The sequence below is a fragment of the Eumetopias jubatus genome, unplaced genomic scaffold (genome assembly GCF_037043125.1).
Source record: "Eumetopias jubatus isolate StellerSeaLion01/CBP00866 unplaced genomic scaffold, mEumJub1_p1.0 scaffold_1, whole genome shotgun sequence".
Lineage (NCBI taxonomy): Eukaryota > Metazoa > Chordata > Mammalia > Carnivora > Otariidae > Eumetopias > Eumetopias jubatus.
Genome location: NW_028274807.1, coordinates 7,064,803 through 7,136,566, shown reverse-complemented (window position 1 = coordinate 7,136,566; position 71,764 = coordinate 7,064,803). Strand labels below are relative to the sequence as shown.

The following is a 71,764-nucleotide window of genomic DNA, read 5'->3' as shown; positions in this document are numbered from 1 at the left end:
CAGCAGTTTCTGGGGCTTTCGCACCAGCAGTTCATGCTTATGGAGGATTTGCTGGACGCTGCTCTGCAAGAGGACACTTGAGGCCTTGGAGGGCTTCGCTCCATTTGTTTGGGTTTCAGATCTTCATGTAAACAAGGCTCCGACCATGATGCCAATGAACATGGATTCTGTGTCTCATCAGAAGGCAATCTTGTACTCCCACACAGTCCCACAAATGCTTCTGACTCCCAATAACTCATCCTTAAACACCGTGCTCCATGGGAGGCCCTGGAGGCCCGGCAGGGAGGGCGTGTCACTCCTAAGAAAAGGGGGCCCCTTTCACAGTCCGTGGTAAAATGCCATGTTTGGCAAAATAAAAATAGGAGACTTTTTTCAAAGCTGCAAAAGCAGCTCAAACTTTTATGCGTGCTTTACATTAAATAACAAATCCATTTTTCTTTGGATAAAGGTGTCTTAGGATGGGCAGCAAGGAGAAGAACTATAGGGACGAACTTCTCTTACCCTGCACTCGACTGAACCGGTGAGACTCTTCAGCCAGCCACAGAAGAGAAACTATAATCTGAAAGATCTGGTTTCATCAGATCAAAGCCATGAACATGAGACAGCATTATGGAACATTTTAAGATAAAACCCTGCTAATGCGGTTTCTGATGAAAGGGGGGGGGGAGGTTCTAGCAATATGCTGCTTTAATATGATCAAACAACCCATAAAACGGAGGACTGAGAGGAAAATTGGGTTCTCGACCTGCAGAAATGATAATCAAGATGTGTTTGGTATTTTATCGCTAAACGATATACTCACACACATTTTATTCAGATGATTCTCAAATACCTTCGAGAGCTTGGCATCATTATTTTGTACACTGAATCTCTGAAGGTTAGCTGTCTACCTGCTATGGGGTGAATTGTATCCCCTCAAATTCATACATTGAAGTCCTAACCCCCAGTACCTCAGAATGTGACCTTATTCGAAGACAGGGTCTATAAAGCTGTGAATAATTTAAAATGAGGTCATTGGGTGGGTCCTAATCCAATATGACTGTGTCCGTATAAGAAGAGAGTAGGGCACAGAGCGGCATGGAGGGACAACCATGGGAGGACCTCTAGAGAAGACAACCATCCACAGACACGGACAGGGACCTCAGGAGACGTGGACCCACTAGACACCTTAATCTAGGACTTTCAGCCTCTGCGACTCAGAAGATAAATGTCCGTCGGTCAGGCCTCCCAGTCAGTGGTAATTTGTTTTGGTGACAGAGCAAAAACCAACACAAGGTCTCCCAGGGCTAGAGTGGGTTTTTGCTAGTCTCATGGAGGCACTGCCAGTTCTGCACAGCTGGGCTTATGCTGCGATGGCTCCCGCGGAGGGCACGGAGGTCCCTGCTCCTTCTGCCTCTCGCCAGGCTTCACCCCTCCTCCCATTTCCAACTTCTTTCCCCTTCTCTCTTCCTCCTCCACCACAGCCTCCACGGGTGCCGACCCTCTGCAGAATGCACATTTTTTATTTTTGCATAAGCCCTTATCACTGGTTTTATTGACCTCGTTATGTTTCTGACTCTTTTCCTTCAGGACAATTTTTAAGCTCAGTCCTTGTTGCGGGATGAATATCTAACTTGTTGCTTGTCATTGCTGCCCGGACTTCTGAAATGTTTTTATTCTGCCTTTGCACTTGATTGATAGTTTCTGTGGATATAAAATTCCAGGTAGAGAATCATCTTCCTCTAGAACACTCCATTATCTTCTAGTTCCCAAAGTTCCTGCTGGGAAAGCCAAAGCCATTTGAGTTCTGATTCTTTAGATGCTGCCTTCCCCCACCCTCCCCCTGGAATCTTCTAGAATCTTTTTTTTTTTTTTGACATGGTTGTTCTGAAATTTCACAACAATATGCTTTTGTGTGGATCTATTTTTATCCATTATACCGGACCTTTCCAACCTACAAGCTGATGTCCTTCATTTCTTGAAAATTTTCTTGAATTGTGTCTTAAAGCCATCATCTTATGTGTTGTCTCTTTCCAGAATGCCTACCATCTGGGCACTGCACCTCTTGGACTGAGCCTCTAATTTCTTCTGTTTTATCCCTTTCTTCTCTCTTTGTCACTTTCTGATAGAGTTTTTTAACCACGCCTTCCAATCCTTCTACTTAGCCTTTCATTTTTGCTTTCATGTTGTTACTTCCTCAAAGCTTGTTAGGCTGTCATTTGCCAAATGTTGCTTCTTTATAGTACCCCATTCTTGACATTCACAGAAGAAAAATCTTTGTTGTCTGAAAAGGTTAACCATAGGCATAGTCTCTGCTTCCTTCAGGTTCAAAAACTTTTTTCATTAAGTTATAGTTCACATACCACAAAATGCACCCTTTTAAAGTGTTTGCACAGTATTACCACCAAATCACAAGTGAAGAACCCAAACTCAGGAAGTTTCAGTTACATGCCCATGGCTATACCCTAGCTATGTGGAGGTGAGATTTGTGCCCTGACATCTAAAACACTGTGGATGCCCCACTTCTAACGCAGAGAAAAACCCAGTAGTCATTGTCCATTATACATGGCAAGGCCCCGCCCCAAGGACGCCACAAAGTCAGGTCCACCCTTGGGGACCAGGTGGAAGAAGGAGAGGGACCCATGTGCAGCACCACCCCCCAAAAAGAGGTAATAGGGTGGGCCAGCACTCCACCAGTGGGTTAAGGAGGGGTCTGCTCCACTCACAGTGGCCATAATCAAGAGCCATGGCTACTGAACCTTGGGGACACTGCTCTGGAAGATTCTGTGACTTGTGTTGTATCCGATTCTCAGCCCCTCTCAGCTGAAATGCCTTCTCTGGAACAATTCACAGCAAAATTGTTTCCAGAGATAATTTGTGGAGGTTGCAGGCTGTACCTTCAATAGCCTTTATGAATCCAGGAATCATGGAAGGTTCGCTCCAAAAGAGAACTTCAACACCTTCTAGACCCACGTCCCCGTGTTTTTCTTGGAGAAACTCCAAGAGGCCAAGTGTAGACCCAAGGCTTACAGCTGGTGAGGGTGGATTTGGCCCCGCTTGTGGGACAGGAGGAAGGTGTGGGGCAAGGTGGCTCGGACACCTGAAAGGGGTGCCAGGGAAGGGCACGTGAATGCCAGCACTGGGGGCTGACGGACAACCTGCAAAGAGACTCAGCTCCCCGCCAACCTCTACATGTAGGCCGGCTGGGAAGAGGCAGTGGGGACAGCCATCAGGGGCTGCAGAGCCTGCAGGGGACTGTGCTGTGGGCTGTGCCCCACCCCCAGATGAACATGTTCAAGTCCTCACCGCCAGTGCGCCAGACTCTGACCTTACTGGGATTTTTTTTTTTTTTTCAGTTACAATTAGTTAAATCAAGAAAGGTCATGCTGGGTTAGAGTGGGCCCTTCATCCAGGGTGCCTGGTGTCCTCCCAGGAAAGGAAAGGAGTCCGGGAGTCAGAGACGCAGGGAGGAGGCCAGGGGCAGACGGAGGCAGAAGCCCGGGTGATGCAGCCGCAAGCCAAGGGACACCAAGGGCTGTGGAAACCACTGCAGCTGGGAGAGGCAAGGAAGGGTCTTGTCCTACAGGCATCAGAGTGAGCACAGCCCTTCCGACGCTCTGAGTTCAGGCCTCTGGCTTCAGAACTTGTTCGAGCCCCTCAGTCTGTAGCAGTTTGTATCGGCAGCCCCAGGACACACATACAAGACCCCCATCATGGGGGCAAGCCTTGGATTCAGCTTGCTGCTCTGCTCCCACCATCTCTCCCCATCTCCCTGTCCTTACCTTGATTCATTTTTAAAAAGTGCCTGCTTTCAGGCCCAGTCGGTGGTGAGTGTTAGCCTGTTCTCTCCGTCAGCACTCAAGTCCCCAACTTGCTCGAGCCCTTCTTCCCCAAGCACTCCTGCCATCCACCTGTTCTCTGCAGCTCAGGAGGCTGCGGGACTGGGGGCGGAGGTGGGGGGCGGGGGGAGGCCTTGCTGCGCCCAACACCCCTGCTGCCACACAGAAGGAATGTGGGAGGCATCTAGAAAATGCCGTCCCGGGGGACGCACGGCTGCACACCCCAGTGTGGGCTGGTATCCCTGACGTCCGGCCCAAGGCAAGTGAGATGGGGCACCCCAACTCAAACCGAAACCGAAAGACCGTGCCACGAGTGGGAGGGAAAAGTTCAGAAGTGAGAACACAAAGTGCCATGGGTCTAATGAGAAGCAGAAAGGGAAATTTAGTTTCACTTAAGTTCTAAAGTTTCTGCTGATTCAAATAATGACAGCTATATAAATTAAGCTTATCAAGTCAGAACCATGGTACCTCTGCCTCTACCTTCACCCCCCAAACTTCCCTCCGTACAGACTCCCCAGAAGCAACTACTTTGAACATGTGCTGAATGCACTCGGCCAAACACGCTCCAAGGCCACACAAACATGCTCTAACATCGTTTCGTTTCATTTCGTTTCATGTCATCTTAAAAACAGCACGTTCGACGACGTGATCTCTCACTCACTGGCGCGTCATCATCGTCTTTCCACATCAGCAAATGGGGTTTATCTCAGCAAGTAACTGGAATCGACTTCGAGTCACTCTGTAGGGCACATGAGTGATTTTAAATGTTCAATACACGCTGAGGAAATCTACCATACGTGTCTGCGGGTGTAGTTTACAGCACCTTAATTCGGCACACCACAAAGGCTGGAGAACAGCCTTTTTAAAGAGATCAAGAAGGTGGGACGCTGGGGTGGCTCAGGCGGTTGGGCCACTGCCTTCGTCCCTGGTCGTGATCCCAGGGTCCTGGGATTTAGTCTCGCGTCAGGCTCCTTGCTCAGCAGCGGGGAGCCTGCCTCTCCCTCTGCCTTCTGATTCCCCTGCTTGTACTCTCTCTCAGACAAATAAATAAAAAAATCTAAAAAAAAAAAGAGAGAGAGAGAGATCAAGAAGGCAAGTGGGAAAATCAAGCAGCTAGTTGCAAAGATAAACTTTGTCACGGTAAATGTGGGCGGTTTCTTTTCCATGGCTGGGAGAAAGTGATCGCTCATGAAGCCCCACAAAGGGCCAATAGTTATGAGTGATGAGAAATTCTGTCACTGTAGAAAGGAGCTGAGAGGCTAGTGGAAATTATACAGTTTTATGGTGGGTCAAGTAGAAAACAGACCCAATGTATACACTGCAATAATGGTCAATGTGCAACTTAATCCCTAAATCTTACAAATTTTGGAGGTAAATCGCAAAGAAAAAAAAAGGCAAAAAATGTGATTAAGAAAATAAGAGACTGTCTTCTTGAAGAGGTTAACAATCCTGAGGTTCCGCAATTCCTTGAATGCCTCAAAAAAACAAAATTTGTTCAAGATATTTTAGACATTGGGAAGGGCAGAATCAATTCTCCGCACCCTGATAAATCATGTTATAGCAGACGTTCTGGACGAGGGCAGTTTTGCCCCCACCCCCAGGGGACATTTGGCAATGTCTGGCAACTTCACTGATTGTCCTAAGTGGGAGCAGGGGGTGCTACTAGCATTCTCGGGCCGAAGCAAGGGTGCTGCTAGGCATCCTACAGTGCACAGGACCGCCCCTCACCACGAGAGCCGCGAGAGACCAACCCACCCTTGATGTCAGCACCGTCAAGGCTCAGGAACACGGTGCCGTATCCTTCTTGAAGGGATGGCTTCTTGTTTTACAAAGCACATGAATCCCTATTTAATCAACTTGAAAAACACATCAGAAACACAGAGACACAGCATTTTGTGAAACTAAGCCAACTGAATGTGAACAGAGTGTAAATATTTAAACTCCATTACCCTACTCCCTCCCAAATAAGCAAGAGTGAAAATTTTGCACAAGACTGACTCCACCTGTAAAACTATGAAGTAAGGATAAACAGCAGTACCCAAAACATGGCACCGAATTTCTAGACGGGCAAGATATGACTTCAGACCCTGGTGGGTAGGGCTGCTTCTCGCATAACTAATCCAGATGCCAGGAGGTACCTCACAATGAACCCTACTCACTGCTTGAAAACGACACTCGGAGCCTGCAGAACAAAGTTAAAAATTGTTTCCATCATAAAGGGGAAGAATAGAAACTTACCCCCTAATATGGTTAGTTGCCTACGAGACCCGCACACACACTTACTCTTGATTTTTGTGAATAAAATCCAGCTCAAGCCGAGGAAAAGATCATGGCCAGAAAAGTCTTTCCTTTTTTTCCGCGGGGTACCAGCCAGTACGTATTAGCCCCTAGTGCCTGCTTGAGTTAAGCCTGTCACCTTCCCACACGGCCGCACCCAGGCACCAGCTGTGAATTTTGAACTCCTGAGGTCAGCTTGGGCTGGTAGAGGTTGGCGATCTCATTGCCTCATACCTGCTTTGAAAGTTACCATTGTCTTCGTAAGTGGGAAGCTATTTAAGCCCACCAGTAAGTGACAAAAAAAACCCAAACAATATGGGGAACATCTCCAACGGCAGCATCGTGTACATAAACTGTTGATTTAAAAGGCAGCTAGTAATAGGCTGTGAGCGAGCCGGGACTTTTATCAATAGGTTCACGGTGGCCTTAAAAATACCCATGAGTAACCACAGCACCACAGATGACGAAGGATTAGTCCCATGAAGCCTCTGCCCGAATGAGGCTGCCACCTGCCATTGTGAAGTTCACGGCCGGCCAAAAGGTCTCAGAGGCTGACTCCAGCCCCAGCCTGGCTTGCCTTGCTTGGCCCTGGCAGGGGGCTTTGCTGTAACCTTCACCAGCGGCAGGATCGACTTGCAGCAGCCTGCACAGGAAGGCTTTGGAGGGAAATGAAAAGCCCTAGCCATTCCTGGAGGTATAATCAGGGGTTCTCTCCAAAGAAGCTTTGCTCTGCTCTCTCTGTTTTCATTAGAAATGAGAAAACTGCTGATCCATATTTATTTTTGCGCTATCATAAACTAAATAATCAGCTCCTATTAATGACCCTAATTACTCAGCTCCTATTTTTAAATGCTGGTCTTTCAGCATGCTCTACACGGGTGGTTTTAATTAAGGCTAATTGCAGATACGTCACATCCAAATATACACCCTACACCAGTGATTAACAGGGCTTGGAATTTAAATAGGGGTTTGCAGGGGGATGATGGTGTGTCTCAAACTTTAGCGTATCATATGAATTACCTTTCTGATAGCTATGAGGGTGGAGAGGGTTGTTTATTAAAGGAGAGTCATGTAGGGTACACTCCAGCACATCCTCAGAAGTTCAATTCTCAGAGCAGTTGCCAAGTTCAGGGAAGGTTGGTTTCCTCGAAGCTCCAGGTAGGAATGTATTGATCTTGATTTTCTTTTGGATTTGGATGCCCAGATGTCTTCTTCCCAAAAAAGTACCTCCTAACACGGCAATATGATGTTATCATTAAAGAAGCACTGATTCTAAGTTAAAAAAAAAAAAAAATCACATTCTGTTCCAAGTCCAATCGCTCTCCTTCAGCCCGTCCCTAGAAATCAGCTTTTTAAAACGCTAACAACACACTCTCACGTACTTTATTCACATATATCTTGCCTGATTCTCCAAAACCTCCAGAAGCCTGGCATTGTTATTTTTTACATGTTGGAGGTGAGGAAACTCAGAAAGGTGACCTGGCCAGCACGAGATGGCCTAGGGCTCGCCTAAAGGGTCACCTGCCTGAACACTCATCTGCAAGGGTCCGGCTTCTCGTGGAGATCTGGTCCAAACCGTGACCTCACACAGCATTAATCCCTGTGGGCGGGGCAACCAACCCAGCAGCCAATCAGGGGCCCCTAACCAACGCCCCGTGATTCAGCTCCCCTTCCCCCCTGCCTCCTCCACCTGCATGTTCCCAGTCCCCGATGTACACTCGACACACACGGAGGTTTGACGTCTTGCCCGAGTCTTTAACCGAACACAGTAAGAGCAGGTAAAAACCGTCCTCGGTATGGGGCTGCAGAGTGCCTGATCCATTGGTTAACAACGAAGAAGCTGCCTAATATTGTTAGCAGGTTCATCCGGAGACAGCTATAGCAGCCAGGTGCTTGCGGTGCCTTAAGATGTCAGCTCGTTCAAACCTGATAGCAAAACACCTATGACCTCTGGAGACAGTCGCTGCGCTGCCAAGAAGGGTTGTATCATCTGGGGGACGTCCTTCCTTGTGGAAATGTGTTTGTGTGGCTTTTAAGTACACACCAAGGTGCTCGGTGGAAGCACATAGAATTCAAATCATGTCCCATTTCAGGTGTGGCCAAAACCAGGCCCCACACACTGGCCTTACCTTTCAACTGAATGGAGGCTGGTTCCTTCTAGTCATGGTGAGAGGTTTGGTGGTTTGGAACATCAAGGGCTGGTTCCTGTCCATGGGTGGATTTGACCTTTAGCTATCTGGCCACTCAGGACACTTGCCTCGGAGGAAGTGTGTAGACAGGTGAAGGCCACAGGCTTTGAAACCAGGCACAGGTGGCTGGGGCTTAGCTCCATCTTCCCCCCCGTTTTGTGACTTTAGGCACTGTTACCTCAACTCTCTGATTTCTGCCTCTATAAAACTGGTGTACATCTTTAACTATATATCTGTCACATTTAAATTATTGGGTCATTTGTGAGGTGCAATGAATTAATGGAGATGAAGTGCCTTGCTCATAAATGAACACCTATACATGTCCAAAGAGGGTCTTTTTTTTATCAGAATATTCCTCGTGAACTTAGAATTATGACAATATTGCAGACCAAAGCCAAAGTAACCATAATTCTTAAATATTCTCTAATGAACTGACCATTTAGAGAAGTAGCTGACACTCAACCCCTTCCAGGGTCCACATAGTCTCTGGGGTCAGTGTCTGCCCTGGTCTTTTTTACAAGTATTGAAACCATCTGAGAACACTGTGCAAAGACAATGCGAACCGAGGACAAAGAGAAGCTTCAAACCTTGCCTGGGATATAAGGTTTCATGAAGTGAAACAGCGTGGCTGAGAAGCTCCTGGAATTGTTCAATGTGCCGTGGAGGCTGGCGTAGCAAGGATAACCTAAAACTTATAGTAAAAAGCCACCATGCTTATTTTTATCATTTTAAGTTTCATTTTCAAGATGATGGTCCAATTGCCGCATCTTCCCCTCTCGTTCTACAAAATCGTGTTCCCCATCTTACTCAGGTTCACTTTCCTTTATTCAGTAGAAATTATCCTCCAAGAAAAGAGGTCCCTCTGTATATAGACTTACGTATGTCATTTCCCAGAATGGCTTCACACATTATATCCATCCATATGAACTCTCTTTGGGCACAAATACAAGACAAAAGTGTGGAATAGGATAAAACATCTTGTGTGCCACCGATGTATGGGATGGACATGGGGGAAGCAAAGACAAGTCAAGAAGAGGAAGCAAACAGAGAAAAATAGATCAGGGTTCTGTTAGAGACGCTGCTTCTCTGAAAGTCAGCGTAGACCTCCTGGGGCCCCTGAAAGCAGGAAGTCCTCCCACCTGAAGCCAGCAGAGCCCTGCAGTGAATGGAGCAGAGCCCTTCTGGGCTTGGGACCAGAGTCTGCTGTGTGCAAGAAACCTCATTGTCTGAGCATGACTTTCAAGTGCAGGTGGAATGTAGCCTCACCCTGGGTCTCTCCTGCAATTCTCCACCAGGGTGTGATTCCTTAGCATCGCTGTGCCCTGTAACACCCCCTCTTCCCCCTTTTTCCCACCAACTTCCCATTGGCCCAAGCCCTGTGTTCCATGCCAAGGAGGTGGTTTGATAGACACCACTGGGGGTACAGCTTCCAGACTTGACACTCTTCTCTGTGAGTGAATAATCCCATTACTGTCTTCTAAGCAAGTTGGCCTCCCCAGATGTATGGTCTTCCAATCCTCATAGTGTGAAAATGATTCATTAGTCCATCCATCACAATAGAAACTTGAGTCGCGTGTAATGAAAAGCTTAGAGAATGTATTTTGTGTACACAGAAATAAAAGGTTTGCAAGTTTCTAGTACTTAACTTCACTGGGGAAGGAGCAGGGCAGAAATGAATTCCACATTTTCCCAAGTGAATTGTATTAAAAACCCACATCATGCAACATCTGTGTGAGTCTCCAAAGACTCGGTGTAAATGATTGTTGATATAAATAGATGTGCATTTAAGCAAAGACAGATGTTCCAAACCAGAATGTTGGGAAGACACATGAAACAGTTAAGTTCAAAGACATCTTGGCTTTTATTTCTTCCCCAATAGGTGAATCCTTGCTGGGCTAGGACAGCAAGGCGTGGAAGAGAGAACATTTTGTTTCCCAACAGAAAGGCATGTTGTGCCATGGGAAGCAGGTGTGTGAACAGCACACCCTCGAGAAGAGCGTCCACTTGCCTGTGTTGTGATACGTTCTCTTACTCATACATTCTCGTGGTGTTCATTGATTTATTTGAAGAACATTCCAGAAGACTCCTGTACTCAGACGGCCTCAGAATATTATTTCAGGGAGGACTAAGTGGGAGGCGTTGGAAAATTAGTCACTGGAATTTGGGGGTGGGCCAGGCTGACATCAATGGGAGAAGAAGCTGGGAGCCGGCAGTATTTTGCAGCAAGAACAGACCCTGGGACCAAGGTCTTCAGCGGGTCCATCGAAAACACTGCTTGGTCAGTGGGAACAGGCCTGCCTCTCATTTTCTCGGTACAAGGACCCGAGATGGGAAAGATAAACGAATCTGCATGTCAGTGGGGGAAACACGATCAGTAAGATTACCAGGAAAACCAGAGCCAGGCAGAAAGGTCATTTATAAATAGAGCAATTCACATTTTTTGCATGTCAGGCTCTGTGCTAAGAAGCATTTTCACATACATTCCCTCACTCAATGTGAGGGATGAAGTAAAGAATTTAAAATTCCGAAGGAATTAGTGACTGAAGGCAAGTGCGTATTTCGATCACACTACCCTTTATATGGTAAAAAAAATTCTCCTGGACCCTGCCAGAGAAGGTCCTCCTTCCTTCCAGGGGGACATAGCAAAGACATTTGCCTTTGGATTGAACTTCTCTGAAAGGAAGCCGTAGCTGCTTTGGAAGGCGTGGAAGCCTGATTCGGAGGCGCCAGTGTTGGGAAATGAAGCGGGTTGGAACACCAAGTCAGGGGTCGTCTTTGGTGATCCCCTTGCTGTCCCAGCCAGGGCCCCCCAGGCTCCACGACAGGCACAGGGAGGAGAGCTGGTGCCCCGGCTATGAGGAAGCAGCCTCCCTGCTGACCACAGGCAAGAGAGGCCACACATGCTGGCTAAGGTTTAAGGTAGAAAAGCCCTGCGTTTGTTTCATCTTTCATGAAGTCAAATGATCTGGAAATTGGGTCTTTCTCAGACTATCACAAAAGAAAGTCAAAACGAAGCCCCAATCACGGATCACTTTAGGATGCATGTTACCTTCCTCCTAAACCCAAACATTATTATGGATGAGAAATTTCTGCTCGATTGTGCACACAGGCTGGGCAAGTTGTCAGGAGTTGCAAAAGCAGTACCTGACTCTGTCCATATAATAACATCATTAGTCAGTAACCTGGAGGTTTGGTCTCTAAGACGCCAGACATCTGTGAGTATGAGGATAAAGTGTATTAATCAAACATTCAGATGAGGCTACAGGTGATACTCCATATGTGTAGACATACTACAGGAGAGATGGTCAAGACAAGATGTCCATGGTCCCTTGTCCTCTAGCTGGGTACACAGGAGGATGCATTTTCCAGCCTCTCTGGCAGTTAGATTGACCATCTCACAGGATGCTGGCCAATGGAAAAATGGGCAGAAGGAATGCGAGCTACTAGGAGCCCTGGCCAAAACACTCCCGGCATGAACTTGGATGCACTCTCCTCTTTGTCATGACCCTGGAGGTCACGTGTGAAAATAGTGGCTTCACTAGATGTGAGGAGCCTGGATGTCTGAGTTATGCCACTCAGAGGAGAGCCCATATGAGCAGTACAGCCTCCATCAGACTGTGGATGAGGGAAAATAGATCTTTATTCTGTTGAGAAACCAAGATTTGGAGAATGTTACAGCAGCTAGGGTTTTATACTGACTCCTGCATCTAGTTTCTGGGAAGTATAGCTAGATACTGCCAAGCAAGGTGCTTTTGAGTAACTTATTTTCCTGATTGGCTGTGCAGTTCAAAACTGGTCCTGAAAGACCACTGCTGGGAAAAGAAAGAAGCAGGGAATGAAAGGAGTACCATCATGCTCACTCGGGACCTGATTCGCACTAGCTTCCCAGAGCAGAAGGAAACCAAAAGGGCTGTTGAGTTCATTCCCTGATTTTAAACTTGGTTTCCCCCAGATGATCCTGGAGGGATGGTCTGTTCTCTGTTCCTAAGGGCAGCCAAACAGAGATCTGCAGCCCACCTTAGCGTCCAGGGCTTTGTTGAACGCTGATCCAAGCCCATTGGCATGCTGCATCTCATTCCCACTCATTCCATGCAACGGGGGAGCAGACTGTTGCTCTCGGTTTCCACACTGTATGTGTTTGTTGGTTTGGCTACTGACATTATATGAATTCCTCATCACTCTTCTCTGGGAAAAATGATGCATTGCTCTCAAATTTATTTAATCCAACGAACAATGGCTGAGGCTCAGTCTCTGCCCTCAAAGAGATAAGACAAAGACATAAAAAATAGCTAACGGGATCCCGTCCATGTTATAATGGATGTGGGGGTCTGAGGAAGAGGAAGGGGTGGGCTACCAGCTTCAAGGGGGCCTTCCCAGAGAAGGTGAGCTTCACGAGGCCCTAAAAATTCTGAGAGCTTGGAAGAGTCAGGAGAAGGGCTAGAACATTAGAGAATTCCGGAAGCCAGGATGAGTGTAGGGCAGGATGGTGAGAAAACCAGCATGGCTAGAGTGGAAACTTTCAATGAGGATAGAAAAGAAGAGGAACCGATGGAGTAAGAGCAAGGAGGGGTGATAGGTGGAATAAGCCAAGGGTGTCCAAGGCTGAATCCCCCAAAGCTGTGAATGTTGCCTTACATGGCAGAAGGGACTTCGCATATGTGATTATGTTAATTACCTTGAGATGGGGAGAGGCTCCTGGATTATCCGGGTGGACCCTAAATGTAATCACAAGGGTCTTTATAAGAGGAAACCAAGAGCGTCTGACTCAGAAAAGGAAGTATCACAATGGAAGCAGAGGTCAGAGAGCGACCAAGATGGTATGCTATGCCATTGAAGAAGGAGGAGGGAGACGGGCCAAGGAACACGAGTGGCCTGGAGAAGCTGGAGAAGGCGAAGGAACAGATTCCCCACCACAGCTTCCAGTGGGAATGCAGCCCTGTGGATACCTGGATTTGGGGACTTCTGACCACCAGAACTGTAAGGTAGTAAATTTATGTTGATTTAAGCTGTTAAGTTTGTAGTAATTGGTTACAGCAGCTGCTGGAAACTAAAGCAGAGGACTTCAACTTGGAGACTGGTGAGACCGTGACCTAAAACAGTCAGAAACTTAGACTCAGAAGGCTTTTGAGCAGAGATAGGAAGTTACTCATCCCCCATGTATGTGTCGCATGGGCTCTGTGTAAGCAGCACAAAAAGAGGTCCTTGCCTGCCCTGGTCCCCAGGTTAGCATGGAGAACATTGCCTGCCACACAGATGAAACTCAGTCAGGTATTTCCTGGATGAAGGAGCACATGGGTAGTAAGTGCTGGAATCTCTCTAGTGGAAGTCCTCACTCCCTCTCCCCTGAACTACTTCGGTATTCACCTCATAGCCCTCTTGATCTTTGATCTTACCTCCATTCCAATCTACTGTCAAGTTCATTGCCCAAAACAAACTCTGGTTATGTAATTTTTATCCAAATAAAATTTAAATTCTTTTAAATATTATTTAAAGCCCTCTATGACAGGGCCTCAGATTACCTTCAGGAGCAGAAGCCGTCAACACCCACGTAGTCTCCTGTCTGCATTAACATGATTTCAGCATTCAGCTGCGCCCCCTAACATGATTTTCCCATTCCGCTGTGCTCAGGACTTTCCCGTTCTAAGAAGCCCTGGCAGGGGAAAGTGCAAGTTACTTTCTCTTTAGGGATTTTCTCAGAAAAATCCACCTAAATGAGCGTCAAACCATTCAACTCTTCAATAGATAGTCTCAGGACTTGTTTATTCTCCAAGACTCTTTTGAGAGTCCTGCCTCAAAACCCTCACCTTACTGCCCACACTAATCCTAGTGGGGGGTATCCTAAACCGTGATGTCCTGGTATTTTCCTAAACCCAGCTAAGTTTCCTCACACTTTGAAAAATCCACTTAACTTCTGGAATCTTATAAATGTCCCAACTTTGCCTTAAGCATCGGAAACACTACTTGGACTCTGTCAAGATGGTGGTCTCCCTTACTGTGGTGAACCGTGAACTCAGCTTTGCCTTACCAGCAGGTTGTAACTATTTGGGGCAAGTCAGCATTGGACATCCAACCAAACGTGCCACTTCCTGCTTCCCTCTTATAGAAGGCAGAAGAATGACCACCCAAAAATGTCCACAACCTCATGCCAGGAACCTGTGAACATGTCCCATTATAGGGCAAAGAGGAATTTAAGTAGCAGATGGGTTTGAGGTTGCTAATCAGTTTATTTTGAAATGGGGAGATGTCCTGGATTATACAGGTAGGACCTCTGTAAACCCAAGGGTCCTTAAATGCTGAAGAGGGAATTGGGAGAGTCAGGGTTAGATTGATGCAATGTGGGAAAGACTCAACCCGCCATTGCTGGCTTTGGAGATGGAGCAAGGGGCCATGAACCCAGGAATGCAGTTGGCCTCTAGAAGCTGGAAACAGTGAGGAAATGGAGTTCTCCCTAGAGCTCTCAGATGGAACAGGGAGTCCTGCCAAGACCTGAGTTTGGCCAGGTGACACCCATGTCAGAATTTTAACCTCCAGAACTCTAAAAAAAAAAAAAAAAAAAAAAAAAAAGATGTATGTCATTTTAACCCACTAGGTGTTAGTATGTTATTATAGCAGCAATAGGAAACCAGGGCACTCCACTTACTCATACTCTTTCCTGCCCCTGAACTCCTGCTCTGGTCTCTCTTCTCCACTATTGAAATCCTGTCTGTCCTTTCAAATTAATGACAAAGGTGGCCACCTCCAAGGTAGCCTTCCCCGAACACTCATTTTCTGAATTCTCATTTGTGTATGTTGTGCTTCTTCATTTTATACTAAGTACTGTATTTATTTGGGCATGTGACACATGCCTTATATGTCTCAAATTCCCCATTAGCTTACTGGGTGCAGACAGATCTATTCCTTCATTGTAACCACATGATTATCCCTTGAGCCCAGAATAATGCAGGCAGTGGGTACACAAGTAGGCCAATGAATGTCATATATTTGGGGATTAGATATCTGTTTCTCATGAATTAGAGGCAGGAGAAGAATCCTCTATTGGAGACTAATATGATATCGACAGAGAAAAACAACTGCAGAAGAAAATTTAGGAGTTTGCTACATAAAGGAATTTGCAAATAACGAAATAGAAACCAAAAGGGCACTTGCTCTAGGACCCATTCGTTCACTAGGCATCATGGGTTAATGCTTTCAGCCTACAGCCTTGGGAGTGGTCGTGAAAACGTTTGAAGTCCTGGATGAAAAAGGAAAATCACGAAAACAAAATTGTCTCATCAAATGTCTCCAAACTGTAACACGATCTCAACACCCTAATTGTTGAAATTTGAATACATACAAATTCCCCTACGTTTGAAAACAATTTGTCAGCCTGGTTTTTCTCAATCCACCAGAATGCAGAATTCTCAAGTATGCACAATAGATTCAACTAGCTATTTGTAGCAAGCTAATTTTGAAAGCAGAGTTATTTTTTCTAAATGTTCTCAAATTATTTTATGTATTTATTTTTAAGAGATGCATGAGCAGGGGGAGGGGGTGCAGAGGGAGAGGGAGAGAGAGAGAGAATCTTAAGCAGACTCCACACTCAGTGCAGAGCCTGACATGGGGCTCAATCTCACAGCCCTGAGACCATGACATGAGTTGAAATCAAGAGTCGGACACTTAACCCACTGAGCTACCCAGGTGCCCCTCAAATTATTTTACATTAAAAAAAATATTGAAGATAGGAAGTGGGTGCACTTTAACCTGTGTGATGTAAAATGTTGTGACGCCTCTAAAAGTTGAGCACAGCCCACCCAGGCCCAGCAACGGGTCTGCTAGGAATGGGGCAAGCAGGAATTCGGTGACAGGGTGGTAAGGACGATGGGAAGAATACAGCAGTTAATAGTCCTTGCACACTTTCCACGTGCCACTGATTCCTTCCATCTTTTGTTTAAACTGGGGTGAAATTCACATAACATAAGCCATTTTAGAGTGAACAATTCAGTGGCATTTAGTACATCCATAATGTGGTGTGGCCACCAACTCTCTCCAGTTTCAAGTCCTTTCCATCACCCTGGACAAATACTCCTTACTCATCAACCGGTAAGTCTCCATTCTCTTCTTCCTTCCTCCCTTAACCATGGATCTGCTTTCTGTCTCTATGGATTTGCCTCTTCCAGACATTTCAAATGAAGGGAATCATACCATCTGTGACCTTTTGTGTCTGGCTTCTTTCTTAGAATATTTTCATCACCTCAAAAGGAAACCCCACTCCCATGGGCTGTCATCTCATTATCCATCCAATCCCCGTCCTAAGCAACCACTAACCTACTTTCTGTCTCCATATAATTGCCTCTTCTGGACATTTCATATGAATGGAAACATACAATAATGTGGTCTTTTGTGACTGGCTTCTTTCACTTCGCATAATATTTTCAGGGTTCATTCATACCAGAGTACTTCATTCCCCTTTACAATTACATGATGTTCCTTTGCATGCATATATCACAATTTATTGATCCATTCATCTGTTGATAGGTATTTGGGTTGTTTCTACTTTGGGCCCTTGTGAATAATGCTGTTGTGAACACTCGTGCACAAGTGTCTCTATGGACACACATTTTCATTTCTCTTGAGTATGACCGAAGAGTGAAATTTCTGGATAATATGCTAACTCTATTCTTAACTTTTTGGGGAACGGTTCCCTTTCATCTTTGTAATAGCAAAGGAACGGAACTGGAACTAGGTATGATTATGTGCTCAAGGTGACTACCAGTAAGAGGAAAAGCCAGGGGCGCCTGGGGGGCTCCGTCGGTTAAGGGTCTGCCTTCTGCTCAGGTCGTGATCTCAGGGTCCTGGGATCAAGCCCCGTGTCATGCTCCCTGCTAAATGGGGAGTCTGCTTGTCCCTTTCTTCCTGCCCCCACCCCACTCATGTTTGCTCTCTCTCTCAAATAAATAAATAAAATCTCGAAGGAAAAGAAAGGGTAAAGCCATAATTCAAACTCTGGCCAATCTGAGTCCCTGTCCTTCTACTGCCTTTAGACTCCTTCCTGTCGGCACACGTGAGACAGAGGGTCGTGCTGAGGGAGGGAACTGATGGATGTGTTCGGGGCATGACAGGAAGTAAAGGAATGGATTTCCTGAATGGAAGCCTGTGCAGGTGGATCAATGTCAGAATGATAGCCAAAGTCCTGTAGCCAACAGTGGATGGGCATTGAGGACGAGTGAGGCATGGGTGTGTCATTAGGGCCCTCTAGGTACACAGGTAAAAATGGTGGCCAAGAGTCGGCCAGGTTAAAGAACCCATCCTAGGGGCACAGACCTAAGCAAAATGAGCAGCCCCATGGACTGCCTGCATGACTTTTATGATTAGATTGAGAGAATTACCACCTTTTAGCAGGGAAGAAAAATGAGTAACAGTGCGAACACAGACACACATACAAGAAGCAACAGTTACCTCTGTAGCCACAGGCACAGTGGCTGTAGAAACTAACAAAATTAAATAGACAAGTCAGAATAACCCACCAGCACACAGAAATGTTGTAAATTTGTTGAGATCCCTTTCTCACATGTACACAACATTTTGCAATTTCATGAGTCCCGCAGACTTGAAGATCTAATCTGCAGGCTTGGAGCCCAAGTTAGTCTATTTTGCTGTTATTTCTCTTGTATATTAAGATGCATACTTAGTTCATTCATTTTTAGCCTTTTCCCCCCAATATAAATACTTAAAGCTATAAATGTACTTCTAAGTTCTGCTTTAGCTGCATCTCCTAAGTTTTAGTATTTAGTATTTTCCTACTCATTCAGTTATAAATATTTTCTAATCCATTATGATTTCTTCCTTGAACTTTTGGTTTGGTTATCTGTTGCTGCATGGAAACAATAATTTAGCAACTTAAAACAATATCTTACTTTATCTCATGATTTTATGGGTCATGAATTTGGGCAACTTCCAACTGGATGATTCTTTTGCTCCCCTAAGTGCTGGCCTAGGTGACTGGTGATATTCAGCTATTCAGATGGTAGATGGGCTGGTCTGGAGGATCCTGGCAGGGATATCTAGGAGGTTAGGCATTTAGCATCTTGGCAAGGATAGCTAGGAGGTCAGGGGCAGGGGAGACGGTTGGCTGGAGTGTCTACATATGGCATCTGCTGCACAATGGTCTCAGGATGGTTGGTCTAATTCAAGATGGCTCAGGGTTCCCAGAGAGCACTCTGAGGGAAAAGAAGTTGTCAGTCTAAACTCTGTACCTGGAGACCAGCACAACATCACTTCTGCCATATTCAATCATTGAAGCAGCCACAGAGACCCCTAGATTCATTGGAAGAGACACAGACCCTGCCTGGGGATAGAAGTGGCAAAGAATTTCTGGTCATCTGTTTTGGGCTGAATTGTGTTCCCTCAAAATCCATATGTTGAAACCCTAAGTCCAATACCTCAGAATGTGACTGTATTCAGAGATAGGTTCTTTAAAGAAGTAATTAGGTTAAAATGGGGTCATTGGGGTGGTCCCTAATCTAATCTGACTGCTGAGTAGGAGATTAGGGTATGGACACACAGATGGAGAGGTGACGTGAGGACATAGTAAGAAGACAGCTATCATCAACCAAGCAGAGAAGCCTCAGGAGAAACCGAACTTGCAGACATCTTGATCTTGGACTTCTGGCCCCCCAAACTGTGAGAAAATAATTCATTGTTGTTGTTTGGGGGTCTCTCTCTCTCTTTTTTTAATGGAAAAGAAGGCACTGCTGGAAATAACCCTGGAACAGTACTAAGGAGAAAAGTAACAGGGATTGTGTAGAAGCAATTCTAACAACTGGATCATCTTGTTAATAAACCCTGACAATCTGAAACATATCAGCACCTTCCCATCCAAGGTGCTTACAGACACAGTTTTAACACCTCATACTCAAGAGTATAAGACGCTTGATCTGGAGACCCACGCAACAACAATGCCGACAAGGGAAGTTTTAGAAGACCTGGCAAGGTATGTGGTAGGGCAAAGATTTTTTCCCATGTACTCAAATATATTCAGGATTTTGACTGAGCGGTAAGAGTGACTAATGGCTTTGTTCTTCCTGAGAATCAGGTCATAGCCGAGGGTTGTAAGATCTAGCTTATAGGAAGAAAAGTTGGAATTCCTAGAATTTATGCCAGGAGATCTTGTAGTCTCCCCTCTCTGGAAATTCTGATAGAAAGTACAGCCAGCTATTTCTATTAATATTCAATATGAAATCTAGCCTAAATCATGGTGCTCATTCTAAATAATAGTAATGAAGCCTCCGATTTATTGAGCTAGGGATTCCCTCCTGAGACACAGTGATGGATACTCCACTTATATGTTTTATCTTATTTAATCTTCCCAACATTTTTGCATTTTTTCATTATCATGCTTATTTTGCTGGTGAAGGACTTACAGGTCTGACTGGTTAAGTTACTGCTATTGAGTCCTATGGCTATTAAGTGGTAGAGCAGAGATGAAAGTCCAAATTAGTTGGGATTTGAGGATTCCAAGTAGCAAAACCAACTCTGGTACCTCAGGCAAAATAGATAAGTATGTATAGTAGGCAGGGGTCCCCAGGGAAACAAGCAATAGGAGATCCATGGTATGTTAGAGGGGAGGCATGATGGAAACGGGCTCCATCATCATGGAAGCGGGAAATCCCACAAGATGCCAGGTGCGAGCTGGAGAAGAGAAAAGCCTGCGGTGTGATTCCATCTGAAGTCCAGGAGCCCCAGTGTCCATAAGAGGCCTATTTAAAGAGACAGAAAGTAGATGAGTGTTTGCTTAGGGCTGGGAGAAGGAAAGAGGGGACGTTAAGTGGAAGGTAGCTAAAGGGTACAGGGATTCTTTCCGCAGGGATGAAGATATTCTAAAATTGACTGTGGTAAAGTTGCACAAGTCTGTGAATATACTAGAAACCACTGATTTGTACACTTTAAATGAGTGAATTGTATGCTATGTGAATTATAGCTCAAAAAAGTTATTACCAAAAAATTTAAAAAATAAATAAAGTCCAGGAGCTCTGATGTCCAAAGCCTGGAGAGCCGGATGTCCCAGCTCCAAAGGAGAAAGCAAGAGAATTTGCTCTTCTTCTGCATTTTTGTTCTATTTGGGCCCTTCACAGATTAGATGATCCCCACCCACATCTGTGAGGGTGACTCTCTTTTCTCAGTCTCGGGAATCAAGTGCATGTCTTCCAGAAACATCTTCACACACACACCCGGAAATAATGTCTTGTCAGCAATCTAGCTGAGCAAACACATAAAATTATGTAATAAGGAGAATAAATAAAATGTATATGGATAAAACCAGCCAACGAATGGAAGGGTTTAGGAAAGGATTAATTTCTATTGTGTAAGCCACCCAGTCTGTGGTGCCTTCTGGCAGCCCTAACGAGCAAAGACCACAGCTTTGATCTATCCACTCATGAATTACGTAGAACTGTGTTTCTTAAAACACAGTCAACGTGGGGTCTCTTCTGGTGACCTTTTTGCTATTGATTTCTAATTTAACAGCCTCGTGGCTAGAAAATGTGGTGTGTGACTTATCAGTCATTTGAAATTTGTGGAGCTCATCTTCTAGCCCATTACGTGTTGCATGGTGGAGGTAAATATTCTGTGTGTGCTTGGCAGGAAGGTGAATTCCATAGTCAAGTTTCCTTGGTCCTTATACATCTGTTGGGTCAAGCAGGGGGCTCCAGAGAGGCTCTTTTCCCCGTGGTTCTCTGGTGGTCATGGTGGGTGACATTTGTAGCTCACCTGTGCCCTGAGGGTGCAGCCACTTGGGGCCCTAGCTTTGTGGGAGCCCTCCTGCTGCACTACCCACCTTTGACAGCACTGGGCTTTGCCTTCACTCTCTTCCTCATGTCCCAAATTTGCAAAGACAGGTACTCCAGTTCATCTGCTTTACTCTCAAAGCAAGACCCCACCTGACACAGCACACCTCCCCTCCAAATGCCCCACTTTACCCAGCCTCTCACTCTGGTCTTCCAGACCTTTTGCTAGCGTGTGGATGCAAACCAAGGATTTTTTGAAAAATCTTTCGTTCAGCATGTAAGACACTGAATGTACAAAGGGACAAGGGCCACACCATGTACAAAAGCAGAATGACCTACAATCTGCAGCAACCTGTCCAAGAAAACAACCCTTTATCTCTAGTAATCAGCCCAGATAGCCGGCCTGCTCTAGGTCAGGCCTGCAGGAACCCAGACTGCGCTCTCTGCCAACAATCCAGGAAGTCACGCAGCAGTCTCTGTAACCAGCAGACCCAAGTGGCCAGCGCTCAACTAAGAACTGACATTTTCCCTGTTCTTGCTTCCAATTTGGGTCCAGTCAACCAGAGAAAGCCAAATATGCACCTCCCAGCCCTCACCCAAGACACCCTGCTTCTCGTTAGCAGTCCGCAGCTTCCCCAGGTTACAGCTTCCCGTCGGGATGCACCTGGAGCCTTCCTTTTCTCTGCTCTGAAGCTTTCCCATGCCCGTGCCTGCCTCCGAGTCTCTGCCCATACGCAGGTGACGCAGGTGATGGCGGCCCACTCCCTTGCCACCGCCATCTCAGAATTAACAGCCTTGGCTTTTCCCAGCTGGGTAGTCTTTGGTTTTTTGTTTAGTTATTTTGATTCTTTTAGCACCATTTTCAGTTGTCCCTTAACCTATCATGTGGTCTGGTACTTCTCAATTGATGTTTGTTTTCTCACAAATTTCCACAATAAAGACCTGCTCTCAACACAGACGCAACAATGCTCCTTTGCATGTCCACTCCCCTTTCCTACCCTGACCTCACACCAATAGGCTCCCCTGCCACTTCGATTCTCTGCACAATGGCCAGAAAGATGTTTCCAGAATGCACCTCTGCTCACTTCACTATCTGGATCCACCACCTCCAGCGCAGCCCCTACCTCCGTGTCTCTTGTTGTCTGTTCAGGAGATAGTGGCTAAGACCCCAGTTCCTTGTGTTGGGTGTATTAATCTCAAATTTATCCCTTGTGAGAAAAGGGAGATACTCAGGTATGGTGAAATTAACAGAATTCCATCTCCATTCCATGTAACAGTTGGTGGTTAAGGTCTGGAATCGGGATTGGAGCGCCAAGTGAAGTGCTGGGATTCAGATCTGCATCTGTGCCTCTCAGGGTCCGACAGCATCGTAACCAGAAGAGAGATGTTGCATCTTAACAGGAACCAGACTTCTATAAAAGAAACAACCAAGGGGAACCCAAAGCCTCTGACACTTGAAATAGCAGCGGAGAAGGAAGAAGGGCAGGGGAGGCGACCCTGAACTTTGCACAAGTTTCTTTCTGCTGTTGGAGCATGCCCGAGCATCTGTCCTATCACGCAACTGCCAGGAGCCTTCTGGGTTGCTGGGCTGGGATTCCAACTGGCCTCAGGTCAGGAAGGTGACATTTAGATTGAGACCTGCAGGTCTCAGAAAGAAAACCTCTTGCTCAGAATTTTGGCTCTACTGACTATGAATGGCCACAGGAATCTAGAATCATAGAAAGAAGCCTTTTAAAATGCAAGGGATTAATTCAGCATCCTAAATCTAGGGTATATTAGTCAAGTAAAGTTTTGTTCAGGAAAAAGACAGAACCTCTCTTGGGAAGATTATCAGGCTGACAGAGTCCTTATCAGAGAGGAAAGCTCTCAAGACCATAATTCATTTTCACCCAATGGTTTAAATGTGGGTTTGTCAGCAAAATCACTCATTGTTAACTAAGCATCAGGTCCCATTTAAATCAAAATAATTTCTATTTACATAACTTAAAGAAGGTGTTTGGAAAAGGCAGAAACAGGCTTTGCTGAAGTATTAGCTCCCCGCCCACAGAGCAAACATTGTCTCATTAATAGGGCCACAGCCCTGCAGGGAGGAGGTTCAAGACTCCAGATCCATTTCCTGGAGTAAGAAACAGGTGTTAACAGTCCGAAGGCCACATGCTTTTCCTTACCGGAGTAGGTTGATTCATTCCATTGTCCAACATAATTAAACGGAACTTTGGAAAGTCCACAGAGCAGTGGGGCAGAGCAAAGACAAGAAAAGAATGTCTTCCATTTCTTCTCGGTTTTTTCATTTTTACTGTGTTCTAGCAGATTCTCAAACGTCCATCAGTTGACCAGGTTCTCAAATTGGACAACAATGCTGCTTTATACAAAAACATAGAATCCAATCATTTTTGGATGCAGCAAAGCCAATGACCACATGTTTGTTCCCAGCCCAGATTGTGACAAAACACAGTACATGTGTTCCAGTTTGTACACTGTGTAATAGGTAGATAGATGATAGATAGATAGATAGATAGATAGATAGATAGATAGATACATAGATGATAGATAGATAGATAGATAGATAATGTAACTGGAGCCCAAGGGTACAGGAGGACCTGGCTCCAGGGGTCTCAAACAGACCAGGGTCGGCCAATCAACCATTGACAAAATCCAAAGGCAGAGAGACAGGTTGTGGTGACACAAGAAAGGAATTTATTTCTGTGAGGCCAACACTGGGAAGACAGCAGATTCACATCTCAGGGATTGTCTCCAAAGTGCTAAAAATACTTCTAAGTCTATATAAGAAAAATGTGGAACAAAGGTCAGTGGGTCCATGCAGTTGGCCAGTGAAGGTCAAGTTGATCGTTGTCTTGGGGTCAATCACGTGGGGGCTGGCTGGCATAGGGGCAGTCCCTATTGCTTGAGGGGGTAGTTTTGGTCCCATCATGGGATGCTTTGCCCTCCGGGTCTTTTACCCAAGTTAGAGAGAACAACTCTCTAAAAGTCTGATATATAAGGGAACGTATTTTAGATTACTTCCTAAATCAGCATGACTGTACGTAAACTTTGTTTAAACCAAAAGCATGATTTATGGCCTGCCACCCAGGCATTATACTCTTGCTTTGTGAATGAGTAGCCTAAAGGAAAACCATCTTGTCCTAGAGATATCCATCAATGCTCCTGCCCTCTGCATTCCTTGATGTTAAAACTCGCAATTCCTGCCTATATGCTAATCTATAACCTTTTGAGCTTTTACAAGATGTAAAAAAGCACATATCCCTATAAAAACTGTTCATTCTCCAGAGCACTTTCTTCCCTGTGAAGAGCATGATTCCCCGGACAGCTGTCCTCACTTGGGCTCAGAGAGAACTCTTTCTTTTAGCGATTCTAAAAGGTGTGTTCATTTTGCCTCAACAGAGATAAGCTGGAAGGAAGAACTTTATCAGAAGGTACAGACTGAGGTCAAAACGGAGGTAGTTGATGTCCTCTTTCAGACAGATAGATACATAGACAGATCCATTGACCATCAAGGTGGCCACTGAGCCTCACAACACCACTGAAGTCTGTGGGGTGGTTCCCATGTTACATCTGAGGCCCAGAGAGAGTCAGCACCTAGCCCGAGGTCACATAGCTATGGAATGACAGAGCCAAGATCTGACCCCAGATCTCATCCATGGTGCCTATCAAAATACATCTGAAACAGAAACTAAGGCCTTCTGCAGTGTGAACGCTTAATACTACTGGATTGCTGCTGAAATGAATTATATTCTAGTGTACCATGTCCCACAAATGAAAATATCCAGGTATAGAAAAATACAAATAAATAATGGGTCTATCCGCATAGTGTACTGACAGCTGCCAACTTAACAATGGGTCTACTTACAATGTTTTGATCTTATGATAGTGTGAACGCGATATGCATTTGGTAGAAAACCATACTTAACATTTTGAATTTTGATCTTTCCTTGCGCGGATACTCTCTAGTGATGCTGCCACAAAACTACATGAGATACTCAACACTTTATTATAAAATGAGCTTTATGTTAGATGATTTTGCCCAACTGCGGGCTAACATAAGTGTTCTCATTGAGGCACGTTTAAGACAGGCTCTGCTAGGTCATGATGTTTGGTAGGTTAGGATGCATGGTAAGTTACATACATTTTTGACATATTTTCAAGTTATGATGAGTTTGTTGGGATGCAACCCTGTGATAAACTGAGGAAGATCTGTATATTGGTGCAAATGTGGCTGCTTTTCAAGTATGTCTTTTAAGGTGGAGTTGTAAAATTAATTAATAGTTTTCTAATCCCAAATTTGGCATTTTGGCCTGTTAAATTAATTAAACAATTAAACAAAGAGGCCACTAGATTCAGGTGATTCTAATACTTTGGCAGCCTAGGTAACAAACCAAATCTAAGCCCATAAATGCCTCAAGATCACAAAATAGAAACCTAAGGACCACCCATTGCAAATAGCCAACCATGCTTTAAGTGACAGCCAATCAGCAAATTCCTGTCTTTGCTCCTTCACTTTCTCTATGTACCTCTCTGGCCTGGGGCCTCTGGTGGGGCCAGGGAGGGCTCCTTACCCCTTCAAGCTTAGTGCTGCCTAATTCTAAAAGATTTTTGCTCTAATGAACTCTTAACATTTTTAATATGCCTCCATGTATCTGTTAACAGGACCCAAAGATATTTTTCAAATGATTACAACAGATAATTGAGGTGATACAAACTTGAACCCTTCATGAAGTAGATAGTCTCCATCCAGAGACCTGCAAAGTGGGGCAGATGACAGGAAGCTTTTACAGCATAAAGAGTAAGGAATAAGGAATAAAGAAGTAAGTGCAGAGCCCAGAGATGGGTTGGCGTTCGGGGACTGGTTGACTGGGTACACTGCATTTCCTGGCAAACAGAGCATTGACAGGAATTTGGAAGTTATCTATTTGGATTAGCCAATGACATGGCCCCTGGGCAGGAGCGGCTCCATCTTGGATCAATAATTTGTTTTGACAGTACCAACAGCTGCGGAGTTCAGTGACCAGTCTGGCCCTGGAGGCCAAGGCAATGGTGGTTCTAGGGAGGCTGATAGGATCTTCTTCTATGAGGGCCATGCCGAAAAGGCTGGGGGCAGCGCTGGGTTTCCACCCGTCTGTATCTCCATTGACTTTTTCCAGATTTCTCCTGAAATTCCTGCACATCCTGATTAGTCTGAGACTACCACAAAGTAACTGTTTTTTAAAAAGCCTTCTTGTCAACACGAGGATTTTTTCATAAAATTTATAGTTTATAATGACATCATAATAAATTTTATTTCTCCTTCTGCAATCTGTTCCTGGCATTCACTCGGCGAGTACCTACTGAGCCCCTACTACCTGCTGAGTGCATGGTGTAAAGGATAACCAGGAATATGTGCCACTCGCCATATGATACCACTGGGGAGAAAGCAGTGTATCTGATTCAGATAGATCTAGAATGTTCTTATGAATCTGATAAATTAAGTAACAGGTCCAAGTGCTCATGATCCACAGGAAGATAATGACTTGGTCAGACGAAAATAAAAGCAAAGCTTCTCATGTTATACACCCATCCACAGTAGTGACCCAAAGCAGAGCACCTAAAATGAGCATATTAGATTAGTGAACGTCACTAATTATAAGTGATGCTCCATGAGCGAATGTCACCACGGAGAATGTCAAGTTCTTTTTTTTTTTTTTTTAGGATTTTATTTATTTATTTGAGGGAAAGAGCACAAGCAGGGGGAGGGGCAGAGGGAGAAGCAGTTTCCCCGCTGAGCAAGGATTCCCCCTCCCAATGCGGGGCTCAATCCCAGGACCCTGGGATCATGACCTGAGCCGAAGGCAGACACTTAACCTACTGAGCCACCCAGGCGCCCTGAGAATGTCAAGTTCTTATTGTGAGAGAGAGAAAGGTATTTAAACGTCATTTCAATAGAAATAATCTGTGGTTCTTTAAACTATTAAATATTAGCATTAAATATGGGGTAAAGTTATTCATATTATACTAACTTTTGTCCATATAATTTCTCTAAGTTTTAAAGCACCAACTTTTTTTATTTTTTATTTTTTTTATTTTTTTAAGATTTTATTTATTTATTTGACAGAGCGAGACACAGCGAGCGAGGGAACACAGCAGGGGGAGTGGGAGAGGGAGAAGCAGGCTTCCTGCAGAGCAGGGAGCCTGATGCAGGGCTCCATCCCAGAACCCTGGGATCATGACCTGAGCTGAAGGCAGATGCTTAACGACTGAGCCACCCAGGCGCCCCAGCACCAACTTTTTTTAAGTTGGCATTGATATTGAGCCCTATCATGAGACAGTCTTTATAGGCCCAGATTTTTCCCCATCTATGCTTAATTACAGTGTTGCTTTATGAACAAAATCAGTTAAAGAGTTGAACATTTGGAAGGGAGACATGAAACATTAATTTTTTATTTTATAGAGTATAGTACATTAAATGTCTTTTTAAAACTATTCCATCCAGACTCTCAGTAAACATGGTAAATATTTAATAATTTAATAATTCAAATTTACACTCGTCCTAAAAGCTTTATCAACCAAATTATTTTATCATACCAAAAAAGTCTAAAAAATAAGATGTCTAAAAAAATGTCTAAAATTTTTAAGATTTTAAATATTTATTTTTAAAATAAAATCTGAAAATATGGCTTCTTAGCCAAAGCTGTTTGTTGAAAGAATAAACTTTTAACTCTCTGGAATTGCCCTTATTCCCGGCAACGACACATCTCCTTCTCTGCAGTGCCTCCTTCCTTTACTTCCTTTCCAGAAGCCCACTGGCTGGTTTCACAGGTTTACCTTCTAAAAGGAGGACTAATGAGAGACTGGCATGTGACCAGTGGACCACCATCACAGGTATGGGCCCAGGCTCAGAGATCCCGGCCAATTCCATGGGCCCCCACAGCTGGGTGTGAGGGCCTGGGGGCCGCCTGGACATCATCTTCTAGCTGGTGAAATCTTTGCTTGCACAATCCCAGCAAGGCCCATTGAGCCAAGCACACCGTATTGATTTTTCTACTTCGTTTCTGTTTATCTCATGGGTCTTTGATGGCCCAGTGACTCATTCCCAGCCCTGTCAGAACTTTCTACATCTTGATAACATCTGGATGACTAATGCCGACGACACCTGGGGAGATGCGTGTGGGCACTGTGTGTTCAGACATACTCACTCCGAGGGCCTGTCCTTCCTGGAATAGAATCCGAACGTTGGTGGTGACCACTGGCAGCTCCGTCCCTCTGGACCCCGAACCAGAAGGGTCAATCCATTCTCACCAGCTGCCTGTGATTAGCCAACGTGGTGCCTCCTGGGACTGGAGGTCAAGGTGTGTGAAATTCACCCATTCAGAGGGTGGGATGTTCTTCCGAGTGTGCCTGGCAGCCCATTAGCCCCCCGTCTGCCTCAAGATTCAGTTTAGATCGCCTTTGTTCTATCCATCTAAGGGAATATTCACTGTTATTGTACTGACTCCTCTCGTTGTACACAAGGCCACACCTAAGACACACAGGCTTTCAGAGAGCACAAAGGGCCATTGTGCAAACCACAGCCCAGCGAGACAGAGTAGGAAACACACCGTTAACAGCCATGCTCCTGGGGCCCGCGCCACTTACCTTTGTCTGTGTGTGGTCACGGGGCTTGTACTGTATCTATTTCAAAAGTTGTGGCTTCCTCATGCGATTAATTAAATATCTGGGCATTTGCTTTGCATTAAGATAATCAAGCAACAAATAAACATCATACTGGGGAGAGAACCTTGGGCTCAGGTAGAAAGTTGTGGGTCCGGTCCCCCATCCACTCTACCAACAAGCTGGGAGACCTGAGAAACACACCGTCCCACTCAGGATCTTAATTTTGTCATCTGAAAAATGAAGAGACGGGAATACGCCAGAGCAGCGGTACTCAAAGTGTGGTGCAGGAACCCCCGGGGTTCCCTGAGCCTCTTGCTGGGGATAAGTGAGGTCAGAAGTACTTTCCTAAGTGTTATTTGCATTTTCCACTCTTGCTCCACAGTATACAGTGGAGCTTTCCAGATGCTTCATGGCATAGGATACAATGGATTGGATTCAGAGGCAGATGTGAGACTCCAACTACCTTCTGTTAAGCCAGACATTAAGATTTACAAACGTGTAAAACAATGCCATGCTTCACACTAATTTCTCGGTGGTTTTACAACATCGTTACCTCTCATTTAAAAAATGTTATTTGTGTGAACATGAAATAGTTTCACTGTAATTCTTCCTAAATAAATAAATAAATGTTTTAAACACTTTTCAGTTTTGGTTTTTAATCTGGCAGACATGAGTAGACACCACACTAACAAGAAATGTGAAGAGTGTAAAGGAATCCTGAGACCAAAATGTTTGACAGTCACTGCCCTGGACTGTCTTTACGGGTCCTTTGCCACTCTGTGATTTGGAACTCTCCCCCGCCCCCACCTTGTTCTCATTTTTGTTCTCTTCTTATCCATCACACACTTATTGCCATTTTACTTACTGAATACTTATTTTTTATGCTTATTATCTATTATGCCCCACATTTTCCAGGAGAGCCCAGGGGTATCTGCGTCCCCTGGATTGGAAGAAGTAGACAGCCCATGTCCAGTTGATCCTGAAAGATGTGGGGACAGCCCTTTTTCCCAGGGCACAGTTTCCCCAGAGCCCTTGGCAGGAGCCTAGCAGGAAGGCTCAGACCCACATGGATGGTGTAGGAGTCCTGCGCCTGTTAACAGACACAGGCCTTGGAATCAGTTGAGAGCCTTCCAAGTTCATTCTGCTGACACAGGCCAGGCCCCATTCACCAGACCTGGAGCATTTCCAGCTATGTCAGGCATGCCTCTGAGGGCCACCCATCACTTCTGCTCCTGATAAGCCCATGATTAAGTAACAACCACAGACCAGGCCTTGCTGCCTCTTCCAAAACTCTCTGGGAATGAAGAGGTAGTTTTGTGATCAGCCAGACAGGCACCCTGCTGAGCTCACCCACTTTCAACCTCCCCTCTCCTGTCAGCCTCTCTAGCCCCCTGCAGAATAACCACCTACCAACCCCCCTGAAAGGTGATTCCTTCGTCCATGGACACTCAAGGCCTAGGTGAAAGGGGAATCTTCTGGGCCTTCAGGAAGCTTCAAGTCTCTAGGGAGAAACTCTGACAAAACTGTCACAGCCCAGGAGTTAAGACCCAGGAGTCATCTCAGAGAGCCAGTGAGGTTACTCTAAGGATCAAGTGCAAAATAGGGCTTGGCCCTCAGTGGGCACCCAATAAATTTAAGTGATGATTGTCTTAGTCCATTTGAGCTACTCTCATAAAATACCACAGACTGGGTGCCTTCTAACCAACAGTAATGTATTTCTCACAGCTCTAGAGGCTAAGAAGTCCCAAGACCAAGGCACAGGCAAATTCAATGTCTGATGAGAGCCCAATTTCTGATGCATAACTGGCTGTCTCCTTGCTGTGTCCCCACATGGCAAGGGGACAAGGGAAATTTCTCCAGCTGCCTTTATAAGAGCACCAATCCCATTCATGAGGGCTCTGTGCTCATGACCCAGTCATTTGCCAAAAGCCCCACCTCTAAATCCACACGTTGGGGTTAGGTTTCAACACAGGTCATAGCAATAATTATTACAAAAGACCCGCAGTAAATTTCTGCCCTCTTTTCGTCTTACTCTCTTGCCCTTCTTCTGGCTGGACCTCGAGGCTCATGGTGTGGCTGGTGAGGGGTGTGGGAGGGCAAAGCTCCCAATGCAGCTGAAAGCCTCACCGAGCTGTTTAAATTTTCACAGCAGAGGCACTGAACACTTCTTAGCAGGGGAATAACATAATCAGAACAATGCATTAGGAAGCCTATCTGCCGGCTCAGGGTAGTATTGATCAAGAGGAAGCTATCAGAGGGAGGGCATCTGATTGGAAAGCGACTGCCAGACGCTATCGTGCTGTCCCTCTGAGATTCGTGAAGACAGAAAGAAGAGATTGATTGCTAGAGAAATTGGGCCAGAATCCACAGGCCCTGGTTCCAAATTGATTTAGATCGAGCAGGAGGTGTGCTCAACAGAAGAACCTGAGGATTGCCCCTGGTCCATGGAGATATAACCCAGGAGGAGGGGCACATTTCAGGGATGGGTGGCCGTTGAGACTTCTGCTCATCCCGCTGGTATCCATTCTTAGCACCGACTCGTCTAGCTAACGACTACACTTCCCAGCCTCCCTTGCAGCCAGATGAGGTCATGCGACTAAGTCCACCGATAAGGATGAGCAGCACTGTCCCATGCAATTATGAATAATGACCTTAAAAGGAAGTGCCTAGGGTTCCCTTCCTTTCGGTCCCAGGGAGGATCATGGAGATGGTAGTGAGCCATCTGCCCTGGGAAAGAAGGCCGATTAAAAATGGGAGGAGCCTAGATCCCAAAGTCATTGAGCCACCAAACCAGCCTCAGACCGCCTTCCCCAGGTGTTAGATCAGAGAACAATAAAATTCTATGTCATTTAAGCCCCTGTATTTGTGGACTCTTGCTACTGACATACATGTTCAAGTGTCATTCTATGTGTGGGGAGACCTGTTTGCTTTGGTTGTATTTTAAAAAGTGACTGGGGGGTCAAGGGACTGTGTCTGCACCAAGGGCTCTCAGAGGCCCCTGGTCCTCTGGCCACCAGCTCTGCACTGATGTGTGGCATGGGAAGCACCTGGGAAGTGTCCACAGCACACATCAGTCCAGGGGCAGAGCCCATTCGGGTCTGCAGCATGCATCTGGACAGCAGTGGACACTTCACCTCTGCTCTGGCAGGACTGAGCCAGGAAACACACCCAACTGAGTGAAAGCCTCAGGGTCATGAGGATTTCCTCAAAACAGGTTGTGTGGGTGTGAGCTGACAGGCTTATTGGAGAAGCAGATAAGGCAGACTTGGTGGATGCTGTTACTCATTCTTTAGCAGGATATTTCACAGTGTCTTATATCTTCAAGGGTAGTTATACAAAAAAGAGCTAATGAGGCCTTGGTTACTGTCACCCAGAGTGAGAGTCTTAGTGACATACTTTGCCTTAGTCATTATTTGTTCAATGGCTTGCTTATCAAGATTATAGGTGACCAGAGTAGAGAGTAATGGAAGGTACTTTGGATAACTAAACTCAGTAATCATAAAGATCGGAGACACTGTAATGTACCGAATCTAGCCAGATCCATCCATCCATTCATTCATTCATTCATTCATTTATTCATTGAGGGCATTCATCAACACCTAGAACATGCCAGATGCTGCTGAAGGTGCTGGGACACAGCAATGAACAAGATGAACAAGGGTTCTGCTCTCGCTGAGCTTGCATTTTCGTAAGCTGGGGGAAGACAACAAAATCAAGTAAACAGATAAATTAACAAGATAGTTTTGTAGTGATAAATGCTAGGAAGAGCGTTATCAGTATGCTGTGATAGTGGCTACAAGGTGAGGCATCTCCTGACCAGAGGTCAGAAAGGACTGCCTTGAGCCAGTGACATTTACCCTGGAGGATGCGAAGGAGTAGCCTTGCAGAGAGAGACCTGGGAAAGAGCATTCCAGAGAAAGCAAAGGTAAAGGTCCTGAGCTGGGAGCGGTTTGGGAGTGTTCCAGAAGTAGACAGAGGTTGGTATGCTAGAATGTGAGGAGCAAGGAGAAGATGATGGGAAAGGAGAAGAGGCAGAGCGAGTCTTCTAGGGCCTGGAAGGAGTTGGGATTCTATTCTATGTGGGTGATAAGCTTTTGGAGGATTCTAAGGAGAGAGGTGGCATCATAGGATTTATTTTCTCAAAGACGATGTTGGCTGCTGTGTGGAGGATGGACTGTGGGAAGGCTACAGCAGAGGTGTGCTCGACAGTTAAGAGACTGACGCATGGTCAAGGTGAGCGACATGGTGACAAGGGTGCAGAAGCAGGAAGAGCAAGGAGTGGTGGGATTTGAGAGAGGCTCTGGAAACAGAATCCACAGGACTTGCTGATGGCTTATGGGGCTCAGGGAAGAATGGAAGTTGAGGACGACTCGATGGATCTTGGCTTGAGCAACGGGTGGATGGCGGTGCCAGCCCCTCACGGGAAACACTTTTCTGCATTTCCAACATTAAATCCCTGGTCCAAGTCACTGTCCTCACTTATGCTTACTCCCATGGTGGTCGCCTGGCTGGTTTCTCTGCTCCCACCACTCTTGCCCCCATGGTCTCGGATGGATGGTGTTCCACATCAAAACTCGTACTGATCACAGACGGGCTGGAAGGAAACCCCAGCGTGGCTCATGCACAGCAGGCAGGCTGTGTTCACTGTGTGGGGCTGTCCTTGCTTGGCAGAATGCGGACATGCTCCCGGCCAGGGAGGGGCTGAGGAGAAGTCTGAATTGAAGAAGTAAGACCAAGGCAGAAGCCCCGTCTCAAGAGACCAGAGCTGAGGGAAGGAGGAGGTCCCAGTGCACAGTAAGGCAAGGACCAGAGGGGTGCTCAGGGCCCAGGAGTGCCTCTAGGCTTGCCAAGACTCAGTCCACGCCCCACCAGACTGTAGGGCTGGCTGTTGATGTACTGCTGGTCCTTGTGCAGAGGTCAGCAGGGCTGGCCCAGTTTTCTTAATAAGTCAAGAACAAGAATTAGATCAGATCTAAAGTTAAGGAGCCCCAGAGAACCCAACGAGGAGCTAGGAATGAACAGGAGAGGGGGGTGGTATGCAAGGATGACCATCTGCTTCCTTCTAATCTTCTGGTCACCAACCACTTCACACCATGGTTAACATGTGATTGATCTGCATCTGTAAGTTCCTATTCTTTAATTTTTATAATTTTTTTCCCACATGAGTTGTAAATGGTGACTCACCCCGAGATTGTACTTAATATTCCAGCATGTAACTGCACCCTAAAATGCATATCGCCCTCACTGGCTGGGACGCCCCTACAGTCGTTTCATGAATCCCTTATTCTCACTTTCTTGTAGTGAATGTCAAAGATCCAAGTCACTGCTTAATTCCACTTATTATTCCTTTCTCAATTTTTAATTTACTCAAAACTGTCTTACTCATGCGAAGATCCCCTGCTTTCTGAGAAAGCTTCAAGTCTTGATTCCCATCCCTTGTGCCCACTTCCTGGCTCTCCTCTCAGGGTCACATCTCCCAAGGAGGTTGTACGGCTGCTGTAACAAATCATTGCAAATTCAGTGGCTTAAAGCAACGGAAATTGACTCTCTTGCAATCTGGAGGCCACCGGTCCAAAATCAAGGTCAGCAGGACCATGCTCCTCTGAGGCTCTAAGGGAGGCGCCTTCTTTGCCTCCTTGTTTCCAGAGGCTCCAAGCAGTCCTTGGCTTATGACTGTATCTCTCCAGTCTCTGCCTCGGTCCTCACCTGGCCATCTTCCCTTCTCCCTGTGCCTCTCCTGGGCATTTGTCATTGATTTAGGGTCTGCAAGGATAACCCGGGATGATTTCATCTTGCTTCTGCACTTACTACCTCTGCAAAAACCTTTTGTTCAAACAAGGTCCCATTCATAGGTTGCAAGGGTTAGGATGTAAACGTATCTTTTGGGGGGCCACCATCCAACCCACTTCAGGGACACCACTGTTACCTCCTGCGGGAAGTTACTGCAAAGACCGAGAGAAGGGGAACCCACGCAAGCAAAGATAAAACCCAAGCTGGGCAGTGAGGGAGTTTTCCCTGCCAGCTATGTGGCTGGAACATTCAAGATGTGTTTCAGCCAAGTTCCAAACAAAGCCCGCCATGGGGTTTCGGGCCACTCTTGGGTGATGGAACTGACCCACAGGACAGCCTTAAATACTAGAGGTCAAGCTGTACCTTGTTCAGCAAAGAACAAGGAAGTCAGGTGTCATTGTTTTGTCATCGGCCAGTCAAATCAGTACAAAGACCAGAGGCCTGGCGCTGGCCCTCAGCTTAGCCAACTGGCCAGGCGGCAAGACGCTGGCCAGGCTGAGTCAGAGTTTCCTCACTGGTAAACCAGGGATTCAGGGATAACAGGGTGTGATCTGCTTATCACAAAACAGGGGTAGGGCCGCTGATAACTGCGGAATAGTTTGTAAACTGTGAAGGGTCCTGCACAAGCAAAGTGCCCTTTGGTTTGTGTTGGTGGGAAAACACTCTTCACTGAAAATTTTGGAAGATTTTAGTCTTGAATCCCCTAGAAGTTTGTTCTGTGACTTTGGGCAAGTCACTTAAACTGGAGCCAGTAATGCAATCGCAAATAAGGAATATCGTAGAAGGTAAGTCTAGGAAAGCTATAGAGTACTACATAAATGCAAGATTTTTTTTAAAAAGATTTTATTTATTTATTTGAGAGAGAGAGCAAGCAAGTGCATGAGCTGGAGGGAGAGGGAGAGAGAATCGGAAGAAGACTTCTTGCTGAGCATAGACCCCAACGTGGGGCTCAATCTCACGACCCTGAGATCATGACCTGGGCTGAAATCAAGAGTTGGATGCTTAACTGACTAAGCCACCCAGGAGTCCCCATAAATGCAAGATTCTACCATTATTATAGTTTTTTTTTTCTATTTCAGCAAAATATTATAAAGGACATGGCATAATGTATTCACATCTTATTCTGGGTAAAACTTTTATCATATGCATCCATACTTACCAGCCAACATTCTACTCATTCGTTGGAAAGGTGATGAAAATTCACCGTCAGAATTCAGTAATGTCATTTACCCAACAAGTATTTATTGAGTCCTGTGTGTCAGGAATTGTTCTGCACATTGCAGAAAAGTAGTGAACAAAACAGATATAGTCCATGTCCTAATGGAGCAGAATGTATGCTGGAAAGATAGAGTTGGGTAAAAAAAAGTGAGTTGTAAAGAATAGTAAATAATGCTATGGGCTTAAGAAAAAACCAATCATGTGGGTCTGATGGAATTGGTTGAAATCTTCGATGGGGTAGCCAGGGAAGATCTCAGCAAAGGTGACTAATGGAGATCAGAGGCAGTAAGGAGAAGGAACCACGTGGTGTCTGGGGAAGAGCTCTCCCAGGAGAGGAAGGAGGAAGGAGGTGTTCGGGGGAGGCCAGAGGCTGGTGCCCGGAGGGGGTCCAGGATGGAGGAGGGAGGGAGGATGACAGAGGTGGTGGAAAGTCAGGTCACGGGATGTTAGGGGGCCCCTGTGGGCACTTGACCTTTTCCTTGGAGTCCCATGGGGCCATTGAAGGGTTTTCACTGAGGAAGGACAGTTATGCCTGATGTTTTAACAGCATTCCTCTGGCTGCTGTGGCGAGAGCAGACATGATGTCTAGAAGTCTTTAGAAATGAGTGTTAAGTATTTGAATTCAGAGGTTATTCTGGAAGTCATTTAAAATGGTCAAATGATGTCAACTATATCTTAATAAAACTGGAATGAATGAATGATAGGTAGAGAATAGACAAAGTGGTGGCTTTTTCCCCTAAACTAGAGCAAGTGATTCTTGCAGGGAAATAGTCTACTCATTTTTCTATACGAATGCCTAAGTGCATGGTGAAAATAAAGAAACAAGAAGGCACAACTTGCCAAGTTGAGTCAAACACTCTCTAGCTCCCAAGCTCAAGTTAGCGGCACTCAAGCTTAGAAAGAGACCAGTTTCCTCGGTCTCCCTCCCACGAGGGGAGCTCGGCTGCTTCTGGGGTGGCCAACCGCCAGAAGAAAAAGAAGAACCGCAGAAGCGCTGGTGGGCGGTCAGGTGGGCGGTTGGGTGCAGCCCAGCCCAGCCCCGTCCGCCTGGCATGACTTTGCCTCTTCGTCTCCTGCTCGGGCTGGTCCACGGAAAGAACAACAGGAGTGAGCCCACTCTGGGCGCTAAAGATGACGTGAGCTTCATTGTGCAGGCCAGCAGTTTCACAGGTACCTGCAACCAGAAACTGGACATGGGATAGAGAAGTATATATTGGCCACAAAAAGGAATGAACACTGACACTCACTATGACACGGATGCCCCTTGAGGACATGAGGCCGAATGACAGAAGCGCATCACAACAAGCCACATATTGTATAATCCCTTCATGAGAAACGTCCACGAGAGACACGTCTAGCGACAGAAAGCAGACTGGTGGTTATTTAGGACTTAAGGACAGTGGGGTGACAGCGAATGGAAACAGGGTTTCTCGGGCACCTGGGTGGCTCAGTCGGTGAGGTGTCTGCCTTCGGCTCAGGTCATGATCTCAGGGTCCTGGGATCGAGCCCCGCGTGTCAGGCTCCCTGCTCAGTGGGGAGTCTGCTTCTCCCTCTCCCTCTCCCTCTGCCTCTCCCCCCGGCTTGTGCTCTTTCCCCCTCTCACATAAATAAATAAATAAATACAATCTTAAAAAAAGAAAAGGAAACAGGGTTTCTTCTTATGGTGATGAAATGTTCTAAAATTGACTGGGTGGTGGTTACACAACTCGGTGAATATTCTAAAATTGACTGAATTGTGCACTTTAAACAGCTCAGTTTTATGGTATGCGAATTCTATCTCAATAGAGGTGTCTGTGTGTGTGTGTGCACAAATGCATATGTACACATACATGCACACACACACCAAACACAATGCTTTTTTGTGACTTCTAAAACATGTTAATAATCCCCAATGGAAGTATTTATGCCTAGCCGAGAGAGCCTTTTAAAAATGCACTTTGGGGCACCTGGGTGGCTCTGTCGGTCGAGTGCCTGACTCTTGATTTCGGCTCAGGTCGTGATCTCGGGGTCGGGAGACTGAGCCCCGTGGCGAGCTCTCGACCCTCTCCCTCTGCTCCTCTCCCCACTCGAGCACGCACTCTCTCTCTCTCGCTCGCTCGAATAAATAAATAAAATCTTTTTAAAAATTTAAGTGCATTTTGAACCCCCGCTGTCACACAAGAAAGAATAGTTTGAAGATGCTGCAAGATGACCAAGATGACACAGTCTCTGCCCGTGACATGGCTGTTGGCTCGCTGTGGGTGGGGAAAGGCCTGGGACAAATGTCCCACCTGGGACCGGCTACATCATTTGCAGGGCCCAGTGCAAAAGGCAAATGGACCTCTTGTTTAAGACAGTTACTAAGAAATACAAGATGCCAAGTGGAAGCCTGGTCCTACCACCTGTCCCTTTCTCCAGCTATGGAGCTGGGGCCGGGGCGGGGGGCTGGGGAATGGGAATGTTCTTACAGCATGAACCTGCGCGTCAGCTCTGCTTTGTTTTGATGAAGGGGTATTTCTTTGCCAGAACAGGGAGCTCCTATGATATTCTGTGAGACTCTTCCAAAAGACGGGTGCTGATGATTCTCTCCCTTGACACCTAAGAGTGGAGGGTTGGTGTTCCTCCTCATCTTCAACCTGAACTGAAGTACAGGTTCAAGTGCAGTGGTGAGGTTTGGCATTTAGAGGTAAATGCCAACCCCATTTGCTGGGAGGAAAGTACATTAGGAGGTGTGATTTCCACACCAGCTACAAACAAGAGGTACTATTAAATAGCTCAGTGGGTCTGAAATAGACATAGATACCACAATTCCCGAGTGCAAAGAAGTGGGGGAAAATCTTGCCATTCCTCAAAAGAATGGACATCACATAAATATCCCAATGTCTTAGTGATTTATTCCCATGCCCGCTGAAGCATATTACAGTATTTAGCTTTAAAATGTTAATCTGGGTTTCAGTTTGTCACCAAAGTGGCATGTCAATTAACCTTCCTTAATCATTTGCTAGGCTGACTGGCATAACGATGACTAACTCTTTGCTTGTGCGAAGACCAGTGGTTCAGTGTTCCAGTTTGCAAGTCAAGCTGATGCTCTGAGCATTATCCAGTTCAGTGCATACTGTGGGAATCATTTTGTGATTCAGAAAAAAACACACACAGCTACAAAATCATATATCTGTGCAGGTCTGACTCACACTTCAGACGCATTTATTTAGGGATTATCAATTTTATAGAATAAAAAGGGTCCCTCTTGCTATTTTTGTTGTCCAGACTTGCCTAAAGCATGTCATCATGCAGTTTAATATCACGGTGGATTCTGAAGGTGGTTTGTATACGCCAAGAGTACTGCCTTATAAGGGAGGCAGTAGGGGAGGTGGGCCTGGAAATAGCCCCAGCCCCAGCCCTGCCAAGAAATAGCCCCATGACGGTGGGCAAGGAATTGATCCTCCTTGGGCCTCAGTTTCCTTATAAAAACAGGAGCCGGTCTCACTTATAAGATCTCTAAAGTTTTTTCCAGTTGTAAAATTCAGTGTTTCATTCCACCACCGAAGACAAGAGAATTATGGTGAAGGGAACCATGGGCTCCTTTTGATGGCATTGGTCTTGATCTTATTCCTTGTCGTGAACCAAAGTTCTGCTCAGAATGAAGAGCAAGGCAGCCGTCAGAGATGCTGGAAGGGATGGTGGGACCAAGCTCTCCAGGGTCCAAGAAACTGCTGCTTGTTTATCAACACACTTGGACTTAACTGTGTGCCCGGCATCCTTCTAAGTACATAAGAAACACTAACTCATTTCATCCTCAGGCAGCCTGGGAGAAATCTTAGCACCGCTATTAATCAAACTTGACAGAGAAGGAAACTGAGGCCCAGAGAGCTTAAGTAACTTTCCCAGGACCACAGTGGATGCCTGGTGAAAGAGTAAGCTGGGATTTGACCCAGGGAGTCTGACCCTACAAGCTACCCTTCAGAGGTTAAGATCATAGGCTCTACCATGTTTTTAATGCCTTCGTACCCACAGGGAACCCGAAGGACAAATGAGGCTGCCAACAGCAGAAGAAATTATAATGGGCCATCAGGAAAAGCTGCTGGTCTCCAGGATAGTCCCAGGCTTGCTATTCCAAAACATCTTCACAAAGAAGATAGACACTGTTTGCTCTTACATAGTTTGGGACCACCCTGTCGGGAGGCTGGAGGCTGCTAGAGGACCCCAGGTTGCCGGGGATTCCTGGTACCTCTGCCAGCCTGGAAATGGGCAAGAGTGGAGGGCCACTTGGATAATATGTATGTGGTGTACACATACAGAGGTGGGGGTACGTGGGTGTTATAGAGCTTAACTTCATCCTTTCCTTGATCCCAACATGCATCAGTGGGTTAACTGGTGCTGCCAGGCACCACCCACCAGGTGACTGCAGGATAAACGGTCAGCAGAGGAAAGGCAGGTGCCAGAATGTGCACGAATTCAGTGATTTCTATCTCTAAGTGCATTTCCCCTCCCCACCCCACCCCCAGGATTTCCAAAGTCGTGTGTGTGATTTTCACAGTATCGTGGACTCAGTTTTACTTCTTCAAGGGTGGGGACTAAGCCTCACTGGCCTTTGTCTGCTCAGCAGCTGACACTGTGTTTGCTGAATGAATAAATGATACACCGCAGACCAAATGACGTCTGTTTAGCTTACAAGTGGAAACCAGCACGTACTGTATGTTGACTACCAATTCGGATTTCAAGGTAAATACAGATGTGTTTCTAAGGAAGCATTTTTGGTTTTGGGGTGTGTTTTTTTTTTTTTACAGAATGACTTGGTAGCTAATCATTTTTAATAATTATGTCTAGATTCTAAAGAACTCTTATCTGCATTTTAGTCTCTAGACATTTAGCATTTAAATACATATCTTCTACTGTAATATACCTTTTCTATGAGCTTCCCTCTTTCTTAAGGGAAAGAGTTAAGACTGTTTTTCAACTCAGTTTGACATAATGCATCTGATCATTTTGCCCCACGTGCCTTCTGACTTTTCATTTCCTTCTAACACGTTTGACTTTTGATCTTGAAGCACAAGGGCCCATACTTTTATTAGGGTTTAATTTACTGTAAAGCTCGGTGTTCCCTGTGAATCAAGCCATAATAGGTGAATAATCACAGGCTTCAGCCAGCCAGGTTTTAGTTCTGCTGAGTAACTAGGAAACCGACTAATAACAGGAAGGTTAAAAAAAATGTTGGGAACCCTGTCCCCCCAGAGCTAGGATAAGCCATTTTATTATGTGCACATGACTGTCCAAGTGTAGAAGGGGATCAGCCATGGCATAGGACCCAGGGCACGGAGGTGTGTGGATGGGCGCAGCGCTCTGCGGAAGGGAAAGTGAGGAGTGACAGGGGCTTGGGTTGGAGTCAAGCTGTGGTGCTGGCACGTGACCCCACTTCCTCTCCCCAGCCTTCCACACCTCTTTCAGCTCCACCATTTGTGCCTCTGGCCAGATTTTTTTCAATAGGGCTTCATACAGTACATCGGAGAAGGTAGAGATGATTTCTTTTTTCATGTATATGCTATTTTTTCCCAAAGGTTTTTTGTAAAACGAAAAGGGAAGAGCTTAGGAAAAGAAACTTAATAGTTATATCATTTTGAGATTCTCTCTACCATGTACTCATGGCTCTGATAAATTCTTTACACATTCGGCTTTATGGAGAATGCTCATCACAGCCTGATGACATAGGTTCTATAATCACCTTTTCTTCTGTAGAGGAGAGAACTGGCCCCAGACTTCACAAGTCAGAGCAGAAGGAAAAAATCATTGTCAGGGACGGATTGTCTCCCATACTTCTCTTTTGACGTCTTACTGCTCAGGTATGTTGGAACACGGCCCAGCCTGAACAGAGCTCCCCTCCGAGCCCCCAGCCTGCACCAGCCCCTCCAGGAAGGGAGATGGCTTCCCAAACAATCCATGGAGATCAAAAGACTCAGGAAGCCTCTGAGCTTGGACTGAATGCCCACGGTCATGGCAGCAGGTGCTACAGAAAAGGCAGTCCCACTTGGGGTGGCTGAACTTAACAGGATGGCTGTAGGCATCAAGCTTCTTGGACAGTATCAAGGGCTGAGTGAGTAGCCTGGGGGAAAAATCCCGCTATTAGCTGAAGCTGCAGCACAGATGAGTCAGTATTTTATGCTACAGTGGGGAAAAAAAAAGTAGCATACTCTTCACATCTCCATGGCAACTTACTATGGATCTGCATTCCATTTATGAAACTCCTTCTTGACCTATCTATGATTTCTGGTCCAGGACTGAATATAAACTGAGAAGCCATCAGAATCAAATCAGTCTCCTAGAAATATCAATACTCCGCTGCACCTGGGTTGTTTCAGCTGTGTAGACCCTGCCTCTGACCCATGCAGTGGTGACACCTGAAGAGCCTCAGGTGCCTGGAAACGTTACAGTGCAATAGTATCTCAATTATCCGGTAACTCCGGATTTAGGGTTGCCATGGAAACCGGGAGCCTTGGTAACAGAGAAGGGAGATGACTCCTCTCCCTTCCCAGCACTGCAGTCCCTGAGATACGCCAACTTTCAGTCCCCTGGCCTTCCCTAAGCCGGGCTGTTTTATTTTATACCACCTTCAGGAATCTAAATTTTTCTCTAAAATATTGAGAAGCTGGATAGGAAATGCACGCATTTCTAGGCATGGACTCAAGTATTTTCTGCTAACAATAGAAACCAGCAGTAGGGGCGATGGTTTTGACCGTGATTGGGAGTCAGATAAACTTGAGTTTCAACCGTGAATTTCCCGTTCATACGTTTTATGACCCGGCAATTTATTTACCCTAAGGTTCAGTTCCCTCACACTCTAAGTGGGGACAGTCATGCTTTGGAGAATGATGAGCATTCGCCCGGAGCCGCTCAGCCAACGCTGGTTACCATCCAGGCACCGCTCAACTCTAGGGGGCGCCCCTCCCACGACGCCAGAGGCTTGGGGCCTCCCGGAGCGGGGCAGGCTCAGTGACCCAGCCTAGGGCCCAGTTCGGACCTTTATCATCTCAGACGCATTTTAGAGGCTTTTCATGATAGAATGACGAGAAATCAAAGGCCATGAGGAGATTCGGGAATGGGGCTGGAGTGAGCCCCTTATTACCCAAGCCACTCAGTGCCACCACCCCGCGGGACAAGGGGAGGAAACCTAATCCTCCCAGAAGAGGCTCTCCTTCTGATCTCCCCGGGCTCACACCCGCGCGGGGCGCCGGGCCCCTAGTCCCCGGCCCACCGCTGTCCCAGAACAGCAGGCGAGGGACAGAGCCAGGTGACAGCGGGCGCGGAGCGAGGACCGGGCGGGAAGGAGCCGGCTCCGCCCCCGCTCCCCTCCCTTCTAGTCTCCTCCTCTCTTCCCTCCCTCCCCTCCCTCCTCTCCCCTCCTCTGCGCTCTCCCTCCCCTTCCCTCCCCTCCTCCACCCCTTCTCAGCTCTTTCCTTCCCCTCTCCTCCACCCCTCCCGTCTCTCCTCCTCCCATCTTCTCCCCTCCTCTCTCTTTTCCCCTCCCCCTTGCCCCTCCTCCCCTCCCCTCTGTCGTCTTTCCTCCCTCCTCCCTCCTCCCCCCGCTCTGAAGAGCGCGCCGCGAAGGGGACTGGCCGGTTACTTCCTCCGGTGGCGGCACAGAACGCGGTGTGGCCCCATCCTCGAGCTCCCGGAGCCGCCTGCCTGCCCCCGGGCAGCTTCCCGGCTCCCGGCCCCCCGCCCAGGTGCCCGCGGCCCAGCCCCCCAGCCCCGCCGCCCTCGTCTGCGTCCGACGCGCACCGCGGAGCCCGACCCGGAGCCGCCGCCGGCCCTGCCCGAAGCGGCGCGGTAAGAGCGGGGCCCGGGGCGCGCGGGCTGGCGGGCCCGGGGTCCGGGAGGGCTCCCTGCGGCGCGGCTCCTCTCCCGGGGACCCCAGGCCCCGGGCGGGGGACGTGTGTAGCCCCGAGGTCCGGATCCCGAGGCGCAGCCGGGACCGCGGCGGGGCGGCGACTGTTCCCCGGCTTTGGGCTCGCTCCGGGTGCCGGGGCGGCTCGGGGGCGGCTCGAGGGCGGGGGGCCGGGGCAGAGCGCCAGTGGGCCCGGCCGTGACGCGCCGAGCAGGCTTCGAACTTGGGCCGCGGCCGCGGGTGACCGAGCGGCCGGGCAGGGCGCGCCCGCCTGTTTCACTTGCTTTTGTTTTTAAAAGGAAATGTGGGTCTGGTGGGGGGCTTCTTGCAGAGGGCGCCCCGCGGGCTGATTTCGCGGCGGGGTTGGGGGGGACGCAGGGGGGGGTATCGGAGGGGCCCCGACGCGCCCGGCTTCGCGGGTGACTTACCCGAGCGCGCCGGGTCCGGTAGGATCGGGGGCACCCGGCACCTAAAACACCTGGAGGCTGCAGCTCCCCGAAAACGTGCTCGGCCACTCCGGGGCCCGGCCGGGGGTTGGCGGAAGAGGGAGGCTCCGGGAGGGCGAGACCCCCACGGGCGCCCCGGGACCTCTGGATCGGGGGTCCTCGGTGCGGCGAGGGGAGCGTGGGAGCCTGTCGGAAATGCGGGCGTGGGTGTCAGTGCTGCCTTTATTTTCGCGTTCTTAAAGGATTTTGAATGAAAGGTTAACGTTTCTAAGTATATGGGTTTTTTGGTTTTGTTTTGGATTTTGGTTTTTTTTTCTTTTCTTTCTTTCTTTTTTTTTTTTTTTTTTTTTTTTAAGCACAGGAGACTTTTAAAATACTGGCCTGTATTCAGTTTCAGGGTAGCTTAAACTGGTAGTGACGAGCTACTTATTTAGAAAGTAGAGAAATGAGCAGTCCCCTTTGGAGATAGAGGTAATTTATTTTAATTCACCAGTAAGAGGTTATGTTTGTCCTGGACAATGGAGGCGTCCGTGCGCTATCTGCCTGTCCACAGCACCACCAATCAGGGAGATAAATCTCCAAGTTAAGGTTTATTAAAATTCTGAGTAGTATCACAGTACAGTAAATGTTAGCGCTGTGGGCCCTGCAGGGAAATATTCACTCATTTCTGGGGTTAGTCATTCCTCTCTCTAAACTGATAATTTTCCAAAAGAAAGAGCAAACCAACCTTCCAAAGTGGCAAATGAGTTTGTTTTTGCTTTTGTTTTTCTAATTTACCTGAATACAAACCTGTGCTCTGATCTCTCACATAAAGGATCACTCCTTCCAGGAAGTTCGGCAAATTCTCTTTGTTTAAAATTTTACTATTTTTAGCTCACACATTTCTGCCAGGTTTTCTTTTTGTTGTTGTTGTTCAGAAGCAGCAGTCAATAGGGCAACACCGCCAGGACCTAAATTTGAAATCGATTTGGGTAGAGAAACTTGACCTGTCTGCCACCTTAACAAGCTTTGTGGAGTAAAATGAGTGAACTTCAATTTCATTAGTTATGTGTCTGCCTGAAACCCAAGTGGAAGGGTACTCTGATTCCACATGGTTTTTACAAAACAAATTAAAAGCTGGACAACAAAAGAATTCTATTCTGTAGCTAGTAATTAGAGCTCTTTATGTGGGAGTGGTAGACTGCCTTTTCTCCTGGTACTTATACCCCAAAACCAGGAGAGCTTTACCCATTGCCTTCCATACCAATACTCTGTCCATCTCTGTGAGGCTGAAAAAATGTACACCAAAGTCAGCAAGTTGTTGGGGAAACCAGACTTAGAAAAAGAGCTGACCCAGTGGGCTCAGGAGGGATCATGGGTAACAGTTAAGATGTCTTTTTATGTGGGTCTCCTGTTTGAGGTTTATTTAATCAACAGGTAACAGGATTTAGTTCATGAAGCTCAGACTTAAGGAGCATGTCCCATAGTAAAGAGTGGTGAGCTGGGCCATGGTCTAATAATATTTGTATGCGCTCTTCACTCCATAGTGATGTGGTGGGAGAAGGCCCATGCGTCATCATCCTGGTTACCTTCCCATGGAGCAGCTCCACTGGGATTGATCCGCCCTGTGCCCCCTTAGTTAGCCCTGCAGTAGCTCTGTGATCCTGGGCAAGTCATCGGAGGTCTCTGGGCCTCCCTTGCCCTGTAAGATGCAACATCACTGTAAAATGTTACAACATCCATCTCAGAAATGCCAGGAAGATTCATTGAAGTGGGAATGTGTGGTCGCCCAGCATGGGCTTAGCTCTTGTCAGTAGGATCCTGTCCGTTCAGGGATCATTAGTAGTGAATATTGATTCCTGAGTGCACGTGGATGACATGATCCACTAAGTGGAGATTCTGAGCCAATGGGGCCACTCTGGATCCAGGACAACCCTTCCTCTGCTCCCCTCCTGCCCCACAGGATGATTAATTTATGTCAAGTGTTCTCCAGCCTTCACTGGCCACCCTGATAATTACTCGCACTCTGAGGGTTTTAACAAACTTCCCCAGTGCCTCTTGCCTGCTCTGTGTGGTAGACTCTCCTCCCACGCTGCCTCTCTAGCCAGGGGGCGGTGTGTGTGTGTGTGTGTGTGTGTGTGTGTGTGTGTGTGTGTGTGTGTGTGTGTGTGTGTGTGTGTGTGTGTGTGTGGTGTTTAGTAGTTGGGAGGTCGGGTTTAGACATAATGTTGATCATAAAGAGAAAACAAAGTACAAACTCGGAGTCATGGGGAAATGTCCTTCTTGCCACCTCCAGTAAGCCCTATCAATTGCACAATATTTTAATTACTCAGAATTCCTGGTTGTAACAGGTGGCAGCGCCCAGGGTAGATTATGGGGGAAGACAATGAGGGGGGCCTTGTAAAGCTGCCCATAGACCTTTGGTTTCAAAGCCGAGAGGCTGGGGGGTGAGGCATGCCCCATGGGGTAAAGGTTACTATCACTGATGCTAGCCCAGCTTCTTTGAAGATGAGTTTTAGTTTTAGTTGCTCTGTATTTTCATATACCACTCTGGTGGCATTATCTTGGTACCTTTCTTACTTTTTAATATAGAACTTACCCGGCCAGCCCTATGTTAGGGCTCCAAGTTCAGTTTTCTGTCTCCAGCAGTGTCCGATTGCAAGCCACGTAAAAACTATAAGTTTTCTAATAGCTACACTCAATATAGGAAAGTAAATGAAGTTAATTTCCATATATTTCAATTAACTGAATACATTCAGAATATTATATAAACATGCAGTAAATATAAAGTCATGACTGAGATACTTTACTTTTTTTTACACGATCTTTGAAATCTTGTGTATCTTACATGCGGAGCTCATCTCAGCGCATCTTAGTCATGTGCCAGGTGCTTGGTAGCCGCAAGTGGCCCGTGGCTACCACACTGGTCAGCGCAGGTCTGTCTAGTAGAAGCCCAGACTCTATCAAAGCAAGTACGACTGCTCTGTGATCAACATTACTTGCCCTTGAAGAAATGCACAGCTGAGCAACACACACAGCAGACCTATTTCGAGTTTGTGTAGTCCACACAGGAGGGTTTGGGACAGTGCAGGGGGTTTGGCCTGAAGCAGTAGTTCTGGGAACCTTTTCTGTCCTTCTGGGAGGGCTTTCTCACAGCTTAGGGAGAGGCTAGGACCTCGGAGGCTCTTTCCAGTGTCCTGACCTTGGATCTGGATCCACCAGGAGTTCCCAGGTTGAGCTGACTGCCTCTTCTTCCCCCCACCACCCGCCCCCCCCGCAGCAAACGGGAGGTGGCCAGTGCCTGCCCAGCAACTCCCCCCGCCACCAAGGGTGTCCTGCACCCTGAGCCAACCGTGGACATGGCAGTGAAAAGCAGCTCACCCTACTCCTGTCATGGAAAGACATCCCCCAGCCAGGCTCCCTTGGGAGGCCCTGCCTGACCAGCCAGACAGAAAGTGACTTTATCTGTGTGCTTCATCTCTAACTGGAATTCAGGAGAGAATCAGCATTATTATTTAATTACTTAAATAGCATACCCTTTGTGAGAAGGGCCTAAAACGTTAAGAACTAGCGTTCAGCTTTGAAGGACCTGTCTTGCTGTGGACCTTGACAGACTCCGCCAGAATTAGGGTTGATGGAGCCAATAAAGACTTACTAGAAATGTGTGTGATTTGTTGCCCCTGTGACTCTTTCTTTATGTCTTTTCCTTTTTTTTTTAAGATGAATGACTTTGGAATCAAGAACATGGACCAGGTAGCCCCTGTGTCTAACAGTTACAGAGGGACACTGAAGGTAAGAGAGCAAGTCTTAATTTAAAAGTTTTTAGAAAACATTGAGAAACTCAGTCTCTAGGAGGAAAAACCACCTGCTGGGTCCTAAAAGACTGTTTCTAGCCCCAGCCTTTTAGTTTATGGGCTGTGTGACTCTTGATTGTTTGCTTAATCTCTCTGGGCCTCAGTTTTCTAGTCTATAAAATGGGTCTCCTGATGCTCGTTCTACTTGTCTTCTAAGATATGAAACCATTTAATTTGCAGATGGGGAGGCCTTTGTGGTTTATTTCTGAGACTCCTGGCAGGTGAAAAATCCCATGATTCTCAGTAGGACCGAGCTGGAGAAGCTGTCTCCACTGCCCTTCTGTTCCCCCATGGGTTTTCCCAGGACGATGGGCTGGGTGTTGAAGAACTGGAAAGGAAAGAGCTGAGAGGTGGAAGACCAGCGCCGCTGTGGGGGCTTCTTCCCTTCAGAAGGGCCAGTGCCCACGGGCTGCAAGCAGCCTGTGGTCCCTGCCACAGAGAACAGCATGCCTGTTGGCGTAAACCAAACACAGATGAACGGTGAAGGAGCCTTTAACGGTGCATAATAACCAAATTTCACCTAGCTTCTATCTCAGTTCCTTCTGAGAACGTTCTCGAGTAGCACAAACTGATCATTTCCCCTTTGCCTTCTCCAAATGTGACAGCGAGATTGGATTGTTTTCTTAGCATCGTGTAGTAAACACATTTCAGAGTGCGATTTTAGATTGGCCTCCTCCAGGCTTATATAGTGATGTATCTCTGTCCTGTTATTTTCCTTTATAAATCCTTAGCAGGTTATTTGTCTGGGAGAGCCCAAAGAGCCAAAAATGGGCCCAGGCTCTTCTTGAGTATCATGAAGGTCATGAAACTTCAAACCAGCGAGTTTTCTGGTTTGATTTGGTCAGATGTTTTCAGCGTGGCAGAAACTGTACAAGAAATTGCGGTATTATGTTTGCAGCCACACCCCTGGGAAGAAAAATTCTTCTATAAGTTAGAAAGGATTTGATGATGCCCATGTGATTTTTGGGTTTGGAGAAGAAACAGTCGTTGCTGAAATTGATGTGTTGAAATACTTAGTGCAAATTTGTATTGTCTTTTGGCTTCCTGATTTTAAAAAAAGAACTTCCAGTCAGGAAAGGTGAGGCATTTCCTTGGTCATCCGGGGAAATGCTAGTGGGAATTTTAAAAACTGATTGCCCTGAAGGAGTTTATACATCTAGATGCAGATTTCAAACTTGATTGTTTTTCTCCTTAAGGTTTTGGCAGGTGGACATTATTGTCTTGGGCTTTGGGGCGGCGGTGGTGGGGGGGATGGGGGTGGGGCTGGGCTCCCACATCATTGGGACATCATTGTCTTGAGTGTTTTCGGCGGAGTCCCAACTTCTGCCTGCCTTCTTACGTAATGCGTCATGCATTGTTCTGCATTTCTAAGAAGAAGGCCCACAAACCGATTTTATTTGTAAATGTGTTGCACATTTTTTTAATTGATGACTCAACAGATGGGTCATTGTATTACGCATAACATGGGCTTTCTACTTTATGTTGGAAAAATAGAACCATCTTTTACGTTGCTCCTCAGCAAGTCAGGCAGCGACGAATCAAGACTTTATCTGTTACTTGTAAACAGGTCTTACACTAGAGGCGATCTCTTTTGTAAAGGTTAGATGAATTATCAGAGATCGCCGCCGTGTTGTGGGGTTTATCTTTCTCTGTGTCTCTGTCCTCGTCCTCCCCCTAAGCTGTACATAGTTTTACTTGAAACCTTTTTTCCTTTGGAAATCTTTCTCCTTAGTTGATGATGGGGGACAGGGGTCTTTTCAAAACCTTTACTTTTGTAAAATTAAACCGTAAGGAATGTTTTCATATGTATTACTATCTTCTGAACCGTTGGAATTGATGAGAGGGAAAGAAAATCTAGGTTTAATTAAAGCGTTTCGTGGTTAAACATAAAAATAAATGCTTCCACAAATAGTTGAGCTCACTGTTTTCCAAGTTGCATTCAGTCATCTGCTTTTGCTTTACTGCAGTGAGCTAAAACTGTCCTGCTGAGGGTCTGACTCAGTTTCCCTCTGATGGGGCAAAGGGGCCAGGTGTTTGGACCAGCTGGTCTGTAAGCCCCACCCAGCACTGTTCTTCTAAATTTTCATTATTTTTAGGTTTGTTTACTTAGTTTATTCATTGAAATTAGGCCATTAAAAAGAAATTCCCAGTCATTCTGACTCCGCGAGGTGGAAGCAATGATCCAGAGTAAAATAGAATCCTTTCCATCACTTTGACTGTAGAAGTCTGGTCGGAGCATTGACTGGTCAGTTCCTTTTATGGCTTTATAATTGCCAGTTTCACGAGGGTGTATCAGTAAGATGACCCATGGACCACTTTTCAAACAGGTAATTAAGTAAGTTTAAATATTAATTTCAGTCTCCTTTTCCATCTGTTTCGCAGCGCCAGCCAGCTTTTGACACCTTTGATGGGTCCCTGTTTGCTGTTTTTCCCTCTCTCAGTGAAGAGCAAACACTGCAAGAAGTGCCAACAGGCTTGGATTCCATTTCTCATGGTAATTTGTTACTCAGACTCGACCAATTGTGCATGATTTCTCGTAGTTCAGTTACTAAAAAGATGATCATTGGTAAGCGACAAAGGTTGGTGTCTTGAATGTTTGGTTTGAAAAGTCAGATGGTGGCTCTGAACCTGGGAGAAGACAGTTTTCCTTCTTTATGAGCATGAGGGTCCTGATGTTGTCCGCTGCCAGATGCGCCCAGACTGCCGGGGAGCTCCTGAGATTTCCAGTGCGACGCTCTCATCACTGCGGCGAGCCCGGGCCCCATCTTCCAGGGGCACCTACAAAGCAGACCATGAAAGTGCCCTCCAGCTTCTCATTCTGGGGTCTCATTATGAGTTAGATCATCCCCTACCCCGGAGTCTTGGGGCAACAAATTATATTGCTAATATTTGCCCGTCTGCATTTACTTCTGTAGTTCTTAATGTCATTGTTTATTATTTTTTAAAGGGATAACAGTCAGATAATGCCTATACAATTACTGTGATAGGGTTATTAGTTGGAAACATTCCAGAGATTACTTCGTCACATGAAGTAGGTGCCTAGAAAACATAGCCCGGAAAATTAACTAAAACACATAGGCTTGCATAAGCATGCCATCCTGAGCCGGTCATTTATCATTCTTGAAATTGCTGAGGGAATCCAGAGATTGCTTTTCATTAAAAATTGCAGATGTGCTGACTTTACAGGTGCTAAGAAGTCCCTTTGCCTGCTGCTTACTGTAATGGCAGTAACGTCAAACTGTGCATTTTGCATCCCTTAAAACTTTTGACCAAAACCATGTGCTTTCTTTCATTGTCTAAAAATTTTAAAAGAGACTTAGATAGAAATTTCAACTGAGGATAATTGGGTTTTTTTAATGAAGTTTTGCAAAATAATTTGCAAAATAAAGCTTGAGTTTTATTTTAGATTTTTTTTATAAGTGTAGTTATGAGATGTATAATACTTTCTCAATTTCTGCTGCCCTCCCCCAATTTTTGTTAATAGTTATACTCTTCTAAGGAATACTGTCAAGGTTTGCGATTGAAATTGTTCCTTCCTGAAAACTAAGATGTCTCCCCTAAATTCTGTATCTGGTCTTGCCAGCTTGAAGTCCTAATGTCCCCATGGGGTTTCTTTCTAGACTCTGCCAACTGTGAATTGCCTCTGTTAACTCCGTGCAGCAAGGCTGTCATGAGTCAAGCCTTAAAAGCTACCTTCAGTGGCTTTAAGAAGGAGCAGCGCCGCCTCGGCATCCCAAAGAGTAAGTGCGTTCTAGTCGTTTCTCTGAGTCTGCATTGTACTCAAACAACAAATCTGACCGCGGTCGCTTGAGATGACTTTTTAACCCAGCACTGTTATTGGGGTCTTAGAATTCCCCGGGGTGGCTTGCTCCTTTGGACAGTCTCTGGAACACATCTGGACTTTGTGGGTCGATCAGGAGTGACTCCGGTCTGACCGCCTCCTCCCATTTTCTCCCTGTGTCCGTCTTTGCCTCCCTCCTTGCAGACCCCTGGCTGTGGACCGAGCAGCAAGTGTGCCAGTGGCTTCTCTGGGCCACCAATGAGTTCAGCCTGGTGAACGTCAATTTCCAGAGGTTTGGCATGAATGGCCAGGTGCTGTGCAACCTGGGCAAGGAGCGCTTTCTGGAGCTGGCTCCGGATTTTGTGGGCGACATTCTCTGGGAGCATCTGGAGCAGATGATCAAAGGTACCTGCTGAGGGATTAGGCGCCTCCGCGCTGGGGAGAGCCACGGCAGGGAAGGGAGATGGGGGTATCGGGGCTCTGTAATCCTACGGTGGGGGTTTCAAATTATGTAAAGTAAATTGCCGGAAAATGCCACCGGGGTGAGTCAAATGTGTGGCAGTGATTATAGGTTTTTTAATCCACTAAAGTCTGTGTGTGTGTGTGTGTGTGTGTAACATCAAGGATAGCCACAAGGCAGTAACCTTAGTCACTATCTTGTTGATGGTGATCTGATGGCATGTGTCAGGCGAGTACGTGTTGCCTCAGATAATGGAGGCCAGCAAGAAGTCCTGTGTTTTGGTGGCTCACCTTATAGAACCCAAAGAAGAAAGTCAGCCTCAATGAAGAGGAGCCTTTATTCAGACAAACCCCATGAATTTTACAGTGAATTTTCCTAAGACCAAATGGAATCCAACAATAAGAATTTCTTCTGGTTTTATGTATTTAAATGAATGCAGAAGTAATTGATACATATTTATACACTGACACTATACAGAAACCGGCCATTGAACAAAAGAACTCTCATCATATAGAAGGTCTTGGTTTAGACCTTAAAAGAGTGTTGACAGCAGTGCTAAAAAAAAATACATCCAGTTAAAAAGGAAAAAAAAAATTATAGTGAGGGGTTAGGTTAAAAACATGAGAAGATTAGTTCTTTGGTCGAGTTCAGAGCAATAGTCCTCGTTCACTTGGTTTTAAACACTGAGTTTCAACACCGTTTACAGACTCAGAATCTTTAAAAGACCTTAGGGTTCAGCCACCCTCTCTTTCAGCTGTGGCTTCTGGGGGCCAAGGAAACTTAAGTTTGGAGACCCCCAAATTCTCCCTGAATTTGGACGAGTCTGATTGGACAAGTTTCTGGTGAATCTGTTCACTGGCAGGTTGGGCCTGTTTTGTGGTCACTCTGAGTGTAAGTCTGAGGGTCTGGATTTGTGGGTGCGTGTGGCTCAGTGTGTTTGTAGGAAGTAAGCACACACAGAGAATGCTAACCTTTTCCTTTTCAAAGTCCCAGGGCACCGGGGCCCCCTTCAGGTTCCCACAGCACTGCTTGCCTCTTTCTGTGCCGTACTCACCTCACCCTGGAGAAATGAGGGGCTTGAAGCCACAAACCATAACCTCAAGAGGGGAGGAGCTGGGTCTGCTTTACTAACCCACTGTATTCCTAGCCCCTGAGACAAGTGGCACTTCATAAATATTTAAGTGTCTATTGACGGCACAGATGAATTAAATTCACAGTCTAGATACTTAAAATTATGCAGTAGAACATTTCACTTGGCCAGTGACAGCATTCATTTTGGAAAACTTACTCTGGTTATTAGGAAATACGTTGCCAACTCCAGTTTTTGAAAAAGACCAAATGTTGGGGCGCCTGGGTGGCTCAGTTGGTCAAGCGTCTACCTTCAGCTCAGGTCATGATCCCAGGGTCCTGGGATTGAGCCCCGCATTGGGCTCCCTGCTCTGCGGGAAGCCTGCTTCTCCCTCTCCCTCTCTCCCAATGCTTGTGTTCCTTCTCTGGCTCTGTCCCTCTCTGTCAAATAAATAAATAAAATCTTAAAAAAAAAAAAAAAGAAAAAAAGACCAATGACACCGAATACCGTCAGCTTAAATGTGAAGCGTAAATGCATTTAGTTATCCTAAGATAAACAGATAGCAGTAATTTAGAAATAAACGTTTTATCTTGCATAGTTTTAACCTTGATTTGCAATCCTATGTCTCCGGTGTCTGTTTTCCAGAAAACCAAGAAAAGACGGAAGATCAGTATGAAGAAAATTCACACCTCAACTCAGTCCCTCATTGGATTAATAGCAATTCACTAGGTCAGTCCAGTCACTTCTGCCCTGAAGACCTTGGTGTTAACTTTTTCTATTAAATTGGGACTCCCACCCCCCCAAAAAATAAATAAAATAAAAATAAATTTGCTGGAGGTCCAAAGGCCAGTCTCAGCCTGCGCTGTCCCATTGGGTGACCACACGTGGCCGCTGAGCTGCTGAGCACTTGAAATGTGGCTGGTCCACACTGAGACGTGTGGTAAGAATATAATGTGCACTGGCTCTGAAAAGCTTAATGGAACAAAGAATATAAAATGCCTCCTTAATAATTTTTAAGAGACTGATTACATGTTAAAATGATAATTGGTAATATTGGGTCAGGTCAACTATTAAAATTCATTTCACCTGGTTCTTTTTAGTTTGCTCCTGGGGCTACTAGAAAATGTAACGTTGCCTACGTGGCTGGTGTTATCTGTGCATTGGCCAGTGCCGCCTAAGGCAGGGAACAGAGCATGGGGTGGAACGAAGGGAGCTGATTAGCTGCTGTCAGAACTAAGCATAATGAATAAGGGGTGCCAGGCACAGGAGGCATGTAAGAAAGCAATTCTAAATTTGCTCTGATCTTTGGGGTCTTTCCTTCTGGTCACTGACACTGATAAGTATAGGTTATGGGGGGTCCCACTAGCCAGCAGAGGGAGGGACTGTTCCCTTACAAGTCATATACTGGGTGGCAAATCACTCTGTCTCTCTGAGGCTTACCGCCCTGGGAAGCTGAATGAGCCAGTGACCTCTGCCATTCCGAGAGTCACGTGAAGGCATTTGCTAAACTAGAGCCATAGAGATAGATGCTAACATCGAGGTGTCGCATCTTGGCTCCGAGGCAGCAGGCGTTTTGGAAGGGGGCTTATTGGCTGAGATCATGAATGACTTGTGAAGAGGAGGTAGCAGAAAAGCCGCCTGCAAAGCCCACTTTCCACTGCGGTTTTGGGGAGGGTTAGAGCACATAGAACTGGTTGCATTTGATTCGGGTTGAGGGCGCAGAGGGTCTCTGATGACCCCACCACTCCTGCCTCATAGCTCTGCTGTCCCGATTGTTCTGTCCCAGGCTTTGGTGTGGAGCAGGCAGCGTACGGCGTGCAGACCCAGAATTACCCCAAAGGCAGCCTCCTGGACGTGTGTCCATCCTCCTCGGCGCCCAGCCTCCTCGGTTCTGAGCAGGAGTTTCAGATGCTGCCCAAGTCTCGACTCAACACCGTCAGCGTCAACTATTGTCCCATCAGTCAGGACTTCCCGAGCAGGAGCTTGAACCTGCTCGCTGGTGGTTCTGGTAAGTCGGAACTCCCGCAGGCTCCGTCTGCAGGGCCGGTGGTTGGATTCCAGGAGCCACAGGCAGACGGAGACGCAGTCTGCATCCTGAGTGGCCGTCTGGCGCTGTCGCCGCAGGGGACGGCTTTGCTCAGCACGTGTGGGCTCCCGCTGTGTTTCCGGCTCCCAGCTGGGCACTGCGGGTACCGAGTAAATGAGACAGGGCCCCTGCTCTCACAGCTGGATTCCTCCACCCGGTGGGGTATTTTGGGAGAAGACGCAGGAACATGACATTCCTGCAGTCAGTAGCATCCCCACACCAAGAGGAAACCACTATCTTGACTTTTGTCCTCAGAGATGAGTTTTTCCTGTCCTTGAGCTTCATAGAAACAGAATCCTAGCGTTACATTTTCTTTTGTGTTGGTGTTTTTGCTCCTCCTTATGTCTGAGACCCAGCAACGCTGTTAGATGGGGCAGACCGTTGCTCTTTTCATCGCTGTATAATTCTCCATCCCTCGAAGGTGCACTTGACCCACCCATGCTGCTGCAGATGGAGGATGCGGTTGCATAGGGCATCTGTTGTAAGAAATGAGTGCCTGGCGAGAAGTCTGGGACTCGGCACCAGCAGGCTATAGGTGGAGTGGGGGGGGTGTTACAGCCCCCAGACCAGCCTGTGGGACCACCCCTCCCCCCCCCCACCGCTCGGCAGCACCGGACGGTTCGCTGTCCTGGAGGAGTCAGCGTTTGTGCCCGGCTGTCTTTGCCAGGGAAGCCCCGGGACCGCGACTCCCCCGAGAACGGCACAGACAGCTTCGAGAGCTCAGACTCCCTGCTGCAGTCCTGGAACAGCCAGTCGTCGCTGCTGGATGTGCAGCGGGTGCCGTCCTTCGAGAGCTTCGAGGATGACTGCAGCCAGTCCCTGTGCCTCAATAAGCCGACCATGTCCTTCAAGGACTACATCCAGGAGAGGAGCGACCCAGTGGAGCAGGGCAAACCGGTTATACCCGCGGCAGTGCTGGCCGGCTTCACGGGTGAGTGTGTCACGCCGACCCTCCCCGTCTCCTCCCCGCGGCCCAGCCCCAGCGCCGGGTTCCTCCAGGGTGTTTCTGGTCTGAGCACATTGTAGCTACAGCCCACACTTGGTGCGTGGCTGTCATCCTGAATCAGGCAGGCTGTACCCCTGAATTCTAAAAAGGCCAAGCTCACATGAACTGTCATGCCCAGTGGTGTGGATGGGAATCCACAGGCCGCCCCCTCACCTGGGATGTGCGCGGCCAGCCTGGAGAGGAGCAGACGCGGAGGCCATGGAACTGTGGAGGCTTCAGCTCTGACTCACCCACTCCAGGAATCCCAAAGAATGTAAACTTGCCCAGGGAGGGACGGCAGAGCCAGCTTCAGACAGCACAGGGACTGTTTACCTTTGCTTGCTTCTAAAAATCCATCTTATTTTTAAAATTTGGGCGAGATCTATTTTAGGCGAGGGACAAATAATAAAGCCGTTTTTAGAACCAAATATTTCCAGTACTTTAGCAAAAACACCAAGATTTTTTTTTTCATTGCTTCATGGGTCCTTAAATGTGTTTTTCATACTTTGACCATATGGAGCCACTGGATTAAAAAAAAAATGCCTACTTAAAATATTCAATAGGTTAAAATAAGAATACGGAAGCATCCATTTTTTTCTTTTCTGTCATCCACAGGAATGGTCTTGTCTTTCATTTTTTAAAAATGTTTTAAATTAGTTAATTTAATTACTTTGAGAGAAAGAGAAGCACGTGAGTATATGCAAGTGGGAGGCAGGGGGGCAGAGGGACAGGGAGAGAGAGAACACTAAGTGGACTCCCCGCTGAGCACAGATCACGGCACGGGGCTCGATCTCACGATCGTGACATCATGAGCTGAGCCAAAATCAGGGCTCAGATGTTCAACCGACTGAGCCACCCGGACGCCCCTTGGTGTTTTCAATTTTAATATTAGTTACCATTTGTTGAGTGTCAGCTCTGTGTGGTTAACTAAGCACATATATAGTTGGTTGTCCTTGAGACCGCCTGGGGGGGGGGCGGGCGCGTGCACCTGTTTGACAGATGGTACATTTGGCTCAGAGGTAGACAGCTCTCCATGGTCACACAGGTAACCTGGTTGTGTCTGGTTCCAGAACTCCCATCCTTGGTGCTTTATAGCCTTATTGCTGATGGCCATTGGGTCTTGAGGAACAACTCTTTGATGGGTGTGTGATCTAGGGCGGGGCACCTTGCCTCTGAGCTGCTCCTCGTCTTTAAAAGAGTTCTTCAGAAGATGGTGGTTCTAAATATTAATTCAGGAATGGTATATGAAAAGCAAAGCGTACCTCACCAGAGGCAGTGAGGCCATGGAGACAACCCTAAATGCCCAAGTGGCTATTGAGTAAACCAAGTCTGGGATTAAGCAATTTACCCACCGTCATTTGGCAGGAAAGCTGTAGTTTAGGATTCCATGAGACATGCCTCATTCTGTGGTGAAATGCCCCTTCAACCACCCCCACCCCTGTCCTACTGGGTGGTTCTAGAAATGAACCCTGAAACTTATTACATAAGGAACAATTAAACAGGATGAGGAATTTTTTTTTTTTAAGATTTTATTTTTAAGTAATCTCTAAACCCACCGTGGGGCTCAAACTCACAACCCTGAGATCGAGACTCACCTGCTCCACTGACTGAGCCAGCTGGGCCCCTCCAAGATGAGGAATTTTAATGTCAAGAGTTGGTGGCCCTGAATTTTCTTCCAGAAAGACCCAACTCAGCTACCAAGGGCGTAGTGCCCCCTTTTTCAGGACGGGGAGAGGGGAGACCCCTGATTGGGTGTCTAGCCTCATGCCATTGAAGGGGTCAGTCCTGTCTCCACACTTGGAGTTGGCACCCTGCCCAGAGTCGGGGCTCCCATTCCTCAGTCAGCCTATTTCATTAGAAAGGACTAAAGCCTTGTCGAACTTTAAATCTATAAAAACGTACAACTTGCCCCTTTCCCCCAGGAAGCGGACCTATTCAGCTGTGGCAGTTTCTCCTGGAATTGCTCTCGGACAAATCCTGCCAGCCCTTCATCAGCTGGACTGGAGACGGCTGGGAGTTCAAGCTCGCGGACCCTGACGAGGTACAGCCAGAGCTTGGGAAGTCAGTCTCTGGGCTTTGAACCCTGATTTCATCACTCTGGACTCATAAACTCGATCCTCTGGGCACAAAGAAGTGTTCACTGCTGCAATGAGTTCTAGTGTTCTGTGAGTGTGCTCTTGGGCACGGGGCAGGCTTCTGAGAGTTGCTCTCTCATCTGATAAAAAAGGCACAGGTGCTAAGCTGAGAGTCTTTCCTGACCATCTGAAATGCCATAGGAAATGTGCTTTTTTCCACTGGTGGGGACTGAGCCTCCGGCAGCCCGGGCTGGACTTCTGGCCCTTGCAGCTTTGCCACGCTCAGCTCAGGCACTCGGAAACCCTGGAGGGGAAGGCCGAGGGCAGATCCAAGACCCTCCCCTCCAGGACAGCATTAGAGAACCCTGGGGGTCTCAGGCAGCCTTAGAGTGCAAGCTGGCGCCGCCCCGATTCCCTGAGGAGGCAGAAGTGTTGAGGAATGCAGAATGTCACATGGCTCAGAGTCGCACCCAGCAGCTGTTGACTGTGGGGCGTGGAATAAGAAGCCGGGAGGTGGGGGGACACAGCGTTTCCCTTGTGTCAGGCCCGCCCGGTTGGGAACAGTTGGCTCCAACACGAAGCCTTCCTGCATGAGACGGTGTGGTTGCTGCGGGGGGCGGGCTCACTCTCCCACCTGCACCTGCCTCCTTCCTCAGAGACACAGGTGCTGAAGCAGACCCACCGCTGGGGCCCTTCTGTAGTGGTCAAGTTCTCTGGGGAAGCAGCGTGAGACTCCTCCCCAGGGGCAGGTCATTCACTTTTCCTTAATTGTGAGTAAGGAAAATTGCAGATTTGAACTCTTTTCACTCGTGTCTGCTACAGGTGGCCCGCCGGTGGGGAAAGAGGAAAAACAAGCCCAAGATGAACTACGAGAAGCTGAGCAGGGGCTTGCGCTATTACTATGACAAGAACATCATCCACAAGACGTCGGGGAAGCGCTACGTGTACCGCTTTGTGTGCGACCTGCAGAACTTGCTGGGGTTCACCCCCGAGGAACTGCACGCCATCCTGGGCGTCCAGCCGGACACAGAGGACTGAGGCCCGCGGGGCCCCGAGCTGAGCCGGCCCGGCCCGTGCGGGACTGTGAGTGCGGCCATGCGACCGACTGCTCCAGGGACCCTGAGAGGCGGGATCAAACGCATCCAGGGGACTCCCCAAGAAGCAGTGGCCTTATTTCACCGGAAGCCGCGGCTTTTCACCCAAAGCGGCGTGGCTTCTCACTTCTAAAGCCTGCTGATAGGAACACGCTCTTTATGATGCTATTACATTAGAATGGCCAAGAAAGAAGCTCTGGGAAGCCGTCCTGGCTCCGAGCAGGCCATGGGACAGGAACGTTCAGGCCGTTGGATATTCTCCAAGGAGCGAGCATGTCTCGGGCACACACTTTTTTTTTTTTTTTTTCCATTTTCTTTTGCCTTTGGCCGTCAGGAATCACGAGGGCAGAAGCGGTCTCTGGTTCAAGGAGGCGGAGGGTGCAGAGATAGTCGTGCCGTTTCAGAAGTTAGTTTGTATATATGACTGTAATCTTAATTGTTGTCAAAATCCTCTCAGAGTCCTATTTAACGAGAACTGTATATTGTAATTTAAAATAATTCTGTAAGTGTATTTGAAATAAGAACGCAGACGTCCGGTGTTCACTGCGGTTTCCAAGAGCACGTGCGGCGTCCCGCGAACACGGGGTCTGCCACGGCGGACGAAGAAGTTGTAAAGTGTGTATTATTTACATTTAATATGCTTACAGGTAGACGTCGAAGAGGGTCAGTCCCTATTTCTGTTTTGTTTTGCCTGGATGATTATCTGGCAAGGACTTTGTACATTTGGGAATTTTTATGAAACACTTAATGTTATTATCTGGAGGCCCATCTAGCCTCTGCTTTTCTCCTTAACCGTAATGTAAAAGCTATAAAGCAGTATTTTTCTTGACAAATGGCATATGTTTTCCATTTCTGTGCATGCCTTTAAATCCGTTTATACATACAAGACTGATTTTATTTTTTAGTTCGACTGTGTTTCCCCAACAGCTAACCTCCCCAACCAGCCATTTCCTTCCCATGCTCCACCTCCGTGCCCCAAATTATTCTGTATGATTAAAATAAGAATGCTATTTTTGGAAATATGTGGCTCCTTTTCAGAGAGCAGGAGGGATTTATGTAGCAGCTACTTTTACTGCAGAAGTAATTCACTGGAAGAAAATGTAATTTGTAAGAAAGCTCTATTTTTATCTGCGCTCCTTGTGAAGTTAAACAGGTCATACTGAGCTGAAGCCTGGGGCAGGTGGGGGACAGGAGGGGGAATCTTCACGAAGCCTCTTGGTCGTGAACGAAACACAACTTTTCCCTCACCTGTGGAGTCGTGGGCTATCTGGACATGATGCTTCTCCTTTCTGCTCAGTGCCCAAGCTCTGTGTTCTTGTTTTCGTGGATGCAGAATGCCCAGAGGCAAAGAGAGGACAAGCAAGATGGGAGAGAGAATCCGCTGGAGGATTTGAGGTGAAAAAAACGTGTTGCTCACCATGGAGACTTTCATGATTGTTTCCAAGGAGCACCTGGGTGGGCATGTATTCGGGGTGCTTGGAAGCGATCAAGCCAATGTGGTTTCAGGGCCGCATGGGCCTCCCTTGCAATGCGGGGGACACTCGGAGCCGTGGCTGACGTCCCCATAGAAGAGTCCGTCCGTCTAATGAGGCTGTGGGACTGGGTGGCAAGGCCAGCTGGGCAGAGCAGCGCCAGAGTTGGGTGACTCAGTCCCAGTACCTACACGAGACCATTTCCAGTGTCTAAGCACAGGATGTTTTTCTCAAGCAGGACATGTTTATCACTCAAACATCTGTTTATAACATCCACAGACATGTGACTGGGAACATCTTGCTGCCAAAGGGAATCTTAGCCATCGGCTGATTTTGTATGGGGTTGAACCACATGAAATTGCCAATATTTGACTTTTTTTATCTACAGAGTTGGGCGGTTTCATGTGATTCAACCTAATAGTTACAGAAACTAAAGCCCATGATAAACCTTTGGTGTGGTAATGAACAGACTTAAGGATAAAGATTTTGTAATCTGACCTTTTCTTTCTCAAATAATAAAGTATTTTGTTTATACAAACGCCTCCCTGTAAGGGTCCTCCTTTCGTCCCACCCCAACAGGGAGGGAGGAGGGGAGGCGGAGTGAGGATAGCAAAGCCCCATCCATGGTCCACACCTTACCCCCCCCCCAGCTTTCAGTCTATTGAGAATCACATCTCCATTTAACTGGTTTTACACATGGGGTCACCCAGCAACTCGTGACCAAGCTGCAACCCAGCTGTGAGCTCTTCCTGAAGGAACCCCCAAAAAGTGTTGCCTTCAACCGAAAGATATTTTAGGAAGGGATTAGAATAGAAAGATCCAGGGGTCTTGTCTTTGCCAGGGGATTGGCAGAGCTAACAGAAGAGATTGTAAGGATGCTTCAGTGAGGAACCCCAGTAGGGTTTTTGAGGTTCAGGGACTTTTCTCCAGGATGCCTGACATTGCTGAGCTGACTTTACTAGAGGTGAGGGTGGTGGTCCTGGGATACGGGTTCTCAAAGACACTTCAGATTTAGTGAGGATACCAACAAACAGGTGGGTTATGTCACAGGTGTGCTGGAGGCCCCTGCCTACGGGCTGGCGAGAACAGGTCCCTTCCCCACTTTGCATCAGTGATGTGTTGGTATCTTGAATGTGATTGTGGTGAGAGTATGTGCGCCATGAAAATCAGCAGACACTACAAATCAGGGCTCCCCTCAAGCCCCCTCAGGGAGCTGGTTCTTAAACATTTACCAGAACACCGCTGGTCATCAGTGTTCACCATATTAGAAATTAGAACACATTTTAAAATACAATTCCTTTTAAAAATAACATTAATGCTTTTATAGAAAATAACTTTTCCCAAAAAAGTGAGTGTGGCATTGTTTTACATGTTTTCAAATTCCTTTAATGTCTGGTTTAAAAGAAGGGAGCTGGGTTCTTATATTTTCTTCTGCATTTTGTCTTGTGATATATTTTGAAGGAAATCAAGTCTCACACAGATATGTAATTGGAACAGAGGAGTATTTGGGAGATGTCTGGGATAATTGTGGATATTGTTTCATACTATACCAAACCTGGCAAATGGAAGTTTCTTAAAAGTTCATTGCAGTTGGAATATGAAACCATATCAATAAACTTACCTATGATTATAATAAATTCCATTGGTCTGTCTTCCACTTTGAATGGATCTTTTACCCATGTGTGATTTTGTAACATCATGCATTAGTCATTTGGAAAATATTGCTTCAAAATGTTGACACATTTCAACATCTAATATCGAATGATCACCTTAGTTACAATCATCACCAATTTCACCAGAAAAGTATTAGGAGTCTATCAAGCTCACAGTGGCAGAAGTAAACTTTCAAAAAATTCAGATTTTCATTTGAAAGCTCAAATGTTATCACTGGCAACAAACACTCTACGTTGTTTTCTTTGAAGTGACAGACTCATTTAGTTTTGAGGACATACGTGTCAGATACCCAAGTCTGAACAAACATAACTTGTCTGTTGTTCTTGCAGGTAAAAGTGGTGTCCATGGACAAAGTGGTTAGTTTAGCTTGCAACTCACACAAATGCACAACTGCTTTTCCCGGGACAACCAATCTACCTTAATGTGCAGCGATTCTTTAGATGTACTATCGATTACCCAGAGGTTAAAACGATGTGTATTCACTTTAATAAAATTAATTTTTACTGTTTTATCAAGGACATTTTTAAATGGAACTGGTATTTTTTTTTTTCCTATGAGTACACAATGGTAAGGAAGACAATGATGGCTGGGACAGTTTAGTGCTAAGGTCCCAGCAGTTTTACCGACCTTTGCTTTTGCAAAGGTGACATTGAGGATCCCCTGAAAGGGTGTCAGAGCTCCCCAGTTGTCTATGGACCTCACTTTGAGAACTGTTCTGGAAAGTCAAGCAGCTCACCCAGAACACAGAGTGGAACAGGGGGCAGGAAGGTTGACCAGGAGTTGGGTGAGAATTTTCCTCTCTCCTCTTGGATCAATGTCCATCCTTCCAATTTTACCCTTCCATAGCCAATTAAGATGAGCAGTTTTATTTAAAGCAAAAAGAATTGTCTAATGTTCTACATGATAAGGAAAAATTCACTCGCAGGTGAAATGGATATTCTCAAGGTCCTTCTCCTCCCATCCTTCACTCTGTCTTTTCCATGTGTCACTCCGATTCTAAATCTTTTTGTAATGTAGTATATTTCACCATATTTTAAATTTTCCCTTTTCTTAACATAGTCAAAATGGGTCATGAAGAGATGAGGTTCATGTGGCCTGTCTCCCAGCTTGTCCACATGGTGGTGAAGAAGCAAACTTAAACTGCCTTTAGTCCACACCATGTCCCGGTTCTTCCCCATACAGGGGCCCCCAAGGACCTCAGATCTACAAATGGTGGACACTCATGAGTGGTAATGATTTGGAGTCTGAAGGGGCTGCTCCATTGGGTGTGTGAGGTGCAGGATGTGGGGGCCAGAGCAGGTGGACAAGGAACAGGGGAGACACAGAGGGTAGTAAACTGTTTCATCACCTCTTTGGAAAAATCAAGCAAGTTGGCTATAGTGTATTGTGCTTTGGCCTGACCTTGAATTATTCTCACCCAGCTGTCATGCACTGCTGCATGACCTTGGGCATGTGACTTCATCACTCTGTGCCTCAGTTTCCCCTCCATAAAGTGGAGTCACTGGGTGGCAGTAGATGGATGAATCTTTCATTTGTTTAAGATGGCAGGAAGTCAGTGACCTGGGGGGCTCCATTTAAGTCATGGGCAAAGCATTCCAGCAGGGGTCTCTGAAGAAAATACGGCTCCTGACAGTCATGTCTCTGTTTTCATACGAAGAAACCCAGGCACAGAGTTCAACAATAAAGCTGGCCCTTAAATCAATCAGGACTCAGACATAGGTCTTCTGTTCCTCAATGTTGTCCTCTTGCCATGATAACCAGGCTGTGTTTTATTTAAGTCATTATAAATCCTACCCAGGGGTTCCACCAAGCTTCCAGTTCCTCCTTCTGTTCTGTTTTAAACAGAATACACAGCCATTGATTTGAATTTTAAAATTATCCATGAGCCTCCTACCCAAAGGACACCCAATTCTCATACACACAGCAGCTGGAGGCAGCCAGTTTAGTTGAGCGGATGCGCAAATCCCATAATCTGGGCCAGATGTTAATCTGTCTTTTCTGTAATCGCTGCACAGAAGAGTGAGGCTCGAAGCAGTGAAGGGGAAAATCCCTTATTGTGTAATTCTTTTGAAACTCCTGCGCAGGGTTTGAACATGTGATTCTACTTGAAATCTGACATTAACAGAAATACCATTTTTGGTCATAGCTGGTGATGACACCTTCACAACTGGAATTGACATTGCCCTTGTCCATCTGCTATGAGTAACTGCCCCCTCTTTGCCTCCCAAAGTCAGGTTCAGAGGGCAAGATAGCCCAGGATTGCCAAATCTGACCCCCACCAGCAGTTTCCATTTCTATGGCCTCACACTCTGCAAGTAGATAGCCAAGACTCAACATACAAACACACACATGGAAATGCTGATTCATGGGAGCCCATGGCCTGGGTTGGCTGAAGGATGACATGTCCTGGGGATGCTGGGGATGACAAATGGTACAAAGATCATGAGGTCTCAAGCAAGAGTATTGTGCATTGGCTATGGTCCATTTCCATGTCAAGTCCATGAGAAACACGGTCACCATTTGCTGGTAAACTCCACCAAATTGGCTACTGAAGAGGTTATTTTTCATCACAGTGCAAATGTGTAATTAATAATTGTGAAATACAGTAGCACTGGCAAGTCTCGATGTCATCCATTATGCTCATTTTACAGATGTAGGAACTGAGGATTGGAGAGGTTAAAGCCCTATGTTGAAACTAGAGGGACTTCTGGACACAGCAGTGGCCCCTGATCCGTCATGCCTGTGGACTCCAGCTTGGGGGTGATGGAGACCTCCAGGGGCTGGAACCCAGAGTGGCCGCTGCAGCTGAGGGACTGGACAGGCCACCCCAGCTTGCTCTATCTGTCCCTAGGTCAGTACCAGCAGTGCTGTAGGTGTTCTTTACCTTCCTACCCCAGGGATGAAGCCAGTCCATCATCTCAAGGACACAACACCCTATTTATAGTTCTTAGAGCCTGAGCAATCAGACTACTGTTTTCCATCACATTTGCATGAGCCTGGGCTTCTGCTTTCCCAAGCTATGTATGGACGCCATAGCACCCCCCAAGGGAAGCTCCAACAGTTTGGTTAACTTTCACTCATTCATTTTATATTCACCCTCCCCCCAACCATTCATTCACAAGCAGCTCTTAAATGTCAACCACTGGGAATGTACAGATTACTGAAAGCCAGATGCTCTCTGTTTTCTAGGAGCCACTCTAGTAAAGGAGCCCAGAAGTTGGTAAGGGCATGTGAGTTCCATCTAGGGCCAAGGCCAGGTTCCCATTGCTTCACCTGTGTCTGTGGCTAAATTCTATTCAATAACCATGCACAATAGCGGTAACATTACAAGAGGTGACAAAGAATCAGCCTTGCTGGGTGCTGGGATAGGCGTTGGAGGTCCACGAGTTCACTGAAATGTCTCTGCAGTCAGCCCCGCAGTTGGGATGATCCTCAGAACATAGATGCTCACACACGCTCATATTTACATGCAACCTTGCACAAACACACATGTCCACCCACACACAGACACTGCACTGTGTCTGGCTGTCTCTGCCCCTCCTTCTGTTGGTCACCACGTCTCTTCTCTTCTGGATCGCTTCCAGGGGAGGCTGTCACACAGTACACAGGCTGGGAGCACAAGTGACATCAGTCTGTTGTCTCACTCTTCTGGGGGCCAGAAGTCCCACAGCAAGGCGTTGGCAAGATTGGTCCCTTCTGAGGACTCTGAGAGAGAGTCTGCTCCAGGCCTCTCTCCCTGGCTTGTAGATGACCCTTTTCTGTCTGTGTCTTCACATTGCCTTCCCTCCCCATGTGTCCATGTCCACACTGCCCCTTTTATAAGGACAGTCACACAGGATTAGGGCCCGTCCAAATGACCTCCTTTAACTTGATTACCTTTGTAAAGACTCTATTTATAAATAAGGTCACATTCTGAGGCACAGGGGGGTTAAGACTTCAATATTTGAGTTCTGGAAGAACAGGGGTCAACCCATAACATCTCCCAACACTAATGAAGTTAAAAGCAGCAGAAGTGGACCCAGGGGACAGCAGTCTCACACATGGACTTGGGTCAGTTGTAAAGATGCGCTCCCAACTCACATGGGCTACTACAGATTTGTAGAAGAGGCACAATTCCAAGAGAGAAGATAAAACAGAAATCTAAGGATGGTTCAACTAAAACCACAGAATGCAGAAAAGGAGTTCAAGAAAACAAAAAAAGACAGAACAAGAGCAACAGGGGAAAACAGTCAGAAATGGAATAGGTATTAATCCACATATCTCAATAATCACTTTAAATGGCAATGGTCTAAACATATGATTTAAAAGACAAACTGTCTGAATGGATAAAAAAAATAAGACCCAACTCAACTAGACATTGTCTACAAGAAGCTCACTTTCACTGTAAAGACACAGATTAAGAGTATGGGGATGGAGAAAGACCACACTGACACTAATTTTAAAAAGCTGGGAACACTGTATGACATCACCAACTACAGAGCAAGGAAAATGACCTGGGGCTCAGGGGGAGGGAGGGAGGAATGAGTAGCGGTAGCACTGGAGGAGGTTCAGGGCAGTGCAACTATTCTATATGACACTGTGGTGGTACATACACGACAGTGAGCATTTGTCGAGCACCATAGAAAGCGCAATACAAAGAGTGAAGCCTAATGTAAATTATGAACTACATTTGATAATAATATACCAATATTGGTTCAACGCTAGCACTAGATATACCACACTAACGGCTATTGTCAGTAGTAGGGGGTCCTTTATGGGGGAGGCTGGGGGTACTTGTGAACTCTCCATCTGATCCATTCACATTTTTCTTCAAACTGAAAATTGCTTTAAAAAAATAAAGTCTAGGGGAGGCGGAGCAAGATGGCGGAGGAGTAGGAGACCTGGATTTCGTCTGGTCCCAGGAATTCAGCTGCATAGAGATCAAACCATTCTGAACACCTATGAACTCAACAGGAGATCGAAGAGGAGGGTAGCAACAACTCTCTGAACAGAGAAGCGACCACTTTCTGGAAGGTAGGACGTGCGGAGAAGTGAATCCGAGGCGATATTCGGGAGGATAGACGGCAGGGGAGGGGCCTCCGTCGGCCGCTTCTGGCAAGTGCTAGAGCCGCGGAGCACAAAATCGGACCTTTTGGAAGTCAGCTCCGCTGAGGGACGTCGCTCCAGTGGCTAAGCGGGGGGTGGAACCCTCGCGGGACAGTGTGGTCTCAGGACCCTCGGGGTCACAGAGAGACCGGGGGTGCCTGAGTGTGGCAGAGCTCCCAGGGATCGGAGCGGGGAAGCCGGCTGCAGAGACGGAGCCGAGGCGCGGGCTCTCAGCTCGGGGTGGCCATAAACTGTGGTCCGCGGCCCAGTCGGGCCACTGCTCCTCCAGCAGGGACCCAACAAGCGGCAGAGCCGGGGAGACTCCCCTTCCTCCCCCGGGAGGAGCGGTGTGGGAGCGCACCGCAGGGATCTGCTGGGTTTGGAGACTCCACACGGGGTCGGGTGCCAGAGATACAAACGCTCGGTCACAGGCCGGGTGAGCACGGAGTGCGGCCGGAGACCGGGGACACGGGAGTGACTGCTTTTCTCTGGGGGCGCACTGAGGAGCGGGGCCCTGAGTTCTCGGCTCCTCCTGGATGGAGATTGGGAGGCCGCCATTTTCACCCTGGTCCTCCAAAGCTGTACCGAGAGCTTGCAGGGAACAAAAGCTCCTGAGAGCAAACCCGAGCAGCTTGCTTAGCCCGGACCGACAAGGGCGGGGCAATTCAGCCTCCGGCAAAGACGTTTGGGAACCACGGCAACAGGCCCCTCCCCCAGAAGATCAGCACGAACAGCCAGCAAGCCAAGACCAAGTTTACCGATCAATGAGAACGGCAGAACTCCAGCGCTAGGGGAATACTGCACATAGAATTCATGGTTTTTTTCCCATGATTCTTTAGTCTTTCAAAGTTAATTTTTTTAACTGTCTTTTTTTTTAATTTTTCTTTTTCCCTTTTGCAACCAACATCTTATCAATCCCTATTTTAAAAAAACATTTTTATTTTTCATTTTTAGAGTCATATTCTATCACTTCATAGTAGTTACCCTTATTTTTGGCATATATATATATATAAGTTGTTCTCTCCTTAAAATTTTGAGATACAGTTTCTTCTAACAGATCAAAATATACCCTAAATCTCTAGTGTATAGCTTTCTTCTAGTCTCCTGCCTGATCACATTCTCTCGCCCATTTTTTATTTTCTTTCTTTCCTTTTTTTAAAATCCTCTTCTTTCTTTTTTCAAACAACTTCTTATCAATTCCTTTCATAAAATTTTTTATAATTTTCATCCTTACAATCATATTCCATCCCTTCATTGTATCAATCCTTATTTTGTACATATATGTCTTTCTTTCTTTAAAATTTTGGGAGGCACTTCCTTCTAACAGACCAAAATACACCCAAAATCTAGTGTGTGGCACTGATCTATGCACCAGCCTGATCAAATTTGATCATATTCTGTTTTTTTTTGTTTTGTTCTGTTTTTGTTTGTTTTTATCTTTTTATTATTCTTTTCTTTTCTCTTTCTTTTTTCTTTCTTTCTCTTTCTTTTCCCCTGGTTTCAGATCTTTTCTGATTTGTTTAGAGTATATTTGCTGGGGACATTTTTACCCTGTTAGCATTTTGTTCTCTCATTCATCTATTCACCTCTGGACAAAATGATAAGACAGAAAAAATCATCTCAACAAAAAGAACAAGAGGTAGTACCATCTGCCAGGGACCTACTCAATACAGAAATTAGTAGGATGTCAGACCTAGAGTTCAGAATCATGATTTTTAAAGATACTAGCTGAGCTTGAAAAAAGCATGTAACTTATTACAGAAACCCTTTCAGGAGAAATAAAAGACTAAAATCTAACCAAGTCGAAATCAAAAAGGCTATTAATGATGTGCAATCAAAATTGGGGGCACTAACTGCTAGGATAAATGAGGCCGAAGAGAGAATCAGCAATATAAAAGACCAAATGATGGAAAATAAAGAAGCTGAGAAAAAGAAAGATAAACAACTACTGGAGCGGGAGGGCAGAATTCGAGAGATAAGCGATACCATAGACAAAACAACATTAGAATAATTGGGATCCCAGAAGAAGAAGAAAGAGAGAGAGGGGCAGAAGGTATATTGGAGCAAATTTTAAAAGAGAACTTACCTAATGTGGGGAAGGAAACAGGCATCAAAATCCAGGAGGCACACAGACCCCACCTCAAAATCAATACAAATAGGTCAACACCCCGACATCTAATAGTAAAACTTACGAGTCTCAGAGACAAAGAAAAAATCCTGAAAGCAGCTGAGGAGAAGAGATGTAACCTATAATAGTAGAAACATTAGATTGGCAACAGACCTATCCACAGAGACCTGGCAGGCCAGAAAGGACAGGCATGTTATCGTCAGAGCACTAAATCAGAAAAATATGCAGCCAAGAATACCATATCCAGCTAGGCTGTCACTGAAAATAGAAGGAGAGGTAAAAAGTTTCCAGGACAAACAAAAACTAAAGGAATTTGCAAACACGAAACCAGCCCTACAAGAAATCTTGAAAGGGGTCCTCTAAGCAAAGAGAGAGCCTAAAAGCAGCATAGATCAGAAAGGAACACAGACAATATACAGTAGCAGTCACCTTACAGGCAATACAATGGCACTAAATTCATATCTTTCAATAGTTACCCTGAATGTAAATGGGCTAAATGCCCCAATCAAAAGACACAGGCTATCAGATTGGATTAAAAAACTAGACCCATCAACATGCTGTCTGCAAGAGACTCATTTTAGACCCAAAGACACCCCCAGATTGAAAGTGAGGGGGTGGAAAACCATTTACCATGCTAATGGACACCAAAAGAAAGCTGGGGTGGCAATCCTTACATCAGACACATTAGATTTTAAACCAAAGACTGTAATAAGAGATGAGGAAGGACACTATATCCTACTTAAAGGGTCTATCCAACAAGAAGATCGAACAATTGTAAATATCTATGCCCCTAACATGGGAGCTGCCAATTAATAAAAAAAGCAAAGAAACACATTGACAACGATACAATAATAGTGGGGGACTTTAACACCCCCCTGACTGAAATGGACAGATCACCTAAGCAAAACATCAACAAGGAAATAAAGACTTTAAATGACACCTGGACCAAATGGACTTCACAGACACATTCAGAACATTCCATCCCAAAGCAACGGAATACACATTCTTCTCTAGTGCCCATGGAACATTCTCCAGAATAGATCACATCCTAGGTCACAAATCAGGTCTCAACCGGTACCAAAAGATTGGGATTCTTCCCTGCATATTTTCAGACCACAATGCTTTGAAACTAGAACTCAATCACAAGAGGAAAGTCAGAAAGAACTCAAATACATGGAAGCTAAAGAGCATCCTACTAAAGAAAGAATGGGTCAACCAGGAAATTAAAGAAGAATTAAAAACTTCATGGAAACCAATGAAAATGAAAACACAACTGTTCAAAATCTTTGGGATGCAGCAAAGGCAGTCCTGAGAGGAAAGTATATAGCAATACAAGCATTTCTCAAGAAACAAGAAAGGTCTCAAATATACAACCTAACCCTATACCTAAAGGAGCTGGAGAAAAAACAGCAAATAAAGCCTAAACCCAGCAGAAGAAGAGAAATAATAAAGATCAGAGCAGAAATGAATGAAATAGAAACCAAAAGAACAGTAGAAAGGATCAACGAAACAAAGAGCTGGTTCTTTGAAAGAATTAACAAGACTCATAAACCCCTGGCCAGAGTTATCAAAAAGAAAAGAGAAATGACGCAAATCAACAAAATCATGAATGAAAGAGAGATCACAACGAACACCAAAGAAATACAAACAATTATAAGAACATATTATGAGCAACTCTATGCCAGCAAATTACATAACCTGGAAGAAATGGATGCATTCCTAGAGATCTATCAACTACCAAAACTGAACCAGGAAGAAATAGAAAACCTGAACAGACCTATGACTACTAAGGACCTGGATGGCCGCCCCTCGCTGGCCTCCCCTCCCCCGGCCCAACAACTCTGCCCTGGTTGCCGGGCACTGGGTGACCTCAGAGGTGGAACTCTCCACAGGGTTCTGGGTGGTCAGTTGTAGCCACAGGACACTGGCACTCAGAGGCAGAGCTATGGAGCCCGACGCACGCATGGAGGGCTACCCAGCAGCCTCTGGATTCCCTTGCCAGCTGGCGTTGGAGCACCTGT

At 46.4% G+C, this 71,764-nt stretch overlaps 1 protein-coding gene across 1 annotated transcript; it reads left to right on the top strand.

The window, feature by feature from the left end:
- The first annotated feature begins 43,257 nt into the window (after positions 1-43,257).
- Positions 43,258-62,493, top strand: ETS2 (ETS proto-oncogene 2, transcription factor). The gene is made up of 10 exons (XM_028095379.2): positions 43,258-43,497; positions 47,701-47,772; positions 50,217-50,328; positions 51,455-51,574; positions 51,820-52,020; positions 53,790-53,873; positions 54,931-55,152; positions 55,898-56,161; positions 58,138-58,256; positions 59,113-62,493. Exons 2-10 carry the CDS (start codon positions 47,701-47,703, stop codon positions 59,326-59,328), a joined length of 1,410 nt encoding a protein of 469 aa, XP_027951180.1. The 5' UTR covers positions 43,258-43,497; the 3' UTR covers positions 59,329-62,493.
- Positions 62,494-71,764: the final 9,271 nt, after the last annotated feature.

Coding starts and splice junctions, on each gene's coding strand:
- ETS2 (XM_028095379.2), top strand. CDS start 47,701: ATGAATGACTTTGGAATCAAGAACATGGACCAGGTAGCCCCTGTGTCT. Junction 50,329..51,454: donor CTTGGATTCCATTTCTCATG/GTAATTTGTTAC, acceptor GTTTCTTTCTAG/ACTCTGCCAACTGTGAATTG. Junction 52,021..53,789: donor TCTGGAGCAGATGATCAAAG/GTACCTGCTGAG, acceptor TCTGTTTTCCAG/AAAACCAAGAAAAGACGGAA.